The sequence below is a fragment of the Cyprinodon tularosa genome, unplaced genomic scaffold (genome assembly GCF_016077235.1).
Source record: "Cyprinodon tularosa strain WSP-4 unplaced genomic scaffold, ASM1607723v1 ctg1122, whole genome shotgun sequence".
Lineage (NCBI taxonomy): Eukaryota > Metazoa > Chordata > Actinopteri > Cyprinodontiformes > Cyprinodontidae > Cyprinodon > Cyprinodon tularosa.
In genome coordinates this window covers 172816-233887 of record NW_024037919.1, presented here as the reverse complement: position 1 = coordinate 233887, position 61072 = coordinate 172816, and the positions used below count along the sequence as shown (strand labels likewise).

Here is a 61072-nt window from a genome sequence, read left to right as displayed (position 1 = left end):
TTACTCCAACTGCCTTTTCATTACACTATTGTAAACTGTATGCAACTCATTTCATTTTGGTGTTTACACTATGTGCAAACAAAATGACAATAAAGTCTAAGTCTGATGAGGTTTTTAAAGCAGATCGATCTCACTAAGGATCTCAGAAATGGCATCATTGCGGTCCCCATCGCGCTGACATGCTGGAAGAAAGTGACGCATCGTAAAGTCTTATCTCACGCGTTGTGATTGGTCCAGCCAAATTTATCCAGAGTCAACGGTAGTTTACTAGACTGAATTACACCCTTTTATTCAGTCTGGCTGGCCTGGCTACCTTCATGATTGAATGGACCAAGTCTAGACTGTGAGCCTAGCTTAAATAATGTATATTTAGCTTAAAGGCATTCAGCACAATGGGGAACATACAACTAGAGGTAATTTAAGACATAAATTTATAGACAGAAATTTTGACAATTTCCTTAAACTACCTTTTTAAACCCTGCAGACACCCTGATTTTATGTGTTTGTTTCTTGTGAACATTCAGTCTGCCAAGTTCAATAAAGCTTTTACCACATATTTCACATGAATAAGGTTTCTCACCTGTGTGAGTTCTCTGGTGTACTTTCAATTCATTGCGTGTAAAGAAACTTCTCCCACATTGTTGACAAGAAAACGGTCTCTCACCTGAATGTTTTAGTTTGTGAAGATTGAGATAACAAATTTGAGAGAAATTTCTTCCGCAGATTTGACACATAAAAGGTCTCTCACCAGTGTGATTTCTCTGATGTATCTTCAGTTCATTACGTCTAGCAAACCTTTTCCCACAGATTTCACAAATAAAAGTTTTCTCACCTGTGTGGATTCTGTTGTGAACATTTAAAGAACTTCTCGAAGATAATCGCTTCCCACAAGTTTCACAGCAAAATGGTTTTTCACCTGTGTGAGTTCTGTAATGTATTTTCAAGGCATATTTAGTCTTACTGAATTTCCCACAGATGTGACATTGAAAAGACTTTTTCTCTGTGTCGGATTCAGACTGACTCTCGGACACAGTGTATCTGCTTTCCTTCTGATCTTTAGTCTGAACTAAAGGAGACATATTAAATGAAAGCTTCTCAGTTCCTTGTTCCTTTTCTCTCAAATACACTTCCTGACGAGCAGAACTCTCCATTGAAAAAGCTGACTGCACTGAAGGATCTGGTTCCTCATTTTCCCTGTCCATCATAAGAGATTTTGGTTCCTCATGTTCTTTCATCATTGGTGGATCTGGTTCCCTTTGTTCCTCATAATCCCATGATGCCTCAAGCTCTACAATTTCTTCTGCAATCTGAGAAGACTCTTGTGTCTCTTCTTCCTCTTTTATCGAAAGAGGTTCTGGATCCTTCCCCTCGACTTTAACCCATAGAGGACCTTGTTCCACCTGTTCTTCTTTAGTCCATACAGGTTCTAGTTCCTCCTGGTCATGACTGGATCTCCTCATGTAGTTACAGAAACCATCAATGGCAGCGGCTTCCTCCTTATTGGAGACATTTGGCTTCTGGAAGTCTGTGGGGACAAAGACAGAGATCATACGTACAACTGAGTGTCTCCAGCTTCAGCATGGTTGTTCCTGAACAGTAAGCGCATCAATGTCCAACAAACACTGCTCTATGGTCTCAGCAACCTACTTTTAAAAGCTGGCAGCTAACAGACCTACTCAAAAATGTTAATCTTTTTAGAGAATTGCAGTCTGTTAGTTAATCAGGATGATTGATTTATCAAACTGCATAAAGAAGCGGGAATATTTCACCGCCTTTCATGCATCTGCATCCTTTTTAGACTAACTACCAACACAATGCTTCTCTTGCGTTTTCTTCTTTTGTTCTATCAAGTTAAAAACATGGCAACAACATGCTTTGGTGTTATGTGCTACATTCTTTTACATAATTTCTTATATGATTAGGGTGATGGGTTAATGAGGCATCTTTAAGCGTTTTCACTCATTGCCAAACTATTGATGCTGAGTTGATAATGTCTCACAGAATACTGACCCCTGCTGGACATTTAAAGACACTACAGGCAGTTTATTGGTCAGACCAAACTGAATTGATCTGATCACCGAGTACAATGATATAATTTAAGTTATTGTAGGTTATATTGTATTACTACTTATCTATGTTTAAATTGAAAACATCTTTGATATTTTCAAATGCAGCCAATAAATAATGTAAACATATAATGTCAAAATTTAGGGGGAATGTGAATGAGGGTGATTGTAGACTAGGATTTTAAATAATATTTTTTAAACAATAAGTACAGTAAAAGCACTAAATAAACTGAGAGTCAAATTGAAATTAACTTTAATTCAAGTTGAGTGATAACAGAGGAAAATTATAAGATGAGAAAATCTTAAATTAATTAGATAAATCTTTTATTTTAATGAGAAAATTAAAATAAAAAATTCAACGGCTGAAATGTTCCAATTCCTTTTAAGCTGCTACAAAACTCTTCATAATTTTAATGATAAACCGCAAAAGATTAGACTTTTTTTTAAGCAGATGCATCATGTTGACAGATACATTTTTAAACACAGTTTAGTGAGACAGTAAGTAAGAAACAACTCCTGTATCGGTCACATGACTTTCTGAAAACAACACACACGTTTTGCTCTAGGGGCTCAAGGCATGCACCGACGGATCAGTGTTGTTGGACCCATCACTATGGATCAGTGTAGATTAATTAATAAATAAAATAGAATAGAAAATCTCTTTGTTGTCCCACAATGAGGAAATTTTGTTGTTTAATGTAGCAAAAAGATTATAGAATAAAAGGACACACAAATACAGACCTTACAACAAAAAATGTATAAGAATTAGGGCTGCAACTAACGATTATTTTAAAAATCGATGAATCGGCCGATTATTTTTTCGATTAATCGATGAATCGGACAAAAAATATTTTTTATATTAACCTCTTTATTCCAAAATAAACATTTTAGACAGAACAAACAAGCACACAAGTACAGGTTGCTCATTAACTGTCCTGGTGCAATATGAAAAATAAATGTTTGTGTTAAAACTCGGAAAACTTACATGAGAAATGTAGCTGTACATCCACAAAATATAGGCTACTTTGTTTCATTAGGCGCAAAAAAAGACATTTTTGTTTTTAAAAGCCCTTAAGGGGCTCAAACAACAGGCCCCCCATTTCAATAAATGAGTTTTTTTTAGACTAGAAGAGTTCTGCCTTTTAAGACAGGAAAGTATATCAATTACAGTTGCTGCTTGAGAAAATACTTAACCATAGAGATAAAAATAGCCCTGTGATTCAAATTATAAATTGTATTTGGAATAAAAATGAGAGAACTAGGGGTGCTAAAAAACACATCCTCCAAAGACAGATATTTACATGGGAATGTGGCATATAATTCATTGACATATTACTGATCTTGCTGGATTTTATTCTGCTTTACTTCTATAAATTGCAGGATCTTCTTTACTTTATTTTTGCCAGAAGATTTAAACTTCAAAAGCCTTGCCCTCATAATTTGCAAGTTAATTTATTTATAAAGGCTATTTTAATTATTGTGATCAATTTGCGCCGTCAATCCCGGCGCATGCGCGCTTCATTTGCAGTCTGGACGCTGAAACATCCTGCTGCTCTGACTGCAGCGCTGAGAGGGACTCCTGCGGGAGGACGGGGTTGGGATGGGGGAGGCGCCCCACGGCAGAGTAGGAACAATACATGCTTTCACGTAAGAGTCTCCAAAAGCTGCCAGTGACATCGTAAAAAGTCGCCAGATTTGTCACTAGTCGCTTTTTTTTTTTTAAATAGTCGCTGGAGGGGTCTGAAAAGTCGCTAAATATAGCGACAAAGTCGCTGAGTTGGCAACACTGCGCACATGCAGCGCTGGCTCACTCTGCCGTAATTTTTTTTCTTCCCCATTTCAATCAAGTGGCAGTGATAACGGCGGCGGCGGATGACGAAATCGATGATGAAATATGTTGCCAACGCTTTTAAAAGTCGATTTTTATCGATTTTATCGATTCATTGTTGCAGCCCTAATAAGAATAACATAATAGTGCAGAGTTAAAAGATAAACAATAAAACACTGCACTATAAAGTGTTATATATAAATATAAAAACTGTGCACCTGGAGAATAAATACCCAATATACAGCTATGGACATTTTTACAGTAATGGATATTACTATATAAGGATACTGTGTATCAAATAACAGAATGTGATGCTGAGATCATAAAAAGATAGTCAGGAATAGTTAACTTTTAAATTATTTGGTAGTTACAGCTTTACAAAATCTAAAAAAGTGTTTCTTTACTTTTGCTACTGTTTTATGGGGTAAACTGGATGTTCCTCATGTCACAGTGTACATTTTCAGTTACAAAAAAAGTGTTTAAATGCAATTATTAAAGTCTCATATATTTTATTTGCTTTCCAAAACTATTTTCTATGATTGGAAAAACGTTTCTTTTAACTGAAATGTCTCTTTTTATTGATTTTGTTTTAGTTTATTTGAAGCAACTTCTTATATGAATGAAGGATAAAAACACAAATTATTATATGATCCGATCAAAAAACAATGTTATTTGAATTTAAAAAAAGTTGCTTAAAACAAACAAAACTTGACTTCTATCAAAGAAAACATTTCCAATAAAAAAGCAGCGTTCAAATTTATTTTTTTGTTTATTCTCAACTATATTTTTGCATTCAAATACTTTGATTGAAATGTTTTTTTCATTAATGTGAAGATGTTATTAATAAATATATTATTTGATTAAAGCAACTCTTTAAATTGAATAATAATAATAAAAAAAATCGACCTTTATAAAATAAACGTTTAATCATAAGTGCTTATTATTTATCCATTGTGATAGTGAGCTAATATAAACTTAGAGCTTTTTGGAGGCTTATATAAGCCTTGTAATTTTTTGCTGCTCCAGACAGATCTGTTATTTGTTTGTTTCTGTTTTTAGTCCATCGTGGCTCTTTGAACATTTAAGGTTACCGTCTCGTGGGTTAGGACAATACGTCACAGTTTATGACGTTTCACTGGTTTTGTCGTAATACCGTAATTCACAGTGTTAGTGTGACGTAAAATATATAGTAAAGGCTGGCTGAACCTGAGCGCGAATCCCACAACCGGAATCTGAATAGTTTGGTAATATAGCTTTTAGTAAAATGTAGACAAATTATGTATTACGTATTAAAAATACGTTTAGGTCCACTTACCTTTAAAATAGAAACCAGTAGATTCCTAAAGGTTACCAGAACGAACGCAGACTAATATCTGTCAGTAAAGCTGAGCTCTAATCATCTATCAGACACTTTCTGTAGCTTCTTACCGATTCTGTGGAGTTTTATCTGCGGGTTCCTGCAGGTTTCCATCAGTCTGATGTCTTCCTCATAGCGGACGATGGTTTTTTCAACCTCTGTGAAGATTTCTTCAGCAGCAGCAGTTAGTCGCTCTCTGATAAACTCCCTCAGACGCTGAACTGAAGACATTTTACTGAAATATCAATTTGCGATAAACCACAGTGAAGCTGCCTCCTGGCTGAGTCCCCGCGAGCCCATAGATATCCATAATAAAGGCTAGATGTCTTACGGCGGAGTCTCAAACGGCATCACCGGCGGCCATCTTACCTCAGGCAGGCTTTCTGTTGTGCTCTGTGGTACCTAATGTAAGGTGAGTGATCAGCACGAACACAAATACTCTTATCTCACTGAATTCTTGACAGATTTACAAACAGTTTGGTTTCTTACAAACATTATGAACGTGGCTATAATTCTAGATGCTTGAACATGTCGAAATTGCAGATTTTCGTGTCGAAAAATGACTTAATCATGCAGCATAGTTGTGCATCACGGCTACTTGCGCAAGTTATCAAGGCTGAGACTATTAGTCAATTATATAGGTTTTACTGACACCAATAACGATTGTATGACAATTAATCTTTGGTGTAAATTACAATCTTTGTGGATGTGGTTGTAGTTATTAGTTGGCTAATAACAATAATCTGAGTGTTGTTGTATTTTCATTATTAGCCTAACGTTAGCTCGCTAATAACAAGAAGCTGCAAAGTGAGACCTAACGTTAGTAAGTTAGCAGCTAATGCTACAGTTTAGCTAGCTGCTAACGTTAACCAGCAACTTTACATCAGTGGAAGAGGCAGAATTGAACATGATTTCCAATCGATTTGGTCTGTCAACACATCTTACATTATGTTACAGGAATTTGCTGGGTTTATTAAAAGGAAGATGCCAGACTTTTGCTATGACATAATAGTATTACAAGATTGTTGTTGACTCAAAGCTTTTATAAGTTTGTATTAGTTTCATTTGGACAACTTAAAGATGGTGTTGTGCCAAACATTTTAAACTTTCCAGCTCATCTTCAAAGGACATGTGTATCATTGAAATTTAATCACATATTGATATACCAATCTTATACACTTTGAATTGTTGTTGGTCACTTTTGTTTTTGTTTCTGCAGGTTATATAATGTGTAAGCAGGAGGAGAAGATCTTCCATCCCCATTTGCTGACATTCCTGCGCTAGTACATGACCACAGCTACCTTCCTGTCCGCTTTGATGGCCTTGTGGACAACGCTCTCTTGTACATTACACAGAAGCTCAATAAAACCTTCCTTTTCAAAGGGCATTAGCCAAGCTATGTTTTTTGGGTCATTTTTTAAATCTCTGTCTTCCATGTGTATACCATCACAGTAGTGTAGGTGGGGATTTTAACATGCTACATCTGTATATAGTTGTGAAGGGGACCATTGTACCAATTTTAATAGCAAATAAATGTCAATTTTATAATGGTTTAAAAATAGGAACTTTTGTGTAATTACCCCTGATATATAATCCGAATAGTCTACATGAAACTTCAAAGTGTTACCTTTAATTTGAAACCTGGATTATGCTGCTACACCAAGAGGTTGCCACACAATAAATCTTTTCTGTCAGTATTCCATATTTTATTATAACAATAATATTCATATTATAAAAGTATGTATGTAAATATAAATAAATTAGGACTGTGAAATAATTAATCACACCCAAATAAAAGTGTTTATTTTTATATATATATATATATATTTATATATATTATATTTATATATATATATTATATTTATATATATATACATAATTTTATTTATATATATACTTATATATATATATATATATACACATATTTATATATATAGGTATCTATATCTATATAGATATCTATAGATATATCTATATATTAGTGCTGTCAAAATTATCGCGTTATTAACGCGTTAACGCGAGGCCATTTTAACGGCGATAATTTTTTTAACGTGAGATTAACTATGTGGTTTTATGGTACAATTTTCCAAGTACATCGCGCTGCAGCCTGCGGGAAGGCGGGGCTATTTTCCCCCAGTGTATGCATTTCTCATAGGCTTTGAGAGCGGAGCTCCTCAAGGAAAAAAGACGCTCATACACTGGGTGACGCTAGTGCCTTTTCTTTAAGCCCCACCACCAACAAACAAGTTGAGTGTCTGGTAACTAGTAGCAACCTGAAATACGCTGAGAAAACTGATTACTGAGGTGAAATGGAATCTCGTAGCAGCACTCTTGCCGTCTGTGTACGCCACAGGTCGGTATCGTGTGTGTGTGGGTGGGTGTGTCTGTGTGTGGGTGAGTGGGTGTGTGTGTGTTCTCATTTTTGTTAAGAGGCTGAAAAGTAACTTTCTAGAGCATAGACTACCTTCATCTAGTGATGTCGGTCTATTGATTTTGATGTATTGATTGAAAATTGTTCATTATTACCTTGGTTAATTCAAATCTAATGTTAACTCCACTAAATTTTATAGCAGTAGGGTAAAATGCTTGTCTTTGTTCAAAAGACTGTATTAACTGTAAAGACTGTCTTTTACATCAGCCTGTTTTCAGGGCCTTTTTTTTTGGCTACATATTTGTTATTTTTTGCTACATGCCTCCCCATCTTCCTGCCATATGTTTCTATGGTATAAATCAGTATCTGTGACCTGTTTTCATTTTAAAAAAAGAACATTGGCACAAACCTAGCCTGTATGTATTTTTTGTATGTCATCGAGAGTATTTAAATGATTTTCAATCAGGAAAAAAATGTGCGATTAAAATGCGATTAATCGCGAGTTAACTCAGGCATTGATGCGATTAATCGCGATTAAAAAATTTAATCGATTGACAGCACTACTATATATCATGTTGCCATTCAGTACACTGAGTTTTATTAGCATATATTGATTTAACATAAATACCTTGTGCATGTGTATATTTATTGCACCTGTATGTTCTATTCAATGTTCTTTTCATATGAAATACCATGGTTATAATTATTCATAAGTGTGCAGTATCATAACTACGTGTCTGACTTTTGTTTAACAAACCAAACAATTAGACAATTCAGGAAGTTATGGTTATTTAAGTACATGTGCCTTTAAAACACAATGTTACGAATGAGCGAGCTGCCTGTGGCAAGATGGCCGCCACGTGCGGACGTCGACCCCCATTGGCCAGCAGCGCGGACGAGACATCTTTTTTATTTTTTTTTTTTATTTATTTTTTTATTTTTTATTGAAAACTTCAAAATTTACAGACAAACATGGCTGCATAGATTTCGTTTCTTCAAGTTAGGTTACATAGAAAATATAGCCAGGGGGAACAACTCTTCACACAGATTGAAATATATCTATAACATAGACTTGCTATAGAGGGCTGTTAACATAAACATCAAAGACATAAAATCAAATAAATAAATAAAATAGAAATTTATAAGGATAATTTTAAAATATAAACAATAATATAGGTAAAGGAAAATAAGAAAGTATAACATGAGGGGAGAATTCAGTCTTTGTTTTAGCTGTTTACTTCTGTAGGGAAGCGTTTTAGGGTATCATATATTTTTTGTGCTTTAGAACTTTTCAGAAACTTTAATGATTTTATATATAGCTTAAACTCGTTTAAAAAAACAACAAGTTCGGGAGATGATTTGACAATTCTACATTTATGAATGAAAAATTTAGCTAGACATACAATCGTATTAATACAGAGCTCATCAGTTTTACTTTGCAATATTAGACCAAAAGTGATATCGTCCCTGGAAATAACGGTTGGGAATGAAAATTGTTGTTGTTTAATCCACCTATGCAAATCACTCCAAAATGTTTGCACCACTGAACATGAGAAGAAAACATGGTCCGTAGTTTCAATGTCATTTTCACAGAACGTACATGTGTTATCATCTATACCAAAGCGAAGTCTCAATAATTCTTTAGAGGGGTAAATGTTGTTCATTATTTTGAAGTGTGTTTCTTTCACCTTTGGGGGTATAGGAAGTGCTAGATACATTATTCTTAGTTTAGTTATTGAGCTTTTATCAAATTTTTGTAGGATGTTATTTTTATTTTGTCTTTCAGGGTAAAGGTATTCATTAAAACAGTTTCTGATAAAATGGTTAGTGCATTTCCTATCCATAATGTTAATCCCTTGAATTGACAGAGTAGCTAATTGTGGGTGAATTGGATGATATGCCAAAGTATTTTTGATTAAAAAAACAAATTCCTGGGGTAGTGCTCTATGTAATTTGTTAAAGTCTGACTCTAAAGGTTTGAAATGATGTTTAATGCAAAATTGTTTATAATTATAAAAGGCTCCGTTGGCATCCATTAAATCTACTATGGACCATATATTTCTCCCATACCAGTCTTCAAAGAACAAAGATTTGCTGCGGTGCAGAATATATCTGTTGTTCCAGAGAACAGTTGTGTGGGGTGAGAAGTTATGCACATATAACATTTTCCAGTACAAGAGGATTTGTTTGTGAAACTCTGATAGTGTTATTGGCAATTTGTCAACATTAAAGTCTGCTCTAAGAAGAAAATCCAATCCTCCAATTTTCTTGAACAAGGACCTTGGAATACAAAACCAAAAGGAGTTGCTGTGTTTGATCCAAGATTTTAACCAATTTATTTTTATGGTCCCATTTAGACAGTCAAAATCAATAACTTTGAGACCCCCATCTTTTGCGTCTTTAACCATACTGCTTTTCTTCATATAATGTGGTCTATTTCTCCAAATGAAATTTAGGTTGATTTGGTTGATAGATTTAATTAATCTTTTTGGAATGGCATTGGAATAAGCCGGGTAGATACATCTAGATAAGCATTCCATCTTAGTTAGGTAGATCCGTCCTAGTATTGATAAGTCCCTCTGCAACCATAAGTTTAGTCGAGACTTGCCTTCTTTTATTTTATTTTCTACATTCAGAAGTTGGCTCTGTTTTTGGTCTTTGGATAAATGGATACCCAGATATTTAATTTCAGATTTGACAGGGATATTACAGATGTCTTTCAGTGGGGTTTCATGTATAGCCAGTAATTCACACTTTTTAATGTTTAATGTTAGGCCTGAGGCTTTGGAGAATTTTTCAATTTTATCAATAGTTTTTGAAATTTGGTGTCTATCTTTCAGGAATATAGTTGTGTCATCTGCTAGTTGGCTAATTATTATGTTTGTGCCAAGTACATTAAGTTTTTCGATATCATTACAGTTCTTAATATAGATAGCTAGCATTTCTGTGGCTAAGATGAACAGGTATGGTGAGATGGGGCAGCCCTGAGGAATCCCCACATTAACCTTGAAGCTTGGGGTGGTGCCACTGGGCAGTAGGACACAACTATTAATATCACGATACAATCCAGCGATAAATTTTATAAACTTGACTCCAAAACCAAAGTGTTTGAGAGTCGAAAGAATAAATGGATGCTCCACAGAGTCAAACGCTTTGTAGAAGTCTAGGAAGAGAAGGAAGCCATCATCTTCTATTTGGTTTCTATATTCAATGATGTCCATTACCAATCTAATATTATTATGGATTGATCTTCCCTTTAAGAATCCTGACTGTGTATCTGCAATTAGATCTGAAATACCTGTTTGGAGACGAGACTTGAAGATGTAAGTTAGAAGTTTGTAGTCTGAATTTCTAAGTGTAATGGGTCTTCTGTTATCTATGATTCTGGGATCTTTCCCAGGTTTTGGAATTGAGACGATAACCCCATGTCTCATTGTTGGTGGAAGCGCACAGGTTTCAAATATTTCAGTAAAAACTTGTAACAGTAGGTCTCTTAAATCTGTCCAAAAGTGTCTGTAAAAGTCTCCTGTGAGACCATCAGATCCTGGGGCTTTGTTAAGAGAGAGACGACCAATCACTGCATCAAGTTCTCTAATTGTTATTGGATTATCACATGTTTGTTTGAGGCTGTCCTCCACTTGGGGAATATGTTTGATTATTTCAAGAAAAAAAAGTTCACAGTCCATGTGAGAGAACTTAGAGCTATAGAGCTGGCTATAAAATTTAAAGATTTCAGTAGAGATCAATTTTTCATCCGTGACTTCATTATCATTAACCATTAAGGATCTGATGCTATTTTTTTCCTGTCTCCTTTTCTCAAGACCACAGAAATATGCAGAATTTTTTTCTCCCTCCTCTATCCACTTAGCTCTGGATCTGATGAAGGCCCCTTGGGCCTTACGGTTGTAAATTTCATCTAGTTTAGGTTGGAGGTTTAGAATCTTCTGTCTATCGTCTTCAGTTGGGTTAGGCCTGTTGCAATAAATATTTAACTGATTAATAATGTCTACTTCTTGTTTTTCCCTGTCTTTTTTAACAATTTTGCTGAATGAAATGGTAAATAAGCGTATTTTATATTTTAAAAATTCCCATTTTTTGGTAGCATTTATTAGTTCCTCCAATTTGGATATTTCTTTAATTAATGATTTGATTTTCTGGCAGTAGTCATTGTTTTTAAGCAAAGTGGAGTTAAACTTCCAATATGTGTGTGAGTGGACAGTGTTATCATTAGGTTTGATCTGCAGTAAGATCATACAATGATCTGTTAGAGGTGCAGCAGAGATATCAGAGCTAATATTATATAATAGTAAATGATTAGCAATCAGCCAGTGGTCAATTCTGGATTTAAATTTATGGTTCGCGCTAAACCAGGAGTATTTAGTTAATCCTGGATTTAAATGTCTCCAAATGTCAACCAAATTATGTTTTTCGTAAAAGTTTGTGAATGTGATGTTTGGGTGACTTGCAGAGTATCTACTAGGATATTTATCTAAAAAATCATCATGAACTAGGTTTAGATCACCACCAATTATGACATTATCAGTTGAGAATGTTAATTTGAGATTGTCCAAATGTAAGCCAATTTCATCCAGTAGGTTTTGGTTTTCTCTGCGGACGTTGTATCCATAAATGTTGACTAATATGAATTTTAGACCATCAATGTTAATAATAAGAATGATCCAGTGACCATACTCATCTGCTATATGGGACATTATCTGACCTTTAAAGTTATTTAGGAGGATGGCGACACCTGCTGATCTTGGAGTACCATGGCTAAAGTAAGCATCATCTCCCCACTGTTTGGCCCAAAACACAATATCATCATTCTTAGAATGAGTTTCCTGCAAAAAAATTATATTTGACTTCTTCCCTTTACAAAATAAAAAAAAACTTTTTCTCTTTGTTATGTTTCTTAAACCCCTTGCATTAACAGAAATTAAAAGAATATTGCTCTTTAAACTGAACATAGAGCAAAAACAAATTAACAATCAACAACACTAGATTCCTGAGCTTAGAACAGTAACGGTTCCTTTTTAGGGAGATATGACAGTAGCAAAACCCTGAAAATACTTTTTCATTCAAACTTACTTATTTTGGGGTTAAAAACCCTGAACGGTTGTGTCTATGGTGAGACTCTTTGACCATTAATGAAGGCATGGGGGCCTCGGAACACCGTCTTTAGTCCCGCTTTCCTTGCTTGTTCCACTTTGGGCCACACAGCCCTCCGTGCCTCCCTGTCCTCCCTGGTGAGATCCTCTGCCAGGCGGATGTTCAGCTCCTTGCAGACGGGGTGAAGTTTGGTGATCCTCCAGAGTTCATCCCTGAAGTGGCGTCCTGTGAACTGCAGGATGATCTGACGAGGGCGGTTGGTGTTGTTTGGTCCCAGTCGGTACACAGAATCTAGGATGAAATCTATCTTCTCCCTCCAGTGTGGTGCTATCTTTCCGATGATATCAGAAATGACTTGTCTCGTGTTTTCATCTTTTCCTTCCGGTAATCCAATAACCCGCAGGTTCCATTTTTTTTTATAGCGCTCCATCTCTGCAGCTCTTTTTTCCATTTCTGCTGCTTTTCTTCCAAATTCTGCGTTTTCCTCTTTGAGTTGTTTCACCTCCACGCCCAGTTTTTGACACTGTTCTTTACATTGTTTGATTTCGGCAGAGTTAAACTCCACCGCTTTGGCAATGTTGGTTATAGTCAGTGTGTTCTGCTTCAACTCCACTCTGAAATCCTGCATCATGGTCTGAAGCGTGCCGATGGCAGACAGGATGGCAGCGGTAGAGTTTTCTTCAACACGGGCTTCAGCACCTACCACGTCGTCCACTTTGGTCTTTTTCTGTGATGGTTTGGCAGGAGATGTTAAAGTGTTTTTGGTTCCTCTACTGTTAGTTTCCATCCTTTCCGGACCACAATAGTCGTGTGTCTGCAGCGCCTTCATCTTAGCGTTAGCTTTGGTGCTAACGTTAGCCATGTTCTACAATAACGTTTTCCGGGAGGTTTTCAGAGTTACTTACACGTTTCTGTGATATATAAGTAAGATCTCTCCAGTCTTACATCTAGTAAGTCAGGGTTTCGTTGACATACATTTGTTCTATTGACTTGCAAGGTTTCGCTACTCTGAGCTATTCACAGCACGTCTGCTCGCTCCGCCATCTTCCGGGTTCCTCCGGACGAGACATCTAGCCTTTATTTTATTATGGATATCTATGCGCGAGCCGCTGTTCGAACCTTTTGTTTTACTTCCGCTTTGTGTCACACTCAGACAATGAGCTGCTGATAATTCTGTTTACCGCCCCCTGCTGGACATTTTCTTCTTCTTTCATTTGATTGGCGGTTTGCAAACCTTTTCTAGCTGCCTACTGCACAAGAATGTGTAGCTTTAAGGTTCCACCTACTGTATTCTGTTTTTTAAATTTTGTGTTATGTACAAATGAAAATAATGTTTTACTAATGACCCTAATTTCCTCCATATCTTCATCTGTCCCTAAAAATTCTTTAATACTCCATTCTCTCCCCATTACCCCCGCTGGACTGAAATACAACCAACATTTGATAAACAGTAATTAAAAGATATTTGCCCAGAATATTTTGTACAGTACGTTAGGATTATTTTAAATCATTCATTCATACAGGAAAGGTTAGCACATAGATGTGCTTAGTGAACCCTAATGTAACCGTTTAGACGGGGACCAACAGGGGCCAGTGCCCCAATACTACTACTAATAACACTAGATACTTAAAAATGTTTATATTATTATTTTAATTCTTAACTTTATAGACCATGTTTTTATATTGAGCAAGTATAAGTATGAAAATAAATAAATACAAATATTTAGAGTTTGAAACTATTTTCCATTCCAGAAAAAAGTATTTAATGAATTACATATTTCTCCTTTTTTATCAGATTATTAGATTAGAATATAATCCAACAATAGTATCACTTCCACCTCTTCTTGACGGCAATAAAGAGTTTGTTACTGCTGGTGTGAAGTCAGTTTTATTGCAAATCTTCTTATAATTTCTTTGCCACTGACACCAAAACCACAGTCGAACTAAAATACAACATTAACTAATAGTTAATATTGTATTTTAATTAAGTGAGATGGTGTCATGAGTACAAAACGACATAAAAAATAATATAAATACATATAAACATACTTCGCTGGCTGACCCTTCCTTTTGAGGTAGAAATGAGAAATAAAGGACTTCTTAAACTTAAATTTCTTCGTACAACTTCTTGCAAATGTCATGCCTTTATACTGAGTTTATCTTTTCTTCTGGTTTTCCAGTGAACATTCTAGATTCAACTTTATACATAAGTCCTTCAATATAAGAATCTTAATAACAAAGAAATTGCATAATGCAAAATAAAACATGTAAACTAAAATATGTCAGTAAAACTCCCACCAAATCACTAACTTTTAGCGATTTAACTTCAAACATGTAACATTGCAAATGTTTACATTTTAACATTTACTGTGCTTCCAGTAACAACACACTTTTACGAACTGGTCTATCAAGATACACTGGCTTGACAGTCCTTTGTCCATTCTTATCCAAGGTTGAATCACCTAACAACAGTTTCACCTTCCTGATCCTTCCATCTGCGCTTGGATATACATCTGTTACTCTTGCAAGTTTCCACTTGGTCCTTGGAGAACAATGTCGTTTACTTTTGCATTTCTTTTGTCTCTTTGCCAAATTTGTCTTTGCTGAAGATTAAGAAGATATTCTTTCATCCACCTTGTCAAGAATTCACTGACTAAAAACTGACCTCTTTCACAAGTACAAGTCCTGGCTCACAAATTCCCAAGGAGGGGGCAGAATAATACCAGACTTCATCATCAGAATATGATTTGGTGTAAGAGGCTCTAAACTTGGATCACTTAGGTTTTCTACTGTTAGCGGCCTGCTATTCACAATAGCCATCACCTCGTACAGAAACCTGCCTACTTTTAAGGCAAGGTATAAAACTTTCCTTTTTGATAAAGGTTTATAGTTAGAGTGGCTCAGGTTATCCTGAGCTATCTCTATAGTTATGCTGCTATAGGCTTAGACTGCTGGATGTCTTATAATCTTTCTGCTTCATCCCCATTGTATATCATATCTGCCTTCAGGGCCGTACACAGGGCCCAAAAAATACTGAGGTCAAGAGTCAGTTGAATTTGTTTGTTCAATCTCTAATATTATGTTCTTTCTGCTTTTTCTCATAGTAACTTCATCTGGTCTACTCCTGTTTGGCTGTGACATCAAGGACAAAGAGAAATATCACCTGCTCTGCTTTCATCAACACTTTTGTTTCAATTCAATTCAGTTTATTTATATAGCGCCAATTCACAACGCATTTCATCTCAAGGCACTTTACAGTTCAACCAGATCATCCAGTCAGATTGATTCAAAGTTTTCTATCTAAGGAAAACCAGTTGATTGAATCAACTCATTGACACAAATGCAACCCCCCACACTAAGAATGCTTGTAGCGACAGTGGAGAGGAAAAACTCCCTTTTAACAGGAAGAAACCTCCAGCAGAACAAGACTCAGTGTGAGCGGCCATCTGCTGAGGCCGACTGGGGTTCAAGGAGACAGAAGCAGAGACACAAAAAGAAGCTGTAAAAGGCGGCCCCGTCCAGGAAACACACAGCCAGACAGACGAGCTCCGAGCCAGCTCCCATGTCAGAGGATGAAGAGAGCACATCCAGCCAGTCACAGTCAGAGAAAAAGGAGAAAAAGGATCTCCAGCATCTATAAACAAAGGTGTTGATGGCAGCAGCACAGCTGATATTTCTCTCCAGGATGGGGTCACAGCCAAACAGTAATAGACGAGGCAAAGCTACAATGAGAAAAGCAGAGAGAGCAGAACGTTAGAGATTTAACTAACAGATCCTTCAGAGTGGGAGAATAGAGATAGAATGAAGCAGAATGATGAAACGGGGGTCCCTATGTCCTCCAGCAGTCTAAGCCTATAGCAGCATAACTATAGAGATAGCTCAGGATAGCCTTAAAAGTAGACAGGGGCTGCGTCTCAATTCGCAGGCTGCGTACTTGGGAGGACGCATTTTGAGGCCGGTGACGTCACACCGCTCTGCGGAGGCCGTCCCATTTGGCAAAAATTCTGAGGACGCTTAAAATGCAGCCTTAAAATGCGTCCTCCTTTTCCCCGAATTATTACAGGTCAACTAAATTGTTCCTAGTACAAATTTAGTGGTAGATATCTGTAAAGATATTTGTACTAGTAAAGCTATACTTTGGATATCATTATACTTTGGATATATTATATATATATATATATATATATTGTTCATATATATATGTATACATATATATATATACATATATATATATATATATATATATATATATACATATATATATATATATATGTATATACATATATATATATATATATGTATATACATATATATATATATATATATATATATATATATATATATATATATATATATACATATATATATATATATATGTATATACATATATATATATATATGTATATACATATATATATATATATATATATATATATATATATATATATATATATATATATATATATATATATATATGGTTATGTCGGTTTCCAGCACATTAAGGTGTAAAAGACAATAAAAAAGCAGTTATATTAGAAAAAAAAAGGCTTTAGAGGGAACAATAACCATTACAGTTCCTTTTGGGAAAGGGGAAGACAAATCACTTAATAAGAGTAAATAGCTAGAAAAATGGCTAAAGAGATGGAACGAAGATAAGAAAGCCAGAGGATTATGTAAGGTCCAAAAATCAGCACTAAATTGAATCATAAATGAGAGAATCATGAAGTGCTTTGAGAAGCTGGTTCTTCAGCACATCAAGGACTGTCTCCCCCCACACCTGGATCCCCAACAGTTTGCATACCGGGCCAACCGATCCACAGAGGACGCCGTTGCCGTGGCTCTCCACTCTGCTGTGAACCACCTGGAGCAGCAGCAGAGCTACGTCCGGATGCTCTTTGTGGATTACAGCTCGGCCTTTAACACCATCCTCCCGGACAGACTCATCATCAAACTGGGCTCCCTTGGACTCCCCCCTCTCACATGTGCCTGGATTAACAACTTCCTGACTGACCGACCCCAGGCTGTGAGAGTTGGCCCCCACCTCTCCTCCACCCGCACGCTGAGCATCGGCTCCCCACAGGGCTGTGTGCTGAGCCCCCTCCTCTTCTGCCTCTACACCCACGATTGCAGACCGATCCACAACCACAACCAGATCATCAAGTACGCCGACGATACCGCTGTGGTCGGTCTCATCTCCAGGGGCGACGAGGCCGCCTACAGAGAGGAGGTCCTGAAGCTGGCTGATTGGTGCTCAGAGAACAATCTGACTCTGAACACCAAGAAAACCAACGAGCTCATCATAGACTTCAGGAGGCACAGCCCTGAGCCAGCTCCCCTCTTCATCAACGGCGAGCAGGTGGAGAGGGTTCACAGCGTCAAATACCTCGGCGTCCACATCTCTGACCGCATCACCTGGTCAGAGAACATCACCACCATCATCAAGAAGGCCCGGCAAAGGTTACACTTCCTGAGAATCCTCAGAAGGTATAACCTCAACTCTGATCTGCTGCTGGCCTTCTACCGCTCCTCCATCGAGAGCTTGCTGACCTACTGCATCATAGTATGGTTCGGCAGCTCCACCGCTGCCGACAGGGAGAGGCTGCAGAGGGTGATAAAGGCGGCGCAGAGGATTATCGGTCGCCCTCTCCCCTCCCTGGCAGACATTTACTCCACCCGGTGCCTCAGCAGAGCCAGGGCCATCTCCAAGGATAGCTCCCACCCTGGCTCCACCCTGTTTGACCTGTTGCCCTCTGGAAGGCGCTACAGGCAAATGAGGATCAGGACAAACAGACTCAAGAACAGTTTCTTCCCCCGAGCCATTGCCGCCCTCAACTCCGACCTGCACTGACGGACACTTTTCACCTGGTTTGCATTATTCCCCAAGCCATTGCCCCCCCTCAACTCCGACCTGCACTGTCGGTCACTTTACACCTGTTTTGCACTATCCCCCCCCCCCACAATCTGTGCCAGTACTGTTTTACATTTCCTTTTCACTGTTTACATTTCCTTTTAATATATTTATATATATTTTTTGTAACTGTTTACATTTCCTTTCCTTTTAATATATCTATATATTTTTTATATATTTTTATTTTATTTTTATTTCACGGTTGCTGTTATGGAAGTCCCAAATCTCATTGTATTTGTCACAGAATATAATGACAATAAAGGCTTTTTGACTTGACTTTGACTTTTGAGAAACAGAAGGGAAGAAGTAATAACGATCAGATAAAGTGGGTCATACCTTTTTAAATGACAATGTATATTTAATAGGGAGGAAAAATAATGGTAAATGTGAAGAAAAAGAAAAGGTAGAACACACTGATGAGCTGTAAAACTTATGAACATGAAAGGGAGAAATTGAGAAGAATGATTGGAAGGACAGGCAAAGAATGGAGTCTTAAGGGAATATTAGGAAATAAAGGAAATATAAAGGATATTCACAGATTAAGGAAAGCATTATTTATTTATCTACAGAATACAAAATGAAAAAATAGAATTTCATGTAAAGTAATGTTGCTACACACTCATGTACAGTAGGCGGCGGTATGCAGTTTCTTGCGATCCGCAATAATAGACAAGAAGAAAATGGTTCAGAGACTGGAGTCCCCTTCCAGTCCAGCGGGGGGCGGTAAATAGACCAGTTTGACACCCAGCGGATGTAAACAACAGCAGCTCACGTTGACTCAGCTAGTAGGTTCTCTTGTTTTCCTCTCCCAGCTGAACATTTCAGTAGTTTACAGTAAAAATGTCTTCAGTTCAACGTCTGAGGGAGTTTATCAGAGAGCGACTAACTGCTGCTGCTGAAGAAATCTTCACAGAGGTTGAAAAAACCATCGTCCGCTACGAGGAAGACATCAGACTGATTGAAACCTGCTGGAAACCCGGAATAACGTCCCAACCATTCGGTAGGAGACTACAGAAAAAGCTTCTAATAAATCAGATTGATCAGTTCCTAACTTAAACTTTAGACTTTACTAAATTACGTCACTCCAGTTTGGACCCATTTCCTGGATAAAAAACAATTTGAACCCATTAGAAGTTAGAGAAATGTCTTGTTAGTTTATCGTTTAGTTGGTGAATTCCAACCAAAAAGTCACGCATATTTTGTCCTTTATTTGGAATCGGACGTCATTGCTTAGACATGTTATGACTTAATTTGAAAATAATGAGACCACTGATGTCTTTCATTACAGCTTTATCTCTGGATAGAACGCTGTGGGCAGGGGCGGATTTAGGACATTTGGGGCCCTAGGCAAATACGGGCATGGGGCCCTCTGGACTGAGAAGACAACACATGAAACATTATTTACTACATTTTTTCTGCCCTTACTGATGTTTTTAAGATATCTGAAATGTTATTATGTCCAGGGGAAAATAACAATCAAGATATCTTTAATCACATTTTGAAGATCCAAAATGCATTATTAGATGTCTCAAATGATGGCATCTGCTTTTGTGACACATCTGGAATTATAATCAAGATGTTTCAATTAATTTGGACCAGTCAAAACTATATATTTTTTAAATAACCGAATTATGAACCACGCCCTAGCGCTGTTACTGATCTGTCCTAACAGTTGCCAGCAGAATTTTGCATGGCTGCAATGGTGCCGGCTCTTCTTGACAAAGTTTTTTCAAAATGCAACAGTATAGAAAGAACTCAGCAGGCATGTGTGAAACTCAACCCTGGTAGAAAGTTTATTTCCATTTTCTCCATAAGAAACTGGAAGAAAGTCCTGGTAATTGATCATATTTTGGACAACTGTGATATTTCCAACTAATTAGTAATCAATTAATCATAACTGGAGTTTAGAGACTGTAAAACATGTCTTTAGGCAACAGAGTGACCCATTTAAAGTAGTAATTATATCAACATTGTAAATAAATATAAAATTATTTTGCATTAATATAAAAAACAAATGTTTTATTTGTCAATATACTCAATCAAGACCTCCTCAAGTGGAAAAGTTTCAGTTTTACCTGGTTTAAAAATTGCAAAAAATCTGCTTTAAGGAACCTTTTGCTGTCTGGTTATTAAATGAAAAAATAATTTAACAGTTTAATCGCTTAGCAAAGACATCAATAAAAATAACAGATCAAATAAATAAAGAAACAACAGTGATTTATTTAACTTTACTTTTTTACAATGTATAAAAACATTATAGTAGTTTATTAATGTTACTTTAATGTTAATGAGCAGCATCACATCTCCTGAAATGGGAAATCAGAGAAATCCTTATTTTGTTCAGTTGAAGATGAATGAAATCCTACAGTCACTTGGTTTTACCTGAACCGGAAGTGTTTTCTAAACCTATATCAATTGATAAACTCTATAATATTTAGACATAACAAAGACCAAATTTAACCCAGTGAATAAATAATTAAGCAGTAAGATGTTCAGATGAACCATGTGATGCCTACAGTCAAGGATCTCCAGGATACACCAGGCTGCTGGATGAGACATTTCCATTAATGATCTCTTCCTTTTTCTCCACAGACCTTCAAAAGCCTCACGTCTCTCATGAAGAGGAAGCTTCTACCGTCCAACAGCTTTGTAACCAGGACAGGAGGTCCAGTCAGGACCAGGAGGAAGCAGAACCTCAGTGTACTAAAGAGGAGCAGATGGAACCAGGAACTCCATGGATTAAAGAGGAAGAGGAGGATCAACCAGCAGATCAACCAGTGGGTGAAGAAAATGAGGCAGTAGATTCTCTGGTGGTTAAATTTGAGCAGTTTGTACCAGAACATTTCCCAAAGGAGCTCAGCTGCAGGCAGGAGGCAGTAATGCTATACCAGAAGCAATCTGATGTTCTGAAGGAGACTTCTACACCACAGGCGGATGATGCAAGTGAAAGACAAACAAGAATGGAGCAGCTTTCCTTTCATAGCTCTGCTGTAGTTGAAAACGCACATCAGGCAGGAAGCAGCTCTGCTGTATCAGAGGGTCAGTCTCAGAACGGACCAGAGAGAAACTCTTTACAATGTGATGTTTGTGGGAGATCCTATAAGAATATTTACAGCATGAAACAGCATTACAGAATCCACACTGGAGACAGACCATTCTTATGTACAACATGTGGGAAAAGTTTCTGCAGACGTTATCACTTAAATATTCACCAGAGAACCCACACAGGCGAGAGGCCTTTTTCTTGTCAGATATGCCAGAAGCGTTTCTCTCAACTTAGTCATTTAAATGATCATAAGAAGGTTCATACAGGGGAGAAGCCGTTCTCCTGTCAGATATGCGGAAAAAGTTATACTAGACGTTTTCAACTTAAGCTACACCAGGAAACTCACACAGTTGAGCGGGAAGCCTTTCTTTTAAATCTGTGATTTAACTTTTCACAGGAATGTTCATCTAGAACCCTCCAGGAAACCAAGAGCATAGACCTAATCTGTTTTCAGTCGTTGGAAGACTTGTAATGTACATTTGCAGTAACTAATAAAGTTGTTTATTTATCACTTTTGCAGACTTCTTATTGTTTTACAGGGAGGGAAAGTAGCACAACAGCAACATCTTCAGGCTGTTCTCAGTTCTTAGAGCAGAATCATTCAGCTGATGATTTTTTTTTTATTAAAACTGGAATCTAATTATTCCACATTTCAACATAGTCATTTTAGTAGTAAACAGACTAAAACATAATTTAATTAGTTGTGTCATTCCTAAGATGTGTAAAATATAAATTATTGTGAAAACAGTTTTAAAGGAAGCAGAATGTGAAGGACAGATGATGAGTTTGTAGAGCAGCAGATATGAATCTGTTCTCAGTGGTTATTAGAACAGAACAAACTGCTGACAGCCAATCAAAGCTCCTTTCCTGCTGCTGTGTGGGTTTGTGCTCTGCAGCCTCCACACCGTTAGCTGTGGCTTTTTATCCCGGTAAACCCGACTAAATTGGAGAGGAAAGGTGTTATGTAGTCTGGCCACGATGAATGAGACATCGGTGGATTGTTGATGAGAACAACCCGTTGTCTTTTAAACCACTTAATGTACGCTCTGACCAATGAACGCAACTGACTGACGTAGGCAGTGCGACAGAAAACTGGTGGGTGAGTGTAAACAAACAGCCTGGCGGTAAAACGGCGAATAAGTCCTTAAGAAATCGCCATCAGTCTTTCACACACGACTATGCAGAGAGAGGGCCACTGCAGACGGGCTACCGTTAGCTTCGGAGGTTCGCTGGTTGCTGCGGTCCTCTCAACTTCAGAAATTGTTTTTTTTAATGATGTATTAAATCGGTTAACGGACCATATAGTGACGCTTTAAAGTACAATATTCTCGCCTCAAATTATCTTAAAACGTAGTTTTATTGAACAACAGCAACAGAAAGAGAACTGGTAACTTTCAATGGAGCGCTCTATTGAAAGCGGCTGCCGCCGCAGTGCATGTTATTGTCCAATAGTTGTTGCCATCTTATTTGTTTTGCTACTTCCAGCGTTGTGCAGCTTTGTCGTCGCGCCTTCAAAACCCCGCCCGCTTTGCATTCAGATATTCGAAATACATGCCTGCGTTGTGATTGGCCCGCCAGTTCTAGGGCCCGGGGCATTGATTGAGGCTAGACCAACTCGCAGGCAAAAAGGATTTTGGCTGCTGGCAGGTGGGGCTAGTTTACTAGGCTAGTGGCTTTTCACTTTATTAACACAATGACAGTTACAAGCATCAACAGAGATGAAAGAATCATCAACGGAAGCAGCTGCAAGGAAAAGCAGGTATAGATGATTAGTGGATGAATCTGACTGAACAAGAAGGGCTGGGTTTAAAAATGAAATCAACTTGAATTATTTTGAGTTATCTGATGTTGATTAATAAAACTGTTGAACCACTTTTTTGCATTTGCACAAAAGCTTTGTGAGACAGTTAAAGGAATCTCAGTGAATTTCTTGAGTTTTCCGTGTGTTAGTAGCCACTTTATTCACACAACACTTATTTTGTCATCTTAAATAAAAAGTAAATGCTTAATGGGACTGCATTGGGTTAAATACTTAAAATAAATATTAATATTTTACCAATATACTAAGTGAGATTTAATTTCCAGTCTTTGTGGCATTATTATTTCTGCGGATGTTTTCCACATCTATGTGAAGTTGGTACTGTGTGATATTCTCTATTCAATAAAAAAATAATCAAACTGAACTGAATAGAATCATTACCAACAGTACTAAATAATGACCACAAGGTGTCACTGTTGTCTAATTTATCTTGGTATCAGTATAATCAGGTTATCTCTGAGTTACCTCTATAGTTCTGCTGCTATAGGCTTAGACTGCTGGAGGACATAGGGACCCCTTTTCATCATTTTGCTTCATTTGATAACTATTTTCTAATTTTATTTTATTTTTCTTTATTATGCGCTAGTCCAGGGTTTTACTTTATATTCTGTCTGTTTTTATTGATCTGGCCTGTTTCAGTTTAACTGTGACTGCAGAGGAAGGCATCAGCATATCTGCTCCTTAGAGCAACTTCATGTTTCTCTTCTATAGATGAGCCACTCTGTGCTTTATTTCCCTGAGTAGGTCTCTCTTTCCTAGACATAATTACCGGCTGAGCTTTTACAGCAACTGTATCACATATATGACTTAATCCAAATAAGGTTTTTTTCAGTTTAGATTTCTTTTAATTCCATTTATTAGTTTTCAAAACATAAATAAGATAGCGATACGATTTAAAAGCAAAATATTAACATAGATGTGACAGTATGGGGGAAACCCGTCCCACCAAATAAAGTTAGAATTATCAGTATTCTAACATACATAAATATGAACTATACATTACTTAGATAATAGACAAAAATAAATAATTTTATAACATGTTTAAACAATTCTAATATGTAGACAGTGAAGACACAGGTTCTATGAAATATAACTGGCTCCAGATAAAAGCTCCTCAGTATTAGAAAGAAAACAGGCATGTTTTAAACAGTGAAATGAATTATGAAATGAATAGTTAGAAATTATATTTTAACACCAATTGGTAAATCAAACAATCATCTTTTGTATCTCACCTTATATATAAAAGTACAAGTTTGCAAAAATATTGATTATAAATATATTTAGCAACTTTAGCAAATAATCAGAAGGATTGCTTCTGTTCCAGAATAAGTTGCTAATCTAAAAAAACTGCTTCTGAAGCATTTTTGCATAAGAAAAAATGATGTAAATGAGACTGCAGTGCAAACATAGGAATATATACAAAAGCTCCTAATTTTCTGAGAATACCAATTATTTTCTCAAACACCATTTTTTTCCCTTCATAACTTCTTATCATTGATTGAAACCCAAAAGAAATAAATGAGACTTTTTTTTTTACATACTGTAAGTATACCAGTGGTGTCAAAAGTAATTTGTTACTTAAGTAGAAGTATAGATACTGCAGTTTAAAAACACCCTGGTAAAAGTTGAAGTATCAACTTGACTTCTTTACTCAAGTAAAACTGAAAAAGTATGTGCTCCAGAAACTACTTAAAGTATACAAGTATAAAGTAAACTTTAAAAAAACAGCCAGATGCCACTATATGAATTAAAAGCTCAATTTTTCGTCTATTTCAAAAAATTCTTTGAGATAGGGCCAAGGATGAAGGAGGTCTTCATCCTTGGCCTCCATCTCCCGAGACGCTCTCGCCTGTGTCCGACCTTTCAGACATTTAGACATGTTTTTCTGAATCCCACATTGTAGCATGGCATAGACAATTCACGTTTACAGTGCGAAGAACACCTGCTTGCTTCTGATGATTTCCTTTAACTAACCAATGATTGTTTGCGTTATACAACTCATCCAATTACACTAGTTTTCACTAGATGTGGATGGCACCAATTATCTGCATTGGATGGAGCACATGACGCGAAATATATATTTAGAAACATTAAACCACGGGTAACTAATAAAAAATCAGCGGGGTCCGAATAAAGAAAATCAATCAGTAAATGTCTGGAGACATTTTTAATGATCTGTTACTTTAAACAGAATTTAACACTCAAATAAAATGACGTATTTATGCATTCATGTTACACTGAATAAAAAAAAAAAAGATGAAAAAATAAAAATAGAAATTGCCAAATATTGCATCCTGTTCTATCTGAGAGGAGTTTACACTTGTATGACTGTATTCCTGTATATCCATCACTAGTTAAAAGACAAGATTCAGCGAATGCTTATTCTACCTGTAAAACAATGACAGCGCAATTGTCGCTGTACGATCCAACCTCATTTAGAGCTTTTAAACAGGCTTTTGAAAAACTTTGATAATTTGCTGCTGTAATATTATAGATGTTTTAGAATAAAAAGCTATCAGATCTGCATAATAAAAAAATAACAGAAATACAATTATAGAGCATTCAGTATTGTTAGAAAGCCCACACTGTTTCTGAATAAATAAATTATTGTATGAGTAATAAAAGTCTGGCCTTTTAAACAGTGATCTCTGGTTTTTATTAGGAGCTAACGTTCTCTGTGGGTTCCTCCACTTCTCTTAAATCCAATATAACTACCATAAAAAACAGCATTAATATAAACATCATGGAGGTCTGCATAATAAAACAGACACCAACATTTTATCCTGTTCAGAGATTCTGCTCTACATGTAGAAACACATAAAGCTCATAATAAAGTAATGTGAGGAATCTGACCATTATAATGCTAAAAAAGATGTCAAAGTAAGAGTGAATTTTATCGTAAAGTTTCATGAATCCTAATCTGTTCAATGCCCTTCCAGGTAGGATGTCACATTATGTTTGGATTTTGTATTCTATTTAATTCCCAGGCAGCTGGGAATTTATATGATACTTTAAGATGTTTATTGCCCTCCCCGGTAAGGGTGGTGAATATCTTATTTAATCAGGTATTATTTCAGCTGATATATTGTTTATAAACACACGCTCTACTAGCTGTGTGTTAGAACAATAAATGAAAGAGTGATTCAAGCACTAATCATGGTCAAACAGTTAATTCTGTACATACATGGAATAAATTCACCACAACTTTTGTTCAAGATATGAGTTTATTAACAAAAAAATAATTCAGCTCCAAGTTAAACATACTGTAAGAGGAAACAGATTCTTAAGTAAATGATGATAAGCAGTGGTTCCAGAATATTCCTCACCTAGAGAGAGAAACAAAAAGACCCTGCAGGAAGCAGGAAGGAGAACAACTTTTGTAGAAGCAGTCCATCACTGTGATGGAAACTTTACAGGAAGGTGAGTTGAAGGAAACAGAAACAAGAAATCAGCAGCGTTCCTTTAATATCTCTAAGGTAGTTGAGACAAGATATCAGGAAGGAAGCAGTTTCACAGTCAATCAGTCTCCAATTTCACTGGACTTTATCAATTAAATGTGCACCAGAAGATCACACAGATGTTTGGCCTTTTCAGATGTGCAGAAAAAGAGGTTTTTATATTTTAAATTGGCAACTGAAATGTCATCCAGAGGTTCCATACATAATAACTGCCTCTAAGGGTAATCAAACTTTAATCCTATTTAAAAGAGCTTTTACAATTTATTAATTTAACTTTTCCCATAAATTTACTCATGTAGCATTTCTTTTTGTTTTAACTACAAAGGCTCGTGTCTTCCATTGTAGGTGAACCTCATAGACCTTTATTCCTGCTCATTTTAACCTCACATTTGTCACAGTCTTTTTTCTGCTTCATGCATTGGTCAGAAACGTTTTGTCAGATTAGCAGCTTGGTCTGATCCAGATCTGCATTATTCTTAAAAATGTTTAAATGATATGAATAGATTTTTTGTTTTTCTTTTTTCCTCAATAGTTTATATATATATATATATATATATATATATATATATATATATATATATATATATATATATATATATATATATATATATATATATATATATATATATATATATATATATATATATATATATATATATATATATATATATATATATATATTATAGTGTAACCTATTATTGATCACAGGTGGTCTTCCTCTAATACCTTGACTATTTGAAAAGTTCGATGGAGAATGCAGTCTGTTCTTCTGTCAACCTGCGGATCCATTCCAGTCTGGCAGGGGGCGGTAAGTGGACCAATCAGTGGCTTTGTCTCAGTGTGACACACAGCGGAAGTAAAATTAAGGGCACAACTGAAGCTAGCGTGGAGTCAGCTACTAGACGGTTGTGTTTTTGTGTTGTAGCTGAATATTTAAGTAACAATGTCTTCAGTTCAGCCTCTCAGAGAGTTTATCAGAGAGCGACTAACTGCTGCTGCTGAAGAAATCTTCACAGAGGTTGAAAAAACCATCGTCCGCTATGAGGAAGACATCAGACTGATGGAAATCTACAAAAAAAATCAAACCACCCCAAATCTAATCGGTAAGAATGTCCAGTAATTTTCTGATGAATTGAGATCTCCGCTCCGATAACATCATTCAGTCGCAGAGGATCCATCCAGGCTGGTGTTTTGCAAAAAAGTGCATTCCTGCCGGGAGGTGCACGCCCTGTCTCGAGCACGCGCAGCACGTCCGCATATTGATGTAGAGGCTAAATATGACAGGCGAAGCGATTTTGAAACATATTCCTTAGATAGATTCCCTTGTTATTCGCATTAGTCCTGAAAATATGTTTTTTTCTGGCAGATTAATTAAAGAAATTCTGATGACATACCAAGCTGGTTACCCCATTAGAATGTTTCTCTCTTCAGAAGCAAGATCAAATCCAACTGACAGATTTCACCAGTTAGACTTTGACTTAAAGATGTTTCACTTTGAAGTAATGGTGAAAATTATGCATATTTTGTTCTCCTGTGCTATCAGACCTGATTGTTTATAGATGTCCAGATTGTTTGCCTGACGAGAATCTAGTTGGTTTAAACATCTAGGCTAGATTTGCTGCTTTCTGAGAAACCTGAACACTCCAGATGTTCAGATCTGTGATGATTTCCAGACTGCGAGCCTCATTTCTTAAATATCTGCTAATATAAAAAATACACCTTATTGTCTACAAATCTTGCCCTTCTTATGCTTTTTGAAGGCAAATCTCTGTTTTGCATGGCCTTTTCACAAGCCTGAAAAATAATGTAGCAGTTTAATAATGGAGAAGCTATTAGTCAGCTTTAATTCTTTTTCAATATACAAAAACTATTTTCTGAGAATTTGTTTAAAGTACACAATATTCTATTATTTAAAAAAGTAATAAAAGTGATTTACAGCACTTTTCTAAAAAGTGCTTAAGGCCCCGTCCACACAAAGTCAAAAGGAACACGAAACGCTAATATTTTCCAGAACGTTTGTCGTAAAGACAGAGATGTAAAATAAATGTGATCGACCACACGAATGCATGAAAACACTGCAAAATGTATGCCAGGCCTGTAAGTGGCGCTGTGGTGCCAAAGCAAAAATAGGCGACGAAATGTTGGGCATACGCACTAATATTTATACATGGTTACCCTGCGGGTCCATTTTTGTGGTTCAGTCAAATTCAGGTGCTGAACTATGTCGTCGATATTGCTCTGTTCTTCCTGGAGATATTCCAGAAGAAGATTATTCTGTTGTAAGCCCGACAGCAGGGTGAGTAGCATGAGCAGCAACCATTCAACACAGTACGGCGCCATTGTTGTTGTGATACTGTGTCGCTCATGCGTGTTTAGAGGCGACGCTATGACGCATGCGTGTAAGAAAAAAATGCGGTTAGAGCTTAAAGATGGAAACGCAAAAACGGCGTTTTAAAATCTTCCCACTCTGAAGGCTGAATAAAAAAAAGATCATTTACAGACCCCCGAAACGCCCGCTTCGTATGGATGAGAGGCTGGTTTGGTGAAAAATCTGTGCGTTTAGGCCAGGGTTTGACTTCGTGTGGATGGGGCCTTAAATCAGTCCTGCCTGATTCATCCATGTTGGGTCAGATCCTGATGTTTGAAAAAGGAGTCAGGGGAAAGCAGAATAGAGCATTAGCCTTGCTGCATGCAGTTAGCCAAGCCTTGGAGCTAAACCAGGTCCAGGAAAAGGACGTTTCTTGCGCCATTTGTCTCTCTCTTCAATGTGTTACCAATCCCCGTGAACTGACATGTCAATCACCCGCAAAACATCTGTGCTGTGATGGCAGGTGGTGACCAAATGCACTTCCTGTTACCTTGGGTTTGAGCTTAGCTGCACCCTGGGCCTTCCTATACTTCTGTATAGCAGAGGAGCTGCTGCGCAAGTACACCATTTAACGAGAGTCAAATAGATTTTTGGGGCCTAGGGCAGAAATGCATCACAAATCCATGAAAAAAGGTATGAAACTTTACACTTCATTAAAGATTAGTTATCTTGCACATCTAAAAAAATAAATATTGATATAATTATTAATATATATCAACGTATTTTAAATTTGAATTTAAAATTACATTTAAAAATATGAATGTCTGAATCAGGGCCATTGGGTGGATGGGTCAGCGCTAGGGCTGCAACAACAAATCGATAAAATCGATAAAAATCTACTTTTAAAAGCGTTGGCAACGAATTTCATCATCGATTAGTTGTGTCGTGCGATTAATGCGTCATCCGCCGTCATCACATCCACTTGACTGAAGCGGGGGAAGAAGAAAAAATACGGCAGAGCGAGCCAGCGCCGCAGGTGCAGTGTTGCCAACTCAGCGACTTTTCAGACCCCTCCAGCGACTATTTTTCAAAAAAGCGACAAATCTGGCGACTTTTTACGGTGTCACTGGCGGCTTTTGGAGACTCTTACGTGAAAGCATGTATCATTCCTACTAGGGGTGTGCAAAATAATCGTCATGATGATGCATCGTGATTCTACCGTATTTTCACGACTATAAGGCGCACATAAACGTCTTTTTTTCCCCTCAAAATGTGCGGTGCGCCCTATGGTGCAGTGCGCCCTATGTGTGTTGCAACTGCGACTTTTGAGACCACCTCATTGAGGAGATGATAGAAGAGTGGCTGAATGTAAGGAGACCAGGTGGGTTTTTTTTCACTCATCACCATCGCTGTTAATCTGACTCCATGCGTGCCCATCTCACAGCTGATGTGAAAAACATGGTGAAACAAATTAATGCTGTGCTCGCTGTGAACCGGACGCAGCAGGTGCAGCAGAAGCAGTGAGGTTTCATGCAAAGTCAACGGTTGACGAGCGCATAGACGCAGCAAAAGGTCCCGCAGCGCGTTTTGAGCGAGTCGGGAGCGCACCGCCAACGCCCTGCTGCTGCTCGAGATGGAAAAAATTGAAGTTTTGCTGCTGGAAGCGCCGCATCAACGAATCAGAGAAGCTGATCTGGGAGCTGACAGCGAGACAGACACAGCGCTCTGATGACATATGATTTTAAAGCAAATGAAAGGGCTGGATGGATGGGGAGATGATGAAAGCGTGGCTGAGGGAGGTGTAGGCTATGTGAGGAGACCAGGTGGTTTTTTTTCCACGCATCACCATCGCTGCGTGCCCATCTCACAGCTGATGTGAAAAACATGGTGAAAAAAAATAAACGCTGTGCTCGCCGTTATCTCGGGGGTCTGACAAAGGAACTTCAACCGCTCGACATCGGTATGAACCGGCCGTTCAAAGTAAGGCTGCGAGCGGCGTGGGAGCGATGGATGACAGACGGAGACCACAGTTTCAGGATAAGTGGAAGGCAGCGCCGGGCAAGTTACGCCACTGTTAGCGGATGTATTGTAGATGGACTAACGTGTCTGCTGGCTCTGTTGTTCAAGCTTTCACAAAAGCCGGCATTATTTCTGAGGAGCCGCGCTGCACGGAAAGTGACTCTGACAGCGCAGAAGGGGAAATTGGCATGTCTGATTTAGTGCAGCTGTTTAATTCAGAAACAGAGGATGATGACTTTGATGGGTTTGATTAATACTTTGTAATAAATACATGAATAAAGCACAATCATACTCAGTTTTGCTCCCGCTCTATTTTTCTACCTGAAAACTTAATTCAACAGCAGCCTCTGGGCCGTGTCTCCTCCTCTTCACCGCGGTGGCTGGCAGGTGTTTTTTCATCTAAATAATCTAAATCTTGCAGCTATATTTGCTGTGATCAGTGGGAATAAAGTAGTTTTAATATGTTTTTAAGTGAGAAAATACACCTGAAAACTTCATAATTGCAGTCAGTTCATCCAGATTATCTATTTCTGTCGGAGGCGCTCAGACCCCCACATACCAGCGGTGCACCGACAGGAGAAATCCTTTCATCAGCAGCCTCTAGGCTGGGCAGCCTGGGGTTCACCGCGGCTGCTGGCAGGTGTTTTTCATCTAAATAATTTAAACTGCAGGCACCAGGATACCGGTAATAAAAGCGAACAAATTCCGTCGGCAGGTTTCAGGATTTTAAGTTAATTTAGGAGTAATCACAGCGCTGTGTCATCTGCGATGTGTCTGTCTCACGGCCAGCACCCAGGTTTGATTAATACTTTGTAATAAATACATGAATAAAGCACAGTCATACTCAGTTTTGCCCCCGCTGTATTTTTAAATACGCAGTAGAGGTATTTAAAGGTAGTAGAGGACATGTACCGGTATATAAAAAACGCGCCCTATAGTCCGGTGCGCCTTATGTGTGTGTTAAATACAGAAATGGGACACATAACTGACAGTGCGCCTTTTAGTACGGTGCGCCTTATGGTCGTGAAAATACGGTAATTTTCGTGATCTACTGCATCGATTCTTGATGCCAAGTATCGATTATTAATTTAAAAAAATGAATAAATAAAATTGCATGAATGGTTGGCGAAAATCAGCCAAAAACAAGTGTAATACAACTTCCAGTCGCTGCAAATGTGTTGACGCACGCTGCCTTGTGTCACAAGCATTTCTGGCCGTGGGATACTGCGCAGAGTCATTCAAAAACAAACATGGAGGAGAAAATATTGCAATGCATCGCAATAATTCAAGTATCGTGATGCATCGTGATAGAATCGCATCGTGGCCTGTGAATCGTGATTCGAATCGAATCGTGACTTCTTTGGCAATACCCACCCCTAATTCCTACTCTGCCGTCGGGCGCCTCCCCCCGCTCCCGCAGGAGTCCCTCTCAGCGCTGCAGTCAGAGCAGCAGGATTTTTACCCTCAGCGTCCACACTGCAAATGAAGCGCGCATGCACCGGTACTGACGGCGCAAATTTATCACAATAATTAAAATAGCCTGCGCGTTGTACAGTGAAAAAAGTGTACAAATGAACATGGCACGGAACCACCATGTTTGTTTGGTTTTAAAGTGGGGAAACGTAACGTTAGTTTCTCAGGTAGCTCATCTGATGCTTTCCTTACCGTGTTAGTAGGTTACAGACAGTGATAAGGTTGGCTACTTATTTTACTTTTAATTTCATTTGAATTAGCTTAAGCAGCGTTTATATTTAGTTTATAAATAAATTAACTTGCAAATTATGAGGGCAAGGCTTTTAAAGTTTTAATCTTCTGGCAAAGATAAAGTAAAGAAGATCCTGCAATTTATGGAAGTAAAGCAGAATAAAATCCAGCATGATCAGTAATATGTCAATTAATTATATGCCTCATTCCCATGTAAATATCTGTCTTTGGAGGATGTGTTTTTTAGCACCCCTAGTTCTCTCATTTTTATTCCAAATACAATTTATAATTTGAATCACAGGGCTATTTTTATCTCTATGGTTCAGTATTTTCTCAAGTAGCAACTTTACCTGCTATACTTTCCTGTCTTAAAAGGCAGAACTCTTCTAGTCTAAAAAAAACTCATTTGTTGAAATGGGGGGACCTATTGTTTGAACCCCTTAGGGGCTTTTAAAAACAAAAATGTATTTTTTTGCACTTTATGAAACAAAGTAGCCTATATTTTGTGGATGTACAGCTACATTTCTCATGTAAGTTTGCGTAGTTTTAACACAAACATTTATTTTTCATATTGCACCAGTACAGTTAATGAGCAACCTGTACTTGTGTGCTTGTTTGTTCTGTCTAAAATGTTTATTTGGAATAAAGAGGTTAATATAAAAATATATTTTGTCCGATTCATCGATTAATCGAAAAAATAATCGGCCGATTCATCGATTTTTAAAATAATCGTTAGTTGCAGCCCTAGTCAGCGCCCTAGCGTCCTCTATTGGCCAGCCACCACTGCTGAAACCTGACTGTACAGTATGGCAGAAGTAACTAACTAATATCTATAGCTACATTTTTAGGTAAACATTCCCAACACTGGCTCCAACTGACTGGAGGTTTGAGAATACGGAGGCAGACACAGGCCGTTTCTCCATTCATAAGAGCGTGAGTACGGACTCATGTCCTCGCCAAGTATGTTCTGGAGAAGAACATAGGAAAGTCTGGACTTAGCCCTGGCTGCCGCGGACGGGCTAATGTTAGCTCTGGCTGCCGTTAGCCTCAGAGCTCTGCTGGTTGCCGTCGTCCTCAACATCTGAACTTTTTTTAAATTATGCATTAAATCTTTAAATGGGCCATATAGTGACGCTTAAAAGTATAATATTCTCGCCTCAAATGATCTTAAAACGTACATTAATTGAACAACGGCAACAGAAACACAGAGCTTTTAACTTAATAGTCTGAGCTCTGTGAGCACTAACCTGGAAGCTGCTGCTGGGAAAGCTGTCTATCCCAAGAACAGACAAGTCTGCTCTGATGCATGCTGGGTAACGAGGGAGGGGTGAGAACAACATCGGGGGACTTTTTCCGTTCTCGGTCTTGTACTTTTAAATATTGGAACACTTCTATGGCTGATGCCGATGACGTTTCACGAGAACGAACAAGTACTGCACAAGCATCAGATGCACATGGACACACTGAAATGGATGTGATGCTTCTGTAAAGCATCCGACCTTAAAGGAATAGTACACCCAAAACATGATTAGCCTTCATTTTCTACTCACCCCCATGCTGAACAACACTCTGGAGTACTTTTTTGATATCTCAAATGCATCTGGAGATCTGGGAGGCTTTTTGCTGTCTGCTGACATTCAAATAATGGAGGTGCCCAGCGCCCAGGACAGAAAGGTCCATAAAAGTCCACAAAAAACGTGTCAATATTCCTCCATACTGCTCGTCCAATGTATTCCAAGTGTCCTGAGTGGGTAGCATCCAGAATTTACTCGAAACGAAGTCATTTAGAATGTTTTTAGAGCATAAACAGTAGTGTATAGGATTTCCTGAAAGTGCGCGCCGGCGCGTTCATGACGCTACGGAAACCGCGGCAGACCAAGCCAGATGAAAGTGCGCATTTAGCTCGGCAAAGAACTCATGCTCTTTCTCAACACTGAAGTCCTCAGACATTTTTCTTTCGTTGTTTCTTTCTTTGCACAACTAAACAGCACATTTCTTCTTCTACGCTTGCATTATCTTCAGAGCAGACGCTGAATGCGCACTTTCATCCGGTTTGGTCTGCCGGCTTCCGTAGCGTCATGAACGCGCCGGCGCGCGCTTTCAGGAAATCCTATACACTACTGTTTATGCTCTAAAAACATTCTAAATGACTTCGTTTCGAGTAAATTCTGGATGCTACCCACTCAGGACACTTGGAATACATTGGACGAGCAGTATGGAGGAATATTGACACGTTTTTTGTGGACTTTTATGGACCTTTCTGCCTCGGGCGCCATAGACCTCCATTATTTGAATGTCAGCAAACAGCAAGAAGCCTCCCAGATCTCCAGATGCATTTGAGATATCAAAAAAGTACTCCAGGGTGTTGTTCAGCATGGGGGTGAGTAGAAAATGAAGGCTAATCATGTTTTGGGTGTACTATTCCTTTCAATGTGTACAAGCATAAAAAATGAAGCTGCAGACGCTTCTTTGCTGCTGAAATTGTGTTATATGTGAACGTGGCATTACTTTGTGTTGTTTAACAGCAGATTTATTACATTTTGGTTGTTTCCTTTATTCACCTACATGCTACTGGTGTAAAGCGGCTTATTTAATACTTTTCTTGTGACACAATGCTATTGTTATAATTAGGGATGCACAGATCCACTTTTTCCACCTCTGATATGATACCAACATTTGAAGTTTAATGTTGGCCGATACCGATGCCAAAAACAGCAGTGCATTATTACATAAAAATGGTTTTAGTGTGTGAAAAAAAAACTGGGATCATTATTCTGTGCATTTGATTTGACTTCCCTTTTATTAAAAAAAGAAAAATAGGAAAAAACACAAATATAAATGTTATGACTCATTTATTTAACAGCTGTGCACAAAACTTTAAACAAAAAGTTCTCTAACTTGGTCAACATGTAAAAAAGTGTCAATGGTTCAGTCAGTGCAAATTGGAATCTAAAATCCAATGTAAAAATTAAATACAATAAAATATTATTATGAAGGGGCTAAAATTGAGAAAATAAACAGCTTCAACGTATTGATTTCTAGACAGTCAAAATAAAACAGCCATCAGCTCTTAAACATCCATTATAAAAGCATCTGAATAAACCATAAGATTCTCCAGCTTGGTCAAACAAACAGTAAAAAAGAACAAAGCTTTGTAGGTTCAGTCACTGCGAACTGGAATCAAGGCCAGTGAACCGCTGGTGGCTGACTGCCCAGTATTTGTATGGGTTGTCTGTGGGAGGAATGGTTGCCTCTGTAAAATAACAGTGCATTTGTGCAATGGTGCAAGAGGAACTTGCAGAACCAGTGTCTTCCGCATGCTCCATCTGAATGTATGGCTTTAGTCTGTTCTGACATCATTTTAGTAGTAACCGTTGATCGTTTAGAAACATAGAGATTGTTTCATCCATCCAGCTTCAATAATGTTAACATCTCTTGGGGAAAAATCTCTCTGACTCCAGCTGCGTATTTGACACATAAACATACAATATAAACTATAAATTACACCGAGAGGAGCTGCTACACAGCTGCACATTACAAAACAGTAACATCCCTCCTTCCCTCTTTCCATCTGGTGCTTTGCTTGGTTGAACTAGGTAGAATAGATGTTTTATTTGAAATAAGCTTTCTGGTTCAACTGCTGATGATTTTAAGAGTTGTAACTGAATCCAAATGGTCACTGACCAGACTGAACAAGCAGCTAATGCGCACTGGACTGGCTAACATCATTAGCACCCGGCTACCTGATGCCGGACACATAAGCTAACCTTTTCTTTGTTTCAGTTGGACCCGCCTGGACAAGAACCCCTGGGTCCAGCTAAGCTAACCCATTTCTCTTTCAGCCTCATCACAGTTTAATGCATTTCTGAGTCATTATTCAATTTTCACCATAAAACTGAAAGACACTTCACTGTTTTGACTGCAGTTAACATTTCTGCATCGATTTATTCACATCGATCTGTTTTTATTTTAAAGGACACTTTTAATGCATTAGGCCTTAAATTTGAACATCCCTCAGACTTTGAAAGGACTCTTAAAACCCTTCTTTACTTTTTTTGTTTATTATTTTTAGTAGTCTTTATTGCCTGCATAGTCATTCAATATAATAATAATACTCTGTGAATATTAGCTAATAAAAGTAAAGGTAAATATTGTATATATACCAAAGGTCTTAAGTGTATAATATACACAGTGAATGATTTATCACTCAGGCTGGATTCACGCTTCTTTCAGTAGCATCCGAATGAACAGAGATGCTGTATTTGGTTGGTGATTAATAACGTTGCTTATAGCCATAGTCTATCTTAAATTAAATTATATTGGACTTTGAGAGTTTTTTTTTTTCTTTATATGGTCTCCAAACAACGTTTTCATTTATCACAATGATTTCTGGGACATTTTACTGTCCCATAAAGTTATATTTAAAGAGTTATCCTGACAGGCCTAGCTCCAGTTGGTGTACATAATGTTTTATTCTTAAAATTAAATTATTGTCCTCCCATATTTATCTTTAAACAAAATGCTACAAACTAGTAGTAGACAATTGTGTTACTTCCTAAGTCTATGAAGAGGCAGGCTGGTTAATGGGAGGCTCCTTTTCATCTCTTCATTTGTCTCCACAGATGTCGAAAAGCCACACGTCTCCACTGAGGAAGCAACGTTTACTATACGACAGCTCTGTAACCAGAGGAGGAAGAGCACCAACCGTGACATACATGAGGCAGACCCTGAGTGGGCTGAAGAAGTTCAGATGCAACTAGATCCTCCTTTGATTGAAAAACTGGGGGAACCAGGACCTCCATGGTTCAAAGAGGAAGAGGAGGACCTGAAATCTCTGATTAAAAAGGAAAATGAGGAGCCTGAATCTTCACGGGGTAAAGAAGAACAGAAAACCCCAGGTCCTCTATCAACTGGAAAACAGGAAGGACTAAAACTCCAATGGATTAAACAAGAAGAGGATGCAGAGGAACCAGCGCATCTATTGATTAAAGAAGAGGATTCGAACCTGAGTCTTCCTCAACTGAAGAGGAAAAAGTGGAACCAGAATCCACCATAGTAGACAAAGAAATTGAGGATTTGTCGATACTTAAACTCGAACAGTGGGAACCAGAAGACTTACCAGATAGATACAACCAGGATGACCTTGGTAGCAGTCGGACAGGAAAACAGCTGGACCAGAAGCGGGAAACTGGTAGGATAATGACGTCTCCTCTTCAGGAAGGTGATTTGAGTGAAGGAGAATCGATCTCTCCTGAATTGAAGAGTGAAGTTCAAGAAGAAAGCTGCTCCTCTGTTTCAGAGAATCAGACTCATACTGGCACAAAGACAAGGTCTTTCCAATGTGATATTTGTTGGCGATCCTTTAAGAGCAAGTGTATTTTGGAACAGCATTACAGGATCCACACTGGTGAGAGGCCATTTTCCTGTGAAATATGTGGGAAATGTTTCTCTAGACGTCATCACTTAAATATACACCTTGGAACCCACACGGGTGCAAGGCCTTTTTCATGTGAAATATGTGGGAAAGGTTTCTCTCAAAGTAGTAGTTTGAATGTTCACAAGAAAATTCATACAGGTGAGAAGCCTTTTTCTTGTCACATATGTAGGAAAAGTTTTATTGAACGTCACAAATTAATTGTACATTTTAGAACTCATACTGGTGAGAAACCTTTTTCTTGTGAAACATGTGGAAAATGTTTCTCTCAAATTGCCAGTTTGAATGTTCATAAAAAAACTCACACAGATGAACGACCTTTTACATGCCAGACATGCGGCAAAAGTTTTTCTCAAATTGGTTACTTAAATGGCCACAAAAAAATCCATTCAGGTGAGAAACCTTTTGCTTGTGAAACATGTGGAAGATCTTTCGGTCAGATTCGGGATTTAAATGTTCACAAGAGAATCCACACAGGTGAGAGACCTTTTTCTTGTCAAACGTGTGGGAAAAGTTTCTCTCGGGTTGGTAGTTTAAACGTTCACAAGAAAATTCATACAGGTGAGAGACCTTTCTGTTGTCAGATATGTGGAAAAGGTTTTATTGAACGTCATAAATTAATTTTACACCAGAGAACCCACACAGGTGTGAAGTCTTTCTCATGTGAAATCTGCAAGAAAAGTTTTGCCCAAGTTGGTAGACTCAATTCCCACATGGAGAAGGTACACAAAAATTAGAAGTAGCCGTTTCCCACTAAATTATATTTGTAAATATTTACAATTTTCTTTGTAGTTTGCTCTTTGTAAAGTTTATTGGATAATTAAAAAGTACACTAATTCTGCTTAAACATGCTTAGGCTTAGGTGTTCGATGTTGATTTATTTATTTTTTATTCATTTTATATAGATCTCTCCAATTACCCTTAACACACTTATTACTATTGGTGTAAGATTAACCACAACATTCTATTGGTGATTGATAGGAGAAAAATAATATCCTGCTTTTTACAAAGTTCCCCAAAAAAGCAGAAAAAGAAAAATATGAAAAAGTATGACTAAAATCATTATTCATCAGAATATCAAAAGTCAATAAGACATGTTTCTTTCGAGTATCCAAACCACCTCTCCTTTGAAATTATGGATCAAACACTAGCCCTAAGATGAGGAAGTACTACAGACTAAGAACGAAAGCTCTTCAACTACAAGAATAAAGATCCAGTTGTTTTGTTTTGCATGTGTTTTGGTTAGAGCCCAGGAACCTGCTTCTTCATGTTTGAAGGTTGCCTTTACAGTCTGAATTTAGCCATAATCCTTCAGGATAGCTGACAGTCAGCTTTTCCAGGTTTTATGATTTTTTTTAAACCAAGTATTATTTTGATCAATTTAATTTTGTTAATATTTTAACTGTATACAAAGTGCACTACATGATCAATATTAATGCTGTATGAAGATAATCATAACGTATATCTATATTGCTTTTAAAGTTTCTTTTAGGCCATTCCCAAACAAAATATAAGTAGGGTGGACTAAACTGGTATTCAGCATATAGCAATTGAACAGAGTCTTTGTAGATTACCCCAAGTACACTGAATTATTGCACATAAAGCTTTTTTTTGTGCCCCTGCAATTCAGCAAAGACTCACTGTCTTTTAAAAAATTTAGACTCATAGAGTTTTGTGGTGCCTCGTCTGAAAGAATGCTGCTGGACCTAACCTCAGAGCCAGACTTTAACTACATCGCCCAGCATGCATAGCAGTCAGGACCTCAAAGGTCAGGTTTTAAAAGAACTGTAAAAGCAATGCCGTGTGTTTTTTTGTGATTCATGCCTCAACAAAGGCACCCCCTCCCCGCTTGCTCAGCAATCCATGTCAAAACTTAATGCATACTTGTGTTCTAAGTTTTTCCACTTTTTATTCTTCGCCCCAAAAAAGAACCTGGCACAGTTTTGGTTTTGCCTGCACAAGTTTCATTTCTAAGTGCTGTTCAAGGGTCTTTGGATTAGCAGAGCAGCCTCATACCATCAGAACAGGCAAAATCCATGGAGGATTATCCCAAGAAGACATGATTTGGGCTGAATCACAAATTGGCCCCTAACACTAACCCTTTGTTTGCACCTGTCGGTGGAGGGTCCTCCTCCTTAAAGGAATAGTACACCCAAAACATGATTAGCCTTCATTTTCTACTCACCCCCATGCTGAAAAACACTCTGGAGTACTTTTTTGATATCTCAAATGCATCTGGAGATCTGGGAGGCTTCTTGCTGTCTGCTGACATTCAAATAATGGAGGTCTACGGCGCCCGAGGCAGAAAGGTCCATAAAAGTCCACAAAAAACGTTTCAATATTCCTCCATACTGCTCGTCCAATGTATTCCAAGTGTCCTGAGTTGGTAGCATCCAGAATTTACTCAAAACTAAGTCATTTAGAATGTTTTTAGAGCATAAACAGTAGTGTATAGGATTTCCTGAAAGCGCGAGCCTGCGTGTTCAGGAGTCTACGGAAGCCGCGGCAGACCAAACCAGATGAAAGTGCGCATTCAGCTCGGCAAAGAACTCATGCTCTTCCTCAACACTGAAGTCCTCGGACATTTTTCTTTTGTTGTTTCTTTCTTTGCACAGGTAAACAGCACATTTCTTCTTCTACGCTTGCATTATCGGCAGAGCAGACGCTGAATGCGCACTTTCATCTGGTTTGGTCTGCCGGCTTCCGTAGGCTCGTGACCGCGCAGGCTCGCGCTTTCAGGAAATCCTATACACTACTGTTTATGCTCTAAAAACATTCTAAATGACTTCGTTTCGAGTAAATTCTGGATGCTACCCACTCAGGACACTTGGAATACATTGGACGAGCAGTATGGAGGAATATTGACACGTTTTTTGTGGACTTTTATGGACCTTTCTGCCTCGGGCGCCATAGATCTCCATTATTTGAATGTCAGCAGACAGCAAGAAGCCTCCCAGATCTCCAGATGCATTTGAGATATCAAAAAAGTACTCCAGGGTGTTGTTCAGCATGGGGGTGAGTAGAAAATGAAGGCTAATCATGTTTTGGGTGTACTATTCCTTTAAGGGCCATCGCAAACCATGAAGTGGGTAGGCTGGATCAGTGCAGGCTCGCAGGAATTTGGCAGCAGGTTTAATAGCAAACCAGTGGCAGAAGAATCATGTGAATTCTAATGTAATTTCCACTAATTTGTTGCATCTTCATCACACTGACAGAAAATTAGGACAAAGAAAAAAAGACAGTAATTTCTATTTATGTTAACCTGCGGCCACAGAGATACAGCCACACACATGCAGCTCCACTGTGATGCCATAGGAACCAGTGCTTTCTGTTGGAGGGAAGACGCCCCTCCCAGTCATGTTTATACCCCCCCCACGTACAATCCAGATGCCTTCCACAGCAGTGAGTTGGACTTGGTTAAAAGTGACACTTGACAGTTGAGGGATAGTGCTTAGCGGGCAGCTTGGGGTTCAGTCATCATGTTCTTGTTTTTCCTCTTAAGTCTACTCACTGAAGATTATCATGGTTCACTCTGGCCCAGGGAGTGAACTAGTAACCGCTCTCGGTTGCTGAGCCGCCCATGGTACCATGAGGTTGAGATCATTTGTGCTTTTCATGACGTAAAATCGTGATTTTGATTTGTTTTTATACTGTTTAGTGTAATTATCTGACATTTCATGGAAGTAATTTTGTGCATGTTTTAATGTTAGCTTCTGCTTTTCTATAAAGTTTCTCCTGAATGTTGTAGTGATATGTTTAAAGGATCCCATTTGTTTCAGTAGTAACCTGTGGGCAAAATAATGGCCTGCTAAGTTTGATCAGTCTCCATTGCTTTCATCCACCACCCCCTGCTGTGACCACAAGTTGCTTAAGGCCCCTATGTCCTAGCATCTTGGTTGATCTTCTGCTACCAACCTCCTATAATGTGTGATGTATAACTTTTTGTCTGAGCAGCTAGCATCTTGTGGCTGAAAGCTAGCTTCTGTCTGTTTGCTTTTAGTTTTTCTCCCTCTCCAGGTGATTCCTGTTGATCAGACACTGACCCATAACCATCATGGTTACATGCATCTTGTTTTAAATTCTAGCTTGACCAAGATGGAATAGCCTGATATTTTAACTCTCTATGCACAACTACTAGAAAGACTCATCAGCTCAGTTTGATTTCCCTTTTAGTTTTCTCCTTATAGTATTTTGTGGTTGAATATTACACATTGTTGAAGGATGCAGGATTCTTTCAGACTGCTGGTTGAGACTGGTCTGCTACTAAAGGAGGAGCCTCATGGAACATGCTAAGACCCCCTATTGAGCATGCCCCCTTGTTTTCTTTCCCCATGGATCCACAGGGGCCAATTTAGGAGAGTAATCGTATGCTTCGATCTCTACTCCACTAGATGGCAGCAAAACAAGCTGTTTGCACCCTCTCCGAGTTTCATAAGAGAAAACTGGCCCTGCAGAGACTGAATCGAAGCAGCCTGTCTTCCATGAGGCCCACGGATGGTACCCTCAACTAGGAAATGCTAACAGATCGCATGCTGAATACATGCTTAATTGCTATATGCTAACATGTTTTGTGTCTTGTTCATTGTGACAAACTTTATTTAAATTGTTTAAACACTGATATGATTGTGTTTTATATCTTATTGTTATGTGATTGATAAAATTGACCAAATATTCCTTTGAAATATTCCTCATGTTTGCTAGCTATTAGCTTTTGTCCAAAAAAACGTAGCTGAACTCTCTGCCATGAGGGTTCTGGACCAGTTCTCAATCCCTGTCGAATTATCACATATTAAGAATAAATTAGCTGAATGGTTTTGATTTCAGCTTTGAAAAGTAATATTAAAAAATTTCTTTTTAAACCTCTTGAATTTGCATTGCTATGTGGTTTAAACACACTTCAATTGTTCTAAAATTGTTTAAAAGTTAATTTGAACTTTTTCCAAAATACGTTCTGATTCTCAAATATAAAATTCATACTGAATTCTGATGTGATTGCATCTCTATATCTGTAATGGTTTTAGCCATTTTCATTTGTCTTTTACTTTATTATTTTATTTTTTGTACATGGTAGCTATGTAGTTTAGTTGAGTTTCACTAGCTTAACTAACAAATGTTTTTCTGAGACTTTTAATTGTTTTTTGTTAATAAATTCTTATATCTTGAATGGAAGTTGATGTCATTGTTTTTCATACATGTGCAATCATGCTTTCATCTGTTGTCCTAACACAAAGCCAGTTTAACTAATGTTCACAGAACAAGATATGACGATGCAGACGTTATTTGATCAGAATAGAAACTTTGAATAACAAAAAATATATATATATTGCACAACAGTATTATGGTGTCCAGTGGGAGATCATAATTCACTTGTAACGGCAAATTGGGTTTTATGAATTTCAACACAGATAAAGAAATGTCTGTTTATTTTATGTCCAAGAGAAAAGTATAGAATTGAATTTGTTATATGCAGCAGAACCTATTAAAATAAAGACTGGTAAGCTATTAGTTCAACAAATCAGTGTCCAGATCAATTAGAGATATGAACAGATAACTTCTGATCATATATATTGATAAGTAATAAATGTGTTGTCAATCCTGCATTGATATATAAGACATTAAGAATATTCTAAATGTAACCTATTCTGAATGCTTACAGTCCATCTGTTAATTTAAAATTTTACTGTTGGGGAAAAAAAACTAGACCCTTAAAATGTAGCATCCTGTAGAAATAACCCTTTCCTCTTTTTTTAAGTTTAGTGGCTGTAAAACATCAGATGCATTATGGTCCTTTGTTGTTCGTATAACAATGTGGTATTAACCTTGATGTAATGTTTGATGTAAATATATCCTCAACTCCAGGGAAAATAGCTACAGTACTGCTGTAGCTAAGAAGATCCATTCTAACTAAACTAAACCTTAGTCTGGTTTAAAAAAAACAAACTTCTTAAACAAAAAGTCAAATTGTAGACTTGTTTCCTTTTTTTTTCCCAACCAGTTAAATTTCACAGTAAATTCATTGCTGCTGGTATTTTACCACTAAAAATAAAGCTTATTACACAAAATAGAGGCCTTCTTTCATTTACATTTTACATTAACAACTTAGGAATCACTGGAAATCCTGTACAGATCATGTTCACTGTGTTCATGTTCACAAATCTACATATGACCATGTAGGGGCAGTATATATATATATATATATAATGTATATGTATATATATACGTATATATACATATATATATATGTATATATATATACACGTGTATATATATACGTATATATATGTATATATACGTATATATATATATATGTATATATATACATATATATACAAATTAGCTTTAAAAATTGTAACTTGGCCCTCACTGATCAAGAGCAATAATATCAAAGAGTCTGGCCTTAGTTAAAGAAAGCCTCCAAACAGACAGACAGGGTTCCAGATGCACATTGAAGCTCTGCTGGAGAAATCAAACTGCTGTCCACTGGATTTTAACTTTGGCCTGTGATCCTCTCTGCAGAAGAAAAAAGAAATGGACATAGTTTGATCAATGCAGTGCATGTAAAAAAATGCTCCAAGACAAAAAATATATATATTTGTTGGGAGTTAAGCTTGCAGGTCTTAAATAAATTCAGAAAGTTGTGGGACACACCCACAAAATGCAACAATTCTAAGTTGTAAAACAGGGTATCTGAGTCTGATTTTACATAAACTTTTGTTTATTACTCAAAAAACTTGCTTAAGTTTTTTACTTCCTGGTAATCAATCTATATTTTATACTTTCTGTATGTGGACAAGAACATATCCCATCAGAAACACAATTTGAATCCCTAAACTGAATCTGGATTTACATTAATTTAAATACAACTATCTATTATACTATTTGAAATTAAATTAGTTTTCAGTACTAAGTTTTACTAACATAATTGCTGTTCTATTGACTACTCAGAAATTAAACATTTACAATGAATGAATTAAAAATGCCTGTAACGTGTTTTAACTAGGTTGAAAATATATTTTTTTTTTAACAGTGTCCTGCCGTATTCCTCTGAGACTGTTCCCAGGCAATCTAGAGGGGAAGCACAGCCCTCTGCAGGTGAAAATGAGGAGAGCTCTATATGCTTTCCTGCCACACTGCATGAAAAGTGAGATTTTCGTCCCCGTAAACCCCCGTAAACTCCCGCAGATCTGCCTGATTTTCGTCAGTTTCCGACAATTTGCAACCCGTGCTTGTCCGCGTTTGTCGTGCCACAAATTGTCGGAAACGGACTCTGACGTAGGTGGAGAGCGATCAGCTGTACTAATGGCCCTAATTAGCATATGAATGCAGCAAACCCGCGCGGCTGGCCAGGTCTGGCTTGAATAACCTTCTCAGTATTGGCTGATACCACTATTCTCAAACAAATGAAATCGCTCGTGATTGGCAGCAAAACCACACGTGGCCACGCCAGGCTTTAATTTTCTTACTGAGTATTGGACGGAACCACTTCTTTTTAAACAAGTAAAGTCGCTCGTGATTGGTTGGCATATATATATTTACATATATATATATTTATTCATATATATATATATTTATTCATTCATATATATATATATATTCATATATTTATTCATTCATATATTTATTCATTCATATATTTATTCATTCATATGCTGTGTATTTATGTTATCCTACACTACTACACAATTATTATGCTACCATCAAGGACATGAATTAATTTATACAGGAAATTAAGATTTGCCAGGAAGCTGTTTATGCAAAGAAAGAGCTTTATTAAAACACACACACAACTATATACAACGCGTATCCAAACACATGCGTATCTAAAAATTACAACTCCGTGAACGGTCCGTTTGCTTCCTCGGGGTTGGAGGTAACTGGCAGCATTCCCTCCGAGGCAGGTCCGATGTGCAGACGCCTAGTGTGCGTGGCCTTGTACTTCGGCATCGCTTCTAACCGGGACTGCAGCTTAACACAGAGTTCAGTGAGATCCGGCCTACGAAATGGCGGCGACCGTACAATCCATCCAGAGACACCGCCGACGACGCCATCTTCTTCGTCGGACATGAGGTCGACGGTGGCGGACTTACAGAGTTCCACTTCCTCATCTGATAGCACACTCTGCCTCGCCTTCAGCAGCTGAAAAAAAAACAATGAATCAGCGCACTGCATATGGACACAACACATCTATCAATGCACCTGAAAAATAGTCACCAAATAAAGTCTTACCCTCTTTCTTCTGGCCCGACTCCGAGCAGATAGCCTCAGCACGCAGCGTGCTGGCTAGCAGCGTGTATCTGAAGCTCCTGCATACCGTCTCATAATACGTCTTACAGGCAGCTGGAAAACAATTAAATGAGAGTGGTATGAATAAAAAAAAAAAAATCAAACGCAAGTCACAGTAACAAGGAAGGAGAAAACATTAAAACAAGTCACTTACACACAATGTCGTCTTTATCAACATCGTGCAAATCCGAGCAAATAGGAGGTCACCGCCTCATTGTGAGGCGACTGTAGTCTGTGAAAAAAAAAAAAAAGTACAGCTATGGTCGGTATCCATCCGTATCCATGTCCTTTTACCGCTGAATGAAAGCATATTCTTTAAACCTTACCCCTGCCCCGGTTCATAGCGCCTGCAATTAGTCTCTGAGTTGTTAAGACGGCATAATGCTTCCTGTGAATCACAAAAAATACACTTTAATAAAGCTTTAGGCTAGGCTGCTTTTAGCTTACCTAGCTAGGCTAGGTTGTCTTTAGCTTGCCTAGCTAAGCTAGGCTGCTTTTAGCATAGCTACCAGTAATCGAACATATATTTACCGCTAGCGTGGCGTTGTGCACCCGTCTTCTCTTCCTCGAGTTCGTATATCCCGCAAAGTTACTCGACTGCAGAGCCGCCATCTTGTCCTCTATGGACTACAACCTGGAGTGCATCGAATTTTCCAGCTGAGTGAGGCGTTCATTCATGTCGGCAGTATGTTGGGCAAGCTGACGAGACAGTCCGCTGATAGCAATCAGCAGTTTCTTCTCGTCAGTCTGCGGGCTGGCCGAAAGTTGTGGACTAGGAGCAGTTGGAGGCGAGTTGAACGCGAGACGTCGTGCAGCCATTGTTCACGTAACAACAAAATACAAACACGGTAACTGGAGATGAAGCTCTTCTGAGTATAGTAACACAAACATGTCTGCTAATATGCTGGTCTCGCGAGAAGTCGTAGTGCACAAAAGCTCACACGTGATTGGACGATGGGGCCGAAGGCTCATCAGGCTCCTCCAATCACATACGACGTCATTGTTATACGGAAGGACTCGCGAGAAGAGCTCGCGTCGCTCCTTTCTGGAAGGTGGCGGTAATGCACCTATAAATTGTTTGCAATTGCAATTGTTTGTCTCCATAAGATTGAATTTGAGCAGGTGGACATTAGAGATAATAAATGCAACAACAAGTTTTTGAATCAATATTCTATAAATAATATGTACCCAGGAAGAACAAAAAGCACAGCTCTCTTACAAAATTTTAAGAAATCTATGATAGTCAAAATTAGGACAAATTATTTGAAATTCCCAATTCCTCCTAAATATAAAGAATTACAATTTAAAATAATAAATAACATATATCCTTCAAATGAGTTTTTAAGAGAGAGATTTAAGTTTAATGTTGAGAATTGTGGCTTTTGTACAACTCAATTGGAAACAACTAAACATCTTTTTTATGAATGTAAAGAAGTATTAAACTTATGGGATCAACTTCGAACCTTTCTGTCTTCTAAAACAATAAATTTAGATTTTATTTCCTGGCAAAACATTTAATTCGGTTTATCCATTAAAGAAAAAAAATTTGGAATTTTTAATTAATATTCTAATAATTGTAACAAAGTATTATATCCATAAATGTCGCTATGCAAAATGCTCCCTCTCAATCTCTGCTCTCAAAAATGAACTTTCCCTTTTCAAAAGATGTCTGAGAAAGATGCAGAATTTAAATGCAATTAAATTGTTTGAGTTAATTGAAGAATTTCAGTTGGTAGTCCCCACTGATTAATTTACTTTAACTACTATTATTATTTTATTTATTTTTATTTATTTTATTTTATACTTTTTTTCAGCCTGTGCATTTAATTTTATTTTTCAAAAGCAGGAGTTGTGATATTTCTTCTTGTATTGAAATATTTGTTATTGACTTGTTATTTGAGATTGTTATTGTTTTCTTATATATTCAATAACAAAAAAAAAAAAAAAGTGGAAATCTAAAAAAAAAAAATTAACCATTACAGCCAACTGATTCTGATTAAAACTAATTTTTGAAGTAAATTATTTTGTGTATTTTTTTTTTACATAACATTTGCATACACAGTAATCTAGCGTACTTTAATTAAATAAATCAATTCAAGCTAAAATGTAAGAGTCTATAATTAGGCTATACTGAGCCTGATCTATTTCTACCATCTATTTGGGGGATATTTATTGCCACACTTTGGGCCACTTAAAACCAATTTAGCATGCTGACCTATGTCCTTATGACCACAGTGTACCAATCTTCTGATGGCTACTTCCAACAGGATAATGCGCCATGTTATAAAGTGAATCATCTCAGAATCATTTCTTGAAACTTTTCCACTTAAGTAATTGTGAATTGAGCATATTGACAGACAACATTTTATTTTTTTATCTTAAATGCAAATTTAAAAAAAAATAATTACAGCTCTAAATGTATTGCTCTGTCAGCTAAAGATCTGTTTTGGTCTCTATACTTTAATTAAATAAATCAATTCAAGCTAAAATGTAAGAGGCTATACCTGATCTCTTTGTATCAGAGATTTTCTTACCCAAATGCAGATTTTCAGAGATTTTCTTACCCAAATGCAAACCAGGGTTGCAGGGGGGGGGGGGGGTAAAACCCCCCCTGCAACCCTGGTTTGCATTTGTATAGCTCACAGCATGTTCATTTACATGTTAAAGCCTCCCCTAGAATTCCATGGGGGGGAGGCATAGGGGGGAACACTGCCTAAGAAATTCCACGTCAATTTCTGACAATTTACGGGAGTTTTCGTCGAAGCCTGCAAATTGCCGTAAACTGCCGCTAACCTGAAGTTCCACGACAATCTACAGTGCCATATATTGACGAAAATCCCACTTTTCATGCAGTGCCAAATGCTGAAACATCCCCAGCTGACTCCTCCCGGCCCCCTCCGACTTCCACACCTTCTCCAGCATCGTCTGTCGCTGCTAAACCTGCCGATTGCACCACTGCTGCTTCAACCACGTCAGCCTCTTCAACCCAGGGGGGCTACCACCCTCACAGCATCGTCATCATCGTCCTCTTCCTCCCCTGAGCCAGGAGAAGCGAGTGCTTCAGGAGCTGGAGGCATTGTTGGCAGCTCAACAACTACTGCTGCTTACCCTATCAAGGCTGCACTTTAAAAAATGAAATTTTCTAGAGCTCTTCTAAACTAAATGTCTTTTTGTTTACACTTGTGTACACAAAATTACAAAATAAATCAGTCTAAGTCTAATATAAATACTTATCGTGTTTCAAATATAATGTCAATAATGAAGTCGCTAGCAAAGCAATCTCCTCCTCTCCAAAACCTCGGTTTCAGCCTTAATTCTGATGCTTTTTAAATACTTGACGATGGATGGGAAACGAACATCTTCAAACTCAGAAAACAAAGTCAAATGGTTTGTTTTTAATTTTTTTTTGTAATGACTGAACTAGATGATGAAGAATCTTCACCAGCTACTTGATAAATATTCCCAACCTCACTTTATGGAAGAGGATTAGGGCCAGTGAAAAAATAAAAAAAAGTTCACTGATTTTTAAATAATATTTCAGTTTAATATGGGGAAAAAAGTCAGACTTCTTGCTTTAATCTCAGAATTCTGCCTTTTTCTCAGAATTCTGACCAAATAGTGACAGCTAAAAAAAATGTTAGCATCAAGCCATGGCCTTGTCTGAAGACTTAACTAGCTCTCCTGTTTTAATCCCCTTCTGCCCTTCATTAATGAAATATCATCACCGGGGACCCCTAGAGCACGTAAAAAGTCGCCTAATTCCCTCGTTATCCGAGTGTGTTACAGGCCCTCCCAGACAACTCAAATCTTTGTCAGTGAAGCTAAATGCTGCCACATTTCCAGGGGTGCCATATGGGGGGGGAGGTTAGGACGATTCTAAGGGCGCTTCACTGAGAGGGGGGCCCAAAAGAGGAAGAGAAGATTTGTTCCACTATAAATTTCAAATATAAATAGAAAATCCAGCAGTAAAATAATCTTCATGTTCTCCCTCATTTTTCAGCAGTAAACAGTGAACAAAGCATAAATATATTGACACCCCCCCTCCCATGATATTGCTGGAAATTGTTTGGTCCTCAGGTCCTGCATTGCATCAGGTCTCCAAATCTCTCACCGGCAGTTCGCTCATACCGGTGACACACACGTCGTTTGACGTAGTGATAACCAAAGAAATAAACAAGAAAATGTGTAAATAAACAACAGTTTGGTAAAAACGTCCGTGGCTGAAAAATGTACCACAAAGTCTGGGTTTAAAAAAGGAACGGAAAGGGATGAGAAAGAGGAGAGAGGGAGAAAGCATCCAATACCATGACCCAAGTTTACTTAGTTACTCCTCCTCAGGACGGTGATCACACCACTAATGATGCCCCCCAGCTGTCTGATACGGAACATTATTCCAGGATTTATATTGTTTTGTCATGTTTTATTTTTAGTTTTCAAAAAATAAACCAGGATTAATCCAGCATTTATTGGGCATATTGTGTGTCTGTAAATAACACAGAGGCCAAACAACTAAGCCAGAAAGCTCACAGAGTTGAGAATTTACCTTCATCAACCAGACCAACGCAGAAGTCTATCTTTCATGGGGCCCCAAATTCCTGGCAGCGCCCCTGGAAAGTAGAGTAAATAAAAAGTAATTCACTGAGAAATGTCAATGTAGTCATTTTTTATCAAGTGGATGACATTGTCGTTTTTCTAGTGTTTGTTGTATTTATCATTTTAAAAAGTCATGTGCTAAAATATATTTCATGTTACTTTGAGGGAAAAAAAATTATATATATATATATATATATATATATATATATATATATATATATATATATATATATATATATATATATATATATATGTGTGTGTGTGTGTGTGTGTGTGTGTGTGTGTGTGTGTGTGTGTGTGTGTGTGTGTGTGTGTGTGTGTGAGTTAACAATGTAATAAGTACATGTATATTACATGTACATCATCAGTTTTGCCACATCTGTTTTATTATGCTCCATTTACACATTCATTTTTTTGTGACTGATATGAATAATATATATTATATTAAATTATTTAGAGACTTCATTATGATGTGCGTATTTTTTTCATTCTAACTTAAAGTAAACTACGTATGTTGTGGTCTCTTGCTATTTACACACAACACTAAACCGTGACAGCCGACGTGAGTTTTGAGTTTGCAAAGCTTTCTCTTAAGTGGAAAATCAAACGCGCATCTACATAGCACAGCGTTCACAGACCAGTGAGATGCGTTCGCTGCGCGTCAGAAAGCTATGGTGCATTCAGGAGCATTGGAACATTTTAAACTTACAAGAATGAGGCATAAAACAGAACTGTATTTTTACTGAACTGTATGGTATTTTTTTTGTTTGTTTGTTTATGCACATCTGCTAGCTTTTTATTCTAAAAAATCTATAATATTACAGCAGCAATTTATCAAGGTTTTTCAAAATCCTGTTTAAAAGCTCCAAATGGGGCTTCAGATCATATGAAGCAACAATTGCACTGTCATTGTTTTACAGGGCAGAATTTGCATTTGCTGATCCTTGTACTTAATTACTGATGAATATACAGGAATACAGACCTACAAGTGTCAACTCCTCTGAGATAGCAGGGGATGCAGTTTTTGGCAAGGACCTGCCAAAAATTGCATCCCCTGCTTTTTTCCAGAAATATAGATTTGTAGCTGATGTTTCAATTTCTACCTGCTTCCACATGTGTGCTGAGGTACCAGTGTGAATTTCATGTATGTGGGACAATCTTTAAGTTAAAAACAAGGGGGATGCATTTTTTGGCAGGTCCTTGCCAAAAATTGCTTCCCCTGCTTTTTTCCAGAAATATAGATTTGTAGCTGATGTGACAAATTCTACCTGCTTCCACATGTGTGCTGAGGTACCAGTGTGAATTTCATGTATGTGGGACAATCTTTAAGTTAAAAACAAGGGGGATGCATTTTTTGGCAGGTCATTGCCAAAAATTGCATCCCCTGCTTTTTTCCAGAAATATAGATTTGTAGCTGATGTGAAAATTCTACCTGCTTCCACATGTGTGCAGAGGTACCTTTGTGAATTTCATGTATGTGGGACAAACTTTAAGTTAAAAACAAGGGGGATGCATTTTTTGGCAGGTCCTTGCCAAAAATTGCATCCCCTGCTTTTTTCCAGAAATATACAGTTGTAGCTGATGTTTCAATTTCTACCTGCTTCCACATGTGTGCTGAGGTACCAGTGTGAATTTCATGTGTGTAGGACAATTCTTAGGTTAAAAACAAGGGGGATGCATTTTGTGGCAGGTCCTTGCCAAAAACTGCATCCCCTGCTATCTCAGAGGAGTTGACACTTGTACATCTGTATTCCTGTATATTCATCAGTAATTAAGTACAAGGATCAGCAAATGCAAATTCTGCCCTGTAAAACAATGACAGTGCAATTGTTGCTTCATATGATCTGAAGCCCCATTTGGAGCTTTTAAACAGGATTTTGAAAAACCTTGATAAATTGCTGCTGTAATATTATAGATTTTTTAGAATAAAAAGCTAGCAGATGTGCATAAACAAACAAACAAAAAAAATACCATACAGTTCAGTAAAAATACAGTTCTGTTTTATGCCTCATTCTTGTAAGTTTAAAATGTTCCAATGCTCCTGAATGCACCATAGCTTTCTGACGCGCAGCGAACGCATCTCACTGGTCTGTGAACGCTGTGCTATGTAGATGCGCGTTTGATTTTCCACTTAAGAGAAAGCTTTGCAAACTCAAAACTCACGTCGGCTGTCACGGTTTAGTGTTGTGTGTAAATAGCAAGAGACCACAACAAATAAATCAGCCGTACCATGGTCAAAATCTTTGGATTTAATGTTGTTCAAAAAATCCGTACTTTTGTAAATTAATCTGCCAAATAACCACAACTTTTTTCCCACGAGAGGTATTTTTAAACGTTTTTATATCATTAATATAAGAACCTAAGCTCCATTGAACATATTTTAATCCGTTTTCCTCGTCGATATGCAGTTCAACAGAGCGAGGCGCGCTCCCGCGACTGGGGATGCATTTTTCGGCAGGCATGCACTTTTGGGCATAACACCTGTTTAACTAGGGAGTACCAATATGGCGGCCAGTGGCTTCATTTCAGCCCAGTACTACCAACGGGCAATCAGCAATCCAGTGAATAAATGAAGATAATTGAAATTATAGCATAATTCTTATATATTCTCAAAACCTAAGACCGTTTCATTAAACGATTGGATGCAAGAGAGGCTTAAAAGTTTAATCAAATCCTGTAAAAACTTTCAAGAGTGAATCTGACAACTTCAAAACAAACTTCTGATCGCAGGCATGGATGAAGAGATGCTGAGTTTGGAGGTAGAGGACAAGCAGAGTTCATCCAAACCAGTTTTATATCATCATATTATAGCCTATCTGTTACAACAAAATGAAAAGAAACTGAACATATGCTGGATGCTGATTTTTAAATTGTGTCATATTAAATTAAGCGTTCACTTCCGCACGTTTTGCTCCTATGAATATAATAACAAAGTCGCGCTCCAGGGAAGTCTGAGTGGAGCAGGAAGGGAGGAAAAGCGGAGGATGTTGGCTTTGCTTTGCGCAGGCGGTCTGGAGCGCAGCGGGGTGGAGCGCTGGCGCTGGAGGAAGGATTTAGTTGTCGCTAGCCTGGACCCAGCAAGTAAAAAGTTTAGTTTTCATATTTCAGCTGCGTATTTCAATAGTTTCAGTAATAATGTCTTCAGTTCAGCGTCTGAGGGAGTTTATCAGAGAGCGACTAACTGCTGCTGCTGAAGAAATCTTCACAGAGGTTGAAAAAAACATCGTCCGCTACGAGGAAGACATCAGACTGATGGAAACCTGCTGGAACCCGCAGATAAAACTCCTCAGAATCGGTAGGAAGCTACAGAAAGTATCTGATCTGTTTGTAATTTAGCCGCTGGGCTTTTTTCTCGGGGTTTCCGATCTGACTGGTGTTCTGTCAGATCAGCATACCACTAGTCAATGCGCATGCCTTTAGTTTTATACAAAATGAAAAAAAAAAAAAAACATAATACAAGGTCAGATCGTCATACGCTTTTTTTTTTTTTTTTTTTTTGAACATAACTAAAGGCATAAACTAATGGGATAACTATGGGTATGCTGGTCTGACCGGGTATGCTCATCTGACAGGACACTGGTCTTGGCGTCCATCTGACTTCCGCTCCCTCTGCGGCTTTCAAAGCTCGTTCTCGACTCTTAGGGCCCATAAATAGACATTTATAAAGAGTAGACCCCGCATCGACCGCTCTCGGCTATAGCAGCTGACGAGATTTAGGCGCGCCATCTTGGGGCGGTCGACTGCTCTGCTCAGTGTAATGTGTTGACCAGGCACAGAATCAATTTTGGTCAACTATAAATCGCTGAATATTGAACTAATTTTCACATAGTTTTTTTCCCCTGAAAACTTTAACTATAGCTATTATACCAAATGGTTCAGTGGAGTATGGAGGACTGACTCTGCCATATATAAAAATAAATACAGATATAAATAAATACTCAATAAATAAATTAGCATACAATTAATTGACACCAAAAATACACTAAACAAATAAATGTAAGTAGAAATTAAATCATACAGTGAGACATAAATGTATATAACTCTTTTAATTAGCTTCTTTATTTAATTCAATTCAATTCAGTTTATTTATATAGCGCCAAATTCACAACACATGTCATCTCAAGGCACTTTACAGTTCAACCAGATCATCCAGTCAAATTGATACAAAGTTTTCTCTCTAAGGAAAACCAGTTGATTGAATCGACTCATTGACTCAAATACAATCCCTCACACTAAGCATGCTTGTAGCGACAGTGGAGAGGAAAAACTCCCTTTTAACAGGAAGAAACCTCCAGCAGAACCAGGCTCAGTGTGAGCGGCCATCTGCTGAGGCCGACTGGGGTTCAAGGAGACAGAAGCAGAGACACAAAAAGCAGCTGTAAAAGGCGGCCCCGTCCAGGAAACACACAGCCAGGCAGACGAGCTCCAAGCCATCTCCCATGCCAGAGGACAAAGAGAGCACATCCACTCAGTCACGGTCAGAGAAACAGGACTACACTGGAAAACAGGCCGATCTCCAGCATCTATAAACAAGGGTGTTGATGGAAGCAGCACAGCTGATATTTCTCTCCAGGATGACGTCACAGCCAAACAGGAACAGACCAGATGAAGCTCCTCTGAGGAAAAGCAGAGAGGGCAGAACGTTAGAGATTGAACTAACAGATTCTGCAGAATAGGAGAATAGAGAGAGAATGAAGCAGAATAATGTCCTCCAGCAGTCTAAGCCGATAGCAGCATAACTATAGAGATAGCTCAAGATAACCTGAGCCACTCTAACTATAAGCTTTATCAAAAATGAAAGTTTTAAGCCTAGCCTTAAAAGTAGACAGGGTGTCTGCCTCACGGACTAAAACTGGTAGTTGGTTCCACAGGAGAGGAGACTGATAACTAAAAGATCTGCCTCCCATTCTACTTTTAGAAATTCTAGGAACCACTAGTAAACCTGAAGATTGAGAGCAAAGTGCTCTGTTAGGAACATAAGGAACAATCAGATCTCTGATATCAGATGGAGCTTGGCCATTTAAGGCTTTATATGTGAGAAGGAGGATTTTAAATTCTATTCTTGATTTAACAGGAAGCCAATGAAGAGAAGCCAGGATAGGAGAGATGTGATCTCTCTTTTTCATTTTCATCAGAACTCTGGCTGCAGCATTTTGGATCAGCTGAAGGCTTTTAACTACAGCTTATGGACTTCCTGATAGTAAAGAATTACAATAGTTCAGCCTTGAAGTAACAAATGCATGGACTAGTTTCTCAGCATCACCCCTGGACAGGATATTTCTAATTTTTGCAATGTTCCTCAGATGAAAGAAGGAAATTCTAGAAACCTCTTTGATATGGGATTTAAATGACAGGTCCTGATCAAAAATAACACCAAGATTTTTTTACTTTATTATCTGAAATCAGTTTAATCCCATCCAAATGAAGTGACTGGCTAATCAGCTTCTTTTTCAAAGACTCTGGTCCAAAGACTATAACTTCTGTTTTGTCTGCATTCAGAAGGAGAAAGTTAAGAGTCATCCAGGTTTTTATGTCTTCAAGACATGCCTGTAATCTATGTAATGGGTTAGCTTCATCTGGATTTATAGACAGATATAGCTGGGTATCATCAGCATAACAGTGGAAATTAATCCCATGCTGTCTAATAATTCTACCAATTGGGAGCATGTATAAAGTAAAGAGAATTGGTCCTAGCACTGATCCCTGTGGTACTCCACAGGTAACCTTTGAGCATGTTGAAGATCTATCATTAACATGAACAAACTGAATTCGATCAGATAGATAAGATTTAAACCAGTCTAGTGCTGTTCCTTTAATTCCAACAAAATATTCAAGTCTTTCTTAAAGAATATTATGGTCAACTGTACCAAATGCAGCACTGAGATCCAACAGGACGAGCACAGATACAAGTCCATTATCTGAGGCCATGAGAATATCATTAGTGACTTTCACCAGAGCTGTTTCAGTGCTATGATGAGCTATAAAGCCAGACTGAAACTCTTCAAAAAGTTCATTATGGTGTAAGTGATTGCAAACTTGTTTGGCAACTACTTTCTCAAGAATTTTAGATAAGAAAGGAAGATTGGATATAGGTCTATAATTGACCAAGTCATCTGGGTCAAGAGACGGTTTCTTAAGCAAAGGTTTAATTCCAGGAACCTTAAAAGCTTTAGGTATATATCCCTGTAACAGAGATAGATTAATCACATCTAAAAATGGAGGAGGACATCAAAGGGAATACCACCTTAAATAACCTGGTTGGAACTGGATCTAACATACAAGTTGAAGGCTTAGATGAAGACAATAATTTTGCTAATTCAGAGAGTTCAACTGGATCAAAGCAGTCTAAACCCGGTTCAGATTCCATGACTACCTCAGGTACAATCGCGGATAGAGGAGTGCTTATGATCTTATTTTTAATAAGATCAATCTTACTTATAAAGAATCCCATAAAATCATTGCTGCTAAGAGCAGGTGGAATGGACGGTTCAACAGAGCTATGGCTCTGGGTGAGTTTGGCAACTGTATTAAAAAGAAATCTAGGTTTATTCTTATTCTCCTCTATTAATGAGGAGAAGTATGCTGCTCTTGCTTTACAAAGGGTCCTCTTATACAGCAGTAAACTATTTTTCCAGACTAGGAAGGACTCTCGCAGGCCTGTGGAGCGATATTTTCTCTCCAGTTTCCTAGCATTTTGCTTCAAAGTGCGCAGCTCTGCATTAAACCAAGGAGCAAGCTTTCTACTTTTAACGGTTTTCATCTTCAAAGGAGCTGCGTAGTCTAAGGCAATATGCAGAGAACTAGCAACCCCATCAACAAAATCATCAACCTGTGAAGGGGAATAAGCTATGCTTTTGCACTCTGCAGCACTGCTTAGCGACACAGAGGAGAGAGAAAGTGAAGCAGATTCTTTAAAATGTATAACTGCACTATCTGATAAAGATCTACTAAAATTGAACCTTTTTTTGGGGGAGGAGAACTCTGTTAAAGTAAGTAATTTATTTAGTCATTTATTTGCCTTTGTAATATTTAGCCTTTTTTTTGTCTACAAATGAGCCTTTTTTCGATTCTGTTCAAAAACATTTTTGTTTTTTGTCTCCTGAAATGTAATTATAAATCATTTTTTCAAATATGCATTTCCCCTTTTTTCCAATGAAAAAGAGAAACACTTTGAATTTCAATTTTCTTTTTTGTATTTTAAAACAAAAATCAAATGCCCATTTGTTTTTTTGTTTTTTTAATTCCCGTTTCTGACACAGAAATGCAATGACCAAAAGATATATGGACCGTAAACATATTTTTAACAAGTTTCCATCTGATGTAAAATCCAGAAAAAACTATAGAATAATGTGATCTAGAAGCCCACAAATATGAAATGTATTTTACTATTAATTGTGTCTTTTAAAAAAACTCTTATTCAGTTTTGGAAATTAAGATAATCTGAATATAGCAAAGCATTTCAATAACAATGTAGATCATAGTGCTGTATGTGAGCAGAAATGTCCAAATAGCACATTTAAGCCCGGCGTACACTGTGTGATTTTCGGGGCGATTTTCCAGTCGTTCGAGTATTTTTCGATCGGGCCGACATTCAGCCTGATTGTGCGTCGTGAGTCGTGTAGTGTACAGGGGGTTACGAGCGGGATCAGCCTCTCATGACCACCTCCTGATCAGAAATTGTGAGGTCGGGAGAATATCAAACATGTTTGATTTTCTCCCAACTGTCATGGGCAAATTGCTCAGGGCGCATGAGCATACAAGGATTGTTCTTTTTATTCCTCCTCTCAGATGTAAACACAGCAGCGTGACAGGGATGCAATGAATGAAATGCAGCTCCGTCTGCAAAATTGACAGACCGCAGCAGCCACGTTTGCTCAGCCATGTCTTTTTTCCGAATACGCTGTGTTTTTTTTGTTGTTTTTTTTTTACTTTCAGCACAAAATTGCCAAGGTAGCACGGTTCAGTATAGTGAGCTTAATATTCCCCCTTCTATTTGTTTGGCTTCAGGATAGACACGTCAGATCAGCTCCATCGCACTGCGGAGCTAAGTCTGACGTGGTTTTTATTCTAACAGTGTGAGCAGGTAGATTGCATCTGAGCGTCGGCCCAAACATAAATCGTGAGCTGCTGCTCACACTGTACGAATAAACTCTGCCTTTAGTCGTACAGTGTGAGCAGCAGATGCGTGCAACGATTGAAAAAATTTGCACAGTGTACGCCGGGCTTTATACTGAAAGAACAGATAAGCACACAAAATATGTTCGTACTAATGTCTTATGCACATTAACATTATGTTAGAAATAATTGGTCTTAAAAGGGTTCATAGAATGCATAATCTCGTTTATATTGTCATAGATTAATAACGATAGTTCAGTGGGTGAAATGGACATACAGAGAAGTTCAAACCCCATCAACACCTCTTTTCTCTACAAATCTCATAATTCTGAACTTCCACCATAAAACGGACGATTCCAAACAAAGCCCTGAGTTGATGTCAACACTTTACAGACCAGCCCACTGGTTCACTGGCCCAAGGGATGTGGGGTATGAAGTGTCGACTGCTGTGCCACTGACTGAACCGGACCTCAGCAGAGAGCCATGAGTCGCCCGTCCTTAGCCGGAAGAGGGGCGGGGGGTACACTAAGCTACCAGGCTGTTAAGTTCCAGCTCTGCCAAAAGTTATCCAGGGATTGTTGATGGGTTAGGGTTAAATAGAGATACATTTCCTTCAAATAGACATTGGTCCTGTTAAGAGAAACCTTTATTCATCAACATCCATGAATATTCAATTAAATTCAGTCTATTTATATGGCGCCAATTCAGAACACTGATCATACAGTGAAATTGATTGGGCAGGGGTTAAAATCTCTGTGGATGACAAACAATGCATCAGGGAAGGAAAGCTGCTGGTCTTGTGTGACTCGAGGAAAGTTTATGTGGCAGTCTTTCCATTGTTTGACAGAGGAATGTTTACCGCACATATAATGACATGGGAAAACTCAAGGTGAAGATAATTTTGTCTGTAACTCACCTTAAGAAGTTCCATGTTCAGATCAAGTTCTCCTTTTAACTGTTATGAGTTGAGTTTCACTTCCATAGAGCCACACAGAACATTGAGGATTTTATTCAGTTGTGGGGTTTTAAAAACATTTTATGTACTGTGTCAGATGATGGAGAACTGCATTTTAACAAGCTCATCATTTAATGATTTTTAACTGACACTTGTTTTACTATAATAGTGATTTTAACTGACACTTGTTTTACGTCAATTGTATATATGTTTGAATTGTGTAAATAAAGTGCTGTTAAAAGTCAAAAGTCAAAAATAAGCAGAGTTCTCCACCTAATGCTTTGGCTGTCTTTGGTGGAGGGAAAATCCATCCACCCTAACATGAGGATCTGGTACCTGTCATTTAATTAATGTAATTAAATTAAATTAATGTAAGCTAAATTGGTTTCTATTTAATTACTATAAAAACAACTAAGGAAAAATCTGAGTGGAAAGGCACCTCAGCATTTTAAATAAACATTTCACTGCAGGCACATTGGAGTAGCAGTAGGGCATTGCCATTTTCGAAAATAAGAGGACCTTTTTAACTACCAGAACTGAACCCCAGCTGTTTGTTTCCAAAAGCCCCAGGTGACTGAGAACAATCCCAAAACAGTGGTTGTTGTGAAATAACATCATGTATTGCTTTATAGTATTTTTTTTTTCCTCCCAGGTCTCACAAAGCCACATGCCCCTAATTCTGAGGAAGCTTCGGCGTCC

At 37.8% G+C, this 61072-nt stretch overlaps 4 protein-coding genes across 5 annotated transcripts in view; 3 read left to right on the top strand and 1 right to left on the bottom strand.

Moving 5' to 3' along the window:
* Window positions 1-430: 430 nt before the first annotated feature.
* LOC119793680 (zinc finger protein 32-like) lies at window positions 431-13982 on the bottom strand. Its single transcript, XM_038300902.1, has 3 exons — window positions 13840-13982; window positions 5323-5548; window positions 431-1525 (listed from the first exon to the last, which is right to left on the bottom strand). The coding sequence occupies exons 2-3, from the start codon at window positions 5480-5482 to the stop codon at window positions 459-461; spliced, it is 1227 nt and encodes a 408-aa protein (XP_038156830.1). The 5' UTR covers window positions 5483-5548; window positions 13840-13982; the 3' UTR covers window positions 431-458.
* A 5384-nt stretch (window positions 13983-19366) lies between these two features.
* Window positions 19367-22196, top strand: LOC119793656 (zinc finger protein 12-like). Its single transcript, XM_038300869.1, has 2 exons — window positions 19367-19639; window positions 21232-22196. The coding sequence occupies exons 1-2, from the start codon at window positions 19480-19482 to the stop codon at window positions 22065-22067; spliced, it is 996 nt and encodes a 331-aa protein (XP_038156797.1). The 5' UTR covers window positions 19367-19479; the 3' UTR covers window positions 22068-22196.
* Window positions 22197-27804: 5608 nt separating this feature from the next.
* Window positions 27805-40560, top strand: LOC119793666 (zinc finger protein 239-like). Of its 2 annotated transcripts, none has more exons than XM_038300882.1 (2): window positions 27805-28065; window positions 37616-40560. In XM_038300882.1, the coding sequence occupies exon 2, from the start codon at window positions 38193-38195 to the stop codon at window positions 39162-39164; it is 972 nt and encodes a 323-aa protein (XP_038156810.1). In that variant the 5' UTR covers window positions 27805-28065; window positions 37616-38192; the 3' UTR covers window positions 39165-40560. The 2 variants fall into 2 exon arrangements, with proteins under 2 accessions (XP_038156810.1, XP_038156818.1); XM_038300890.1 differs by having other exon boundaries at window positions 37616-38177.
* A 13758-nt stretch (window positions 40561-54318) lies between these two features.
* The window catches only part of LOC119793645 (zinc finger protein 260-like), a 9249-nt gene continuing 2495 nt past the window's right edge, over window positions 54319-61072 (top strand). Inside the window, exons 1-2 of the mRNA XM_038300857.1 lie at window positions 54319-54598; window positions 61026-61072. The exon at window positions 61026-61072 is cut by the window's right edge and continues 2495 nt beyond it. Coding sequence (XP_038156785.1) covers window positions 54439-54598; window positions 61026-61072 — 207 coding nt within the window. The 5' untranslated portion in view covers window positions 54319-54438. The remainder of the gene's footprint in view (window positions 54599-61025) is intronic.

Excerpts from the sequence above, each read along its gene's own strand:
- LOC119793680 (XM_038300902.1), bottom strand. The coding sequence starts at position 5,482 with ATGTCTTCAGTTCAGCGTCTGAGGGAGTTTATCAGAGAGCGACTAACT. Across the intron at positions 1,526-5,322 it reads GATAAAACTCCACAGAATCG|ACTTCCAGAAGCCAAATGTC; the intron begins GTAAGAAGCTAC and ends TTGTCCCCACAG.
- LOC119793656 (XM_038300869.1), top strand. The coding sequence starts at position 19,480 with ATGTCTTCAGTTCAACGTCTGAGGGAGTTTATCAGAGAGCGACTAACT. Across the intron at positions 19,640-21,231 it reads AATAACGTCCCAACCATTCG|ACCTTCAAAAGCCTCACGTC; the intron begins GTAGGAGACTAC and ends TTTTCTCCACAG.
- LOC119793666 (XM_038300882.1), top strand. The coding sequence starts at position 38,193 with ATGACGTCTCCTCTTCAGGAAGGTGATTTGAGTGAAGGAGAATCGATC.